At 38.1% G+C, this 72,089-nt stretch overlaps 1 protein-coding gene across 2 annotated transcripts; it reads left to right on the top strand.

The window, feature by feature from the left end:
• Positions 1-25,064: 25,064 nt before the first annotated feature.
• Positions 25,065-38,119, top strand: LOC132768400 (uncharacterized). Of its 2 annotated transcripts, XM_060764223.2 has the most exons (5): positions 25,065-25,213; positions 25,372-25,458; positions 30,616-30,670; positions 33,838-34,047; positions 36,021-38,119. In XM_060764223.2, the coding sequence occupies exons 2-5, from the start codon at positions 25,408-25,410 to the stop codon at positions 36,386-36,388; spliced, it is 684 nt and encodes a 227-aa protein (XP_060620206.2). In that variant the 5' UTR covers positions 25,065-25,213; positions 25,372-25,407; the 3' UTR covers positions 36,389-38,119. The 2 variants fall into 2 exon arrangements, with proteins under 2 accessions (XP_060620206.2, XP_067319975.1); XM_067463874.1 differs by having other exon boundaries at positions 25,065-25,458.
• The last annotated feature ends 33,970 nt before the right edge of the window (positions 38,120-72,089 follow it).

The following is a 72,089-nucleotide window of genomic DNA, read 5'->3' on the forward strand; positions in this document are numbered from 1 at the left end:
TTGGTTCATATTATAGAAGACATACTTACCCAATCCTAGAAGGATCAACCTAGGCAATTAGGTAAATGTGTCAACCAGAACTAATGCTATATTTGGATCTAAAGTTGGAGGATGTTAATATAAAGACTTCCTAAAACATGTAAAAATGCTTACAGTCTTCGGATCCTACCTTCAAATTGTTCTTTTTTTTCATTAGTTTCCATCTTGATTTGTTTTAAAGGGAATTACTCAGTGTCATTTCTAGTTGCTGTTCTGAGGGAGAATGAAACTTGCAAAGGGGATCTGAGTAGGAAATTTGTCCCTGCTCTCCAACACAATCCATATCTCTGCTTCAGGTTCTTGGGAGAAACAAGAATTTGTGGTGTCTTTTCTGAATGGTTTATTTCTACACTGATTTCTAATTGGTTTAACAGAAAATGAGAATTTATGCATAAAATAAATAAAAAATAAACATACATGTTCAGATTTCCCCTCCCCCCAAAAACCCTATTGATTTGGTCTCCCTTTCTCACTGTTCTTCCCCAAAACAATCTCACTTAGAAATATGAAGTGATACAATAGAGCGCAATCTTTACCAATGATTTCACCACTCTTTTATGAGATGATGAACAAGCAGCTACAGAAATAACATCTTAATATAGTCCAGATTAGGTGACATGCTATATTTGTAACAAAGACTCGTGTCTAGAATTGGTTGGCAGATGGTTCATATGAATAATTATCCAAATAGCTATTAGGATATGATTGCACTCATTTCCAGGCAGTACAGGATTGCCAAAGCTGAACTTGGCTGCTGCCTGGATTTTGGTTTGACTTTTGGAGAAAACCACAAGAATTTGTCAGTCATTTTGGCTGTCAGGGAGATTCCTTGTTTTGAAGCTATTCTCTTTGCTTGTTCCATTGAAAAAGTAAAAATATGTTGCTTTGGTTTCAATTTGTATGCATTGTTTAAAAATAAAAATATGAAGACCTTTTTGTTTTATCTAAATTTCATGAAGGAAGATAAGTATGGATCATTCTATTTTTGTTCCATGATAAGATCCAACTAGATGGTCATATTACCTACAAATAACTATGTTTTCCCTTCCATAACAGTATTTTATCAGATATATGTGCCTCAGCAATTACTCAGGAAAAATATATATCCTGTGTTTACCCTCCATTGAGCAATCACAAAAATGCACACTAATGCAAGATAGGGGTTTGAGCAACATCATGGTCTAAAACAGGGGTATCCAAACTTTTTAAGTAGAGGGCCAGTTCACAGTCTCTCATTTTATTTTGAAAATAAAATGAATGCATTTCTCTGCACACTGCATATTTCTTTTTTTTATAACACACACACACACACACACAATTGAAAGAACAATACAATATATAAAACAAAGAACATTTTTAACTAATGTAAACATGCCAGTCTTTCAATGGGAAATTTGGGGCTGCTTTTGGCTTATGAGAAAGTCAAGTTCATTAGGATTGTTGTTGCGTTGTCAAAGGCTTTCATGGCCGGAATCACTAGATTGCTTTGAGTCTCTCTGCAGCCCTCCCCCTCCCTTTCTTGACTTCCTTCCTCTCTTCCTTCCTTCTTGGGGAACAGGCCCCCCTGCTTTTTCCAAAAAGGCTGTCCTTGGCTGCAACTTTTCCCTTGGGAAGAAAAGGAGAGCCAGAGGGTGATTCTAAGCCTTCCCCTACAATCAAAGTGTTCCTGACAGATGGCCAAACTGCTTCTGCTGAAAACCCTCCAGAGACTCTACAAGACTATGAACCAGCATATGCCTCTTTCTGAAATGACAGGAACGCACACAACAACAACAATTCTGGGTTGCTGTGAATTTCCTGGGCTGTATGGTCATATTCCAGAAGCATTCTCTTCTGACATTCACCCACATCTATGGCAGGCATCCTCAGAGGTGGTGAGGAGGAGGAGGAGGAGGCTGAGCCCATCGCGAATCAGCCTGACATGAGTACTACTGCTGAGCAGGAGCCGGGCCCTGAAGAAGCAGCTGAGTGTGGGCAGAATGAGACTCTTCAGAGGGAAGAGAAGGACTTAATGCTCTCTGCCCAATTACAACAGGGTGCATATGATTCAGCTGCACAGATCAGAGAGAAGAATGACAAGCTATAGGATTTTTGCAGAGGTAGTATAAAAGCAACCTACATTATAAGACTACAGCACAACTCTCTCACCATACAGATATGTTTTCATACAGAACAATTGGAGGACCATCCTATGGGATGCATTTTTGTTGCCATTTACTGGAAGGGGTGTGCGTCAGAAGGTGCCTGTCCAGCATCAAACTAGCATGTTTTGTGGAAACTGATGACATCAACCGCTCAGATTCTAAGATGCCTCCCATCATCTCTGGATAGTTAATGGTCACAAGTGGGTGATCCATATTTGACTGCTGTCTTTCCAGGGGTTTTTGTGGACCAAGCTCTGGGAGGTATGGAATATTCCCTTCTGCTATGTCTGCAGGGAGAAAGACATATGTTCACACAACTTTAGCTTTCACCAACATAGATAATGAACAGAATTCAGTTAATGACATTGAAAGTTCATATTTATATGCTCAATTGTTTGGTGCAAGTTGCTCTGAAACGAAAGGAAGAAGCATAAAATTCTCTTGTGGAAGGCGACCCCATGCCATGTGGATTTAGTTACGGGACAAGCCCATTACTAAAATGACAGATAATGTTCATGCTTCGTCTTTGTGTAAACTCTGGCTGCACCCACCTCTAAGGACTTTTCCAGGAGGGTGAATAACGGAGAGTGTTCTGTGTGGAAATGAGTCCTGTTGGCTTTGTTCCAAACCAATGACTACATCAAGAATGGCTGAGGCATATCCTACCAATGGAGCATAAAATTGCTTCAAGGCTAATAGCGGTAACACCTTGCTGAAGAAAATGTTGTAATTAGCAATAAAGCAGGATTTGTAACCATTGGGCCTCTTGAACAACCCTTGATGATCTCTTTTGCAGTCAGGCACATATTCATGTCACAAGTTGTATGCCTGTGTTTTGTTGGGGGACATGCAGGGAAAAGAGCTGAGAGGGCACAGAGGTAATCCCCATGCAGCATGTTAATGATGACTGTACTACAATTGGCATAAAGTGCAACACACGCCAGCAGGATGCCTCTTGCTCATTCAGGTTTCCAAACCACCTACATGCTCATATTCTCCTCCAAATGCTACATATAAATTTTAGTCTTTTTTTAAAAAAAAACTTGGAATATACTCTTTCACTCTCACACGCATACACAAAAATGCACACACATGCTGTGTGTTTGAACAGATAAAATAGAGCTAGCAGGTGCACCAAAACACCCCCTCTCCTCTATATTTTTAATGTAAAATCAGACTACTTCATTGCTGGAGAAAGAAGGGAAATTTCCACTCCATTTACAATATACATGTCATTTTCCATACCTCACAATCAGATTTCAAGACCCCCAATTACATGAAGTATCAAGGCTCAACAGGTTGTTCATGCTTTTTTTGGAAAAATAATTTCTCCAAATCTCCTCATCTCCTCATCCCTTGACATTGTCATAGACATACAGACAGATGAATACCTCTAACAAATGAAATACATTTCCCCCTGAACAATCTATTACGTCACAAGGACCTATTACAGAGGGGAGATGGATAGGGTTAAAATTACTCTTTCCCAACTCAGTTGCATTTACCTCAATAGGGATCCAACTCCCCCCTTTTTAGGAAGACAGATGTATTGGAAATTTGCAGCAATTTTTGATGTCATTATTTGTTTGTGATTCTTTTGCAAACTTCATACATTTAACTGTGGTTGTATCCTTTTATCTGATTTAATTATGTTCCAGGATCTTCTGAGCAAAACAAAGATCAATCTGCTTTGTAGATAAACATTCCTTTTTTACCAACATATATAGATGGCTATTTGTAAAATCTGCATGCTTATCATAAACATAATTTGGCAAACAGTTTTCTTAATCTTAATGATAATGTGTACAAATTTCCAAAACGGTTTGCAACTTCTAAAGCCTCCCCCCCCCCCCCCCAGCTACTATTCATGGGCCTGAAATTTGTCCCATATGCGCCCGGGCCTCACAGCACCTGTAGCCAAGTGCCTTACTTGGCGGTTTCCTGCAGGCCCTGCCAGGCCTGGGTACGTAGGTCCAAAGAATGCACCTGTAGGCCCAGGCACTTTGGGCCTATGGGTAAAGTCTGCCCCCCCCCCCCGAAATGTACATGAAAATGAAAACCAAATATCAGATGAAAATGGATTAGGGCCCCCACCAAAAGCTGGGAGAGGAAACAGAACAAGTTAAGTGCCAAATGCACATGTCTAATAGCTACTGCATACTGCATAATTACTATGTGGATTTAATTCTATATTTACAATCCCTTTCAGCACTTTCAGTGTAGTTACTTTTTAAATCCCATTCAGAACAAGTCATATAATGCATCAGAGCTCAGTCCTAACAATGTTCATTAAAAGTGTGGTTTGGTTGCAATCCACATTTCTCCTAGTAGATGACATAAATAGGACACTAGGAAGCATAAAAGAGAATCTGAGGATCCCACAGCCATATTTTTTTATTTAATGTTTAGAAAGGGTTTTGTCAGAAGAATATTTAAAGTAAAGTAGAGTAATATATTAAACATTGCCGACATGAGTAGACAAATTGAAAACACTTTTAGACAAACCGGGTGAAAATGCTTGGCCTTAAGCCGGTGTCATTTCTCCACATCTTGTCTTCTTTCCAGGAGAATGTGGTTTGGTAGTCCCAGGCTGCTGCTGGCATTCCAGTTCAGCCTTTGCCTGCCACAGTGAGATTGAGTTTGCTGTTTCTGGATCTGAGCACTGAACAGGATGCTAGTGCCTCAGGTAGGAGATGTTTTAGTAGAAAGGAAGTAACCCCCTCTCTCCTCAAAACTCTAAAACTTTCTTTCCTTCCAGAATAAGAATTTCATAGCCAAGACTTGGCAAGCCGAATGCTTGGGCAGCTTTGTCAGATGGGCACGAAGCAGACTTGTCTCTAGTACTCATTAGCTTACATGGTGGGAACATTAAATGAATCCAGGCAGCCAAAGTCTAAGTATGACATCTGAGAAGCATGCGTTAAAGAATCAAGGTAAGAGATTGATAGGCTAAGGCTCCTGTTGCTAATATGGGAAACACGGTGCCATTTGTGGAGTTAAATAAATGTAAGTACTGAACTACATTGTCTTAGTGTGAGTGGAGTGGTTCAATGTATTATTTATTTAATGGATTAATGACCCACCCTTCTTTCAAAAATGGAACTCACATCCTTCCAGTAATGCTGAACAAAAATGCAATTAAAACACAAAATAAAAATGAAATTGAAGGCATAATCAAGCCAATTTAAAGAGGAAAATACATCATTCAAAATATTTTAATATCTTCTTTTTATATCTTAAGTACGTATTAGCAAATACATAAATACCATATTTACTCGAGTCTAATGCCCACCTTTTTTGGCTAAATTACATTGACAAAATTGAGGTGCACATTAAATTAGATATCACACCTTTCAGAAAAGTCCTGGAGGGATCCAAAACCCTGGAAGCCGGGAAAGGGGGCAAAAAGCTGAGGCCTGGAGAAAGAGATTGTGCTACCCAGAGAAGGAGGAAGAGTGCCCTGCTAGTGAACCAGTCATTCCTGTCTCAGGGCTCATGCTGAGCCCCCTAGACTTAGTCATATGCATGGATGAGGCCTCATGGATGAGGCCAGTTGGGACTCATGCAAGGCTGGTGAGTTCACCAGCCTCAGCTTGAGAAAGGGGTATGGCTTCCCAAATAGTCTCAATCAGACTGTTTGCCTCCCTAGTGCATTATGCTTGTGCTATTGGGCACATTACATTCGAGAGCAAATCCATTTTTTTGTAATGTGCATTTTCAAAACTGAGCTGCACATTACATTCAATGACACATTATACTCGAACAAAGATGAGTAATTCTTTTTATGTCTAATGGCACTTTTGAATGGGTTTATAAGTCTATTGCAACCCATTTCCTGTGATTTCATGTTTTTAAAAACTTACCAAAATATTTAAAATTGTATTTAAGAATAAAAAAATCATAGCGGTTGTTATAATATGTAATAAGAATAACACATTTAAATACATAAACAACAGCATAAAAGAAAAAAAACAACAACATTATAACAGCATGTAAGAGCAACCATCAAATCAACAACCAATGAACCTGCAATAACAGTCAATTTGGGGATATGGGTGGATAGACTGGTGCAAATCAATTGTGAGGATAGGGCTGATGGATAAAGTGCATAAGTCAAATTGCAACATTACGGATAGAGGGCAATATAAGATAGAGCACTATAACTTTGGCTACAGAACAGTAGTAAAGTGCAAGGATGAGATTTTGAGTCTTAATTGGGGCGAATATTATCTGGGGGATTGTCAAGTCAAAAGCTGCTGACATGAGTAGGATTACAATATAAATATGTTTTCCCTCAAAATATGAATTTTAACATGTATTTTCCATGGAGACAAATGATTATAAACATATTTGGAATACAGTTTTTATATCAAGAACATCACCAAAAAGTTTAATGAAGTATGGAGTCTCGTGGATTACTGCCTTTTGATCTGTGCATTAGTCTGGGTGGTGTGAATCAGACATTTTTATTAGACTTTACAAAAATTATATTCTTCTGCAACTTAAATAGCATTTCACACTTTTTAAAATTTAAAAACGTATCAAATTTAACTAGTTATTATTGAGAAGTGACTCCAAAATTTCATCAACTGGCTTGCCTTTTAGTTCATCACCTCTCCCTATTCTGAATAGCCTGTGTGGATGTGTGGTTTTTTGGTTGAATTTGTGTTATGTTTTCCCATATTTTACAGTATAAGACACCTTCTGAATATTGTGGCTTAATATTATTGTAGCCATAGCAGTAGTAAATCTTTGAATACAAGCTATAGATTAGATTTGTTAAATGCCAGGAAAGAAAAGTCAAAATATATGGCTGACAGCTAAATTATAAGTTTCTATTATCTACCAGTAGTATGGCCTGCCTTCAGGTACAGTCCATTTTCCTGAACTGTAAAGCCTGACTGACAAAAAGCAATACAGTAATTCTTCTATAATGTACATCTTAATTTACATTCAGTGAGATTTCAGTAGTGGGCAAGGTGAAGGCCACAGATATTAATTTGTTTCTTTAACTCCCTTGCTGGGAGACTGCTGGAGAGAGTGAGGTATAAAATTCCCATACATCCAAAAATCAGTCTCTCCAAGTTTTGGCCAGCCCCAGTCTTTTGCTTTGTGAGTCCATACAGATGTTAGCTGGTCAGATCATTTCTTTTTGGCCCTGTCACCTGATTGGCAATATTAGGAAAAGGTGGCAGGAACATTTTGACCTATCCTCTACACTGTCTTCTGCCCATGGGACAGAAGGCATCAATTGGCTGGATACTGCCTTAAATGGGGTCACATAAGGGAACAACAGGGGAAGTGAACACCAAATGGACACTTCTTAGATTTCCTGGATTATGTTGAGCTCAAGAGGGAAATGGCCATTGGAGCCAGTTATAGGCACATCTTTCTTTCAAGCCCATGTTTATTTGGGGGATTTTTTTTTTGGGGGGGGAGCTATTGGTGGCTGGAAGAGTACAGATTTCATGTTAGTAGGTTGGCTACTCTCTGATTATGTGGTCTCACACTATATTGACAAGGGGGAAGTGATGTTATGCCCTTCCCCGACAACTTACCCACTGGGCAAGAATCCACTGCAGGTGGGAATTGCAATATTTAATAAAATGTGTCATCACATATGTCTAGTGTCTTTTCGAGTGAGAGGGCTATGATATTAAATAAAATATATCACCCTGGTTTGAGGGAAATGTATCTGTAATCAACACAAAATGTATCTGTCCCTGAAATTAAATATGCCTTCAAATAAAATCATAATCATTTAGGTGAAAATGTTTACTATCCTCTTTTGAAAAAAAAAATCCATCACTGGTTTTTTTTTCCAACTTTGGTTGGTTCTACACTGCCATATAATCCGTTTCAGAATAGAGTCTAACTGCATTGAACTGGATTATATGAGTCTACACTGTCATATAATCTAGTTCAATGCAATTAATCTGCATTTTGAAAATGGATTATATGGCAGTGTAGATTCAAGTACTCAATAGAATGGATAATGCAGTTGTTTTTTCTGCCAGCAAAATGGATAATGTCATCAAATGTACTAAACCTATTTTGGGATTAGAATTAAGAACTCCGAATAACTTTTTTTTAAATTCAGATTCACAGCAGATAGAGCATCCTGCTGATAAAGAAGTTACCAGCCTCACAGTTAATTTCCCCCTTCCTCCTGTAGTCTCATGTGTTCTCAGATGTGTTCCAGATAATTCTTCAACTATCTGGAGCAGAACTGGGCTATACAAGCATCTTCAGGCAAAATAGGGAAGGGAAACCCTTTGGCAAGTGGATATCCTCTCATGCAATACTGGATTTAATCCAATGTTGCAGGATAAGCAATAAATGCCCATAAAGTGAAAATTCCAGCTAACATGAAAGTCGGTGCAATGTGAATGTTACTTACAGAGGAGAGAAATGGAGCCAATTTGAGTCAACTCAGTTTCACATGAGCAGAGTCTAATCATACTGAGAAGGAGAAAGACCCTTTATTTTTGGTGTAACAGCTTTTTAGAAATGTAGTGAACTCGGTGGTAGTTCTCAGATTGGTCAATGAATACTTTTCATTGGCTGACTACCAAATTAAGGACAACATCGCACATGAAATCTACTCTGTCCGCCAATGTTATGCTTTATTTCCATCAGCTTTTCCATTAGACCTTTCCACAAAATATTAGATAGTCTGGAGGTTATTTAATATGGCAATGATGACAAGGAGCCTTTTAAACTAAAAGTAAAACAATCTGTATTTTCTCTTTAGGAGCTTTTTTGGCAAGAAGAAAAAATGGGAAAGAGGGAATAAAAAATATATGCAAGAAACAAAAGGTAAGACATTGTGTGTAATCAAACAGCAATATATGAGGAGATCATACAATTTGATGGGAATACTGAAGGAAAGTATATTAAATTAAAGATAAAGGATTGTGAGATTGTATTCTAGTCCCATTTGCAGAGCTTTAGGACCAAAAGACCAACACAACCTTAAAGTCCCAAAGCATTCTTTTTTGGGCTGGTGAAAGATATTTCATAATATCTTTTTTAAATACAGTCACTACAAATTAGATGATACTAAATTCAAGCTAGACACTGATATATCTAGGATTGACCTTATTAGATCTCAATATTGTAATAAAACATAATTTTGTAGAAAATACAGTACAAATCCTTCAAATGCAGAACTGATATCAGTATTTCATTTGTGGTTTCATGTAGCCATGTCCTAAAAATATATATCCTCTCTAGAAATGTCTAGGTCCACCAGCACAACTCTTGTTTTTCATTTCTATGGTGGTCACATATCCATGTGAAGTCTGGGAATGCATCCTCTGAAGACCCTACTGCATTTATTATCAACCTTTGAAGACGATTTTCATAAATAAATTCATTTCTAACTAGATGATTTGGCTACTCTACCACAGGCTGAGGCAAAATGAAAAATCCATGACCTCAATGGCCCTGGGTACCAATACACTCTGTTTATAGCAGATACTGTTTTATGGGTGCAGTAAATGCATGAATGGTCATTCTTTGCTGTCATTCCTTAATAATATGTCTTGGCTTTGCAAAGCAAAATAACAAAAATGTAGGTAGAGCTTCATGACAAAAGCAGCATTGTCTGCCAATTGTGTCTGGAATATTATCTAATTGGCCTTCACTAAATAGACTCTTAACACCAGCTCAGTTTAAGTGCCCATTTGATTATACTGCTTGCAAGATGCTGCCCGCACACATCCTGTCCTTTTGTCAAAATAGCCACTTACATTATTTCCCCCCTTAAATTCAGTACAACTGTATCCTCAGGTAGTCTCTTATAAGGGGCTGCTTCTAACCTTCTAGCAAAGGAAAGTGACTCAAGCTTCTTGTAGCAAAGATGAGATAGGAGGTGTGTGTGTGTGTGTGTGGGGGGGTGCATCTTGCTTGCTCAAACAGATGAAAATTAGAAATGAATATTATTTCCAGGAAATGGAGCTGAAGTTGGTTAATGAAAATGTTACAATATCATCCCTGTGGCAGAGAGTAGCAAGTGGACATATAAAACAGAGGTTGGCTATCGGGCTTGTTTGACCCCCCCCCCCCCAAAAAAAGGTTAAAAACTCATTTTGGATGTAGGGGGCGCTGGTGGTTTGGATCTAAAGTCAATTCCAATTTTGAAAAAAAGTTCAAAACTTTTCAAAACTTCTGAGACTTCCAAATCCTTTGTTAATGGTTTCAAAGTGTTATCTCCTGTTTCATTGGGTGGTCTTTACTTTGAAAGTAGTTGTTTTATTCCAGAAGGGGGGAAGCTAAGGGATTAAATCCATCCCCTCTGTTTTAAACTGCTTCTTTCACCCAGGACTGACATGGGAGAGAAAGGAAACTGAAGGGAATCCATCCACACTGGGTTAAACTGCTTCTCTTGCCCAGGACTGATGCGGGAGAGAAAGGAAATGAAGGGAATCCATCCACATTGGTTTGAAAAGCTGAATCATTTCTGACTCACTTACTGATTCATAAGGGCAAAGAGACTTCCGGTTTCCTTAAAAACTTCAAAATAGCTTCAAAAAGGAATTTTTTCCAAATTTATTCCGAATTACGAAGATTCTGACCGAACCTAACCATGCCTATTAGATATATAGTAATATTGCATAGTTTGGCTGAGGAGCTGTTATTACATGAAAGTGTTGTAATTTACTCACTGGCATCTACAGTAAATCTGGGAAAGACTCCAAATTAAAACCCTGGAGATTCTCTGCCAGTCAGGGTCAGCACAAGATGAAGTAATGTACAGAGGGAAGCCCAAATGCATCACTTCTGAATCAAACTGGCTGATGACCCCTCACTGAACAAAACACACTAAATGAAAAATACATAGCTGAGGAAAAATCCCATACTTGTTTAGCACTTGAGGAAACACTATTACATAGTACAGGTAAAGTATCTCTTATTCCCAAATCTAAAATATTACAAAATCCAAAATCATCCATACTGGTGGCTGTGATAGTGATATTTGCTTTTTAATGTTTTAATGTAATGCAGTGGCACAATGGGTTAAACCTTTGTGCCAACAGGACTGAAGACTGACAGGTCAGAGGTTCAAATCCAGGGAGAGCATGGATGAGCTCCCTCTGTCATCTCCAGCTCCCCATGCGGGGACATGAGAGAAGCCTCCCACAAGAATGGTAAAACATCAAAACATCTGGGTGTCTCCTGGACAATGTCCTTGCAGACAGCAAATTCTCTCACACCAGAAGTGACTTGCAATTTCTCAAGTCGCTCCTGACATGAAAAAAATGTACTCAAACTTTGTTTCATTTATAATATTATTGAAAATATTGTGTGAATTACATTCAGGTTATGTGTATGAGGTGTATGTGAAACATAAATCAAATGTTGAGTAGATTAGAAGGTAAATTGTTTATTGATTTGTCCTCTGACCATATCAACAGTAAAAGACAAAAGACAAGTATACAAAGACACAATACAAATCACCATCCTAACACTCCTGTAATAATTAGCTAGAATATATTTAAAACTTGATTAAATAATAAGTTTGAAAAAATAGGATTAAATTAAATTACAAAATGATTTTAAATAAGTTCATCACCATGACAAGAGATCCCCTTTTGTGAGAGAAAGAGATCTCTCAGGTGGGTAGTTTTTATGATAAATTTGACTATGCAGCAGACTGAGTGTAGTTTCTCCCCAGAAAGAAAATAGGACAGTTTGGCATTTGGACTCAGTTTGTTGTTCTAACCAGAAGTAGTTGTAAATATTAAGATCTTGCCTTGGCATATAAACAACGATTGAACAAAATATGCATAATGTCCTCTATGGCTGGTGGAGCACCACAGATTTTTTTGAAATCGCCCTATTCTTACCAGAGTTCAGTTGTTCATATCTTGTTCTGGTAAAAGCTATTCTCTGTCTTGATTAAAATAAAGCATAGCAAAGCATAACTATAAAATATAACACAATTAAATAAAACATAAGAGTATAAAACATCATCATTAAAACTTACTCAAAAAATACACAAGAAAAACCAATAACCAGAATACTAAGATGGGCATGATCAGGATATAAAGAGGACCAGAACTGGGATACTGCAAAACACCGTAGTATAGGGTCCAGGGACTGGAAGAAGTGCAGAGAACAGAGTACTATCTGACGAGCTATATTTGTATCAAAATATTTTTTCAATGATATATTTTGAGAGACAAGTACAATTTAGTTATTTATTTCAAGGCCTACTTTTGTTCAGAATTATCTTGGTTATTTTTTAATTATTTTTACAGTAATTTAAAATATGAGTTGTTCAAGAGAACTGTTAACGCAGAGGACATACTAGAGGATGACAAGTGAATTCTTCTCTGTATCCCCTAGTTAAGAACAAGTTACAGTAAAATACAAATATGCATGAAAACACAATATATTCCCTTAATTTGTCATGAAGAAGTCACTCACAATATAAATGAGTCGAGAGAGAAAAAAGAAATACAGAAGTAGAGAAACACGTCTATGATTATATGACATGAGTTTCCTTCCCAGCAAAGATTCTTTCCTTGGCACCATTTCCTTTAAGAAACCTATTTTTATTTTAAATTTATGGGGAAACTGAAAGGGTTTTGAATTTTACAGCTCCTTAAACCTCTGTATGATCACAGCATACTTTATATTAACAGAAAAAATCCATAATGCCTGAGACCAACAGTAGCAGTCACAACGTTAATGAAGTGAGTATGAGACATGGAAGAGTGTGATAGGCACAGAGCTTGGAAGAAATTGCCTTGGCACCATCTTTGTAAACTTCTCTTGTTGAAGCTACTTGGCTCGTGATTAATATTTTAGTTTTTCTTAACTGTTCATTAGCTTCAATGAGTATCCAATATACCTCCACACAAGCAAACAATAGGCAAATAGACGTTCCTTTCTATGCCCACTGCTTTATAAAATCCCTATCCTTTGCTCCTCCAAGGCCATCGGCTTGTAACATGGTTATGTATCAATTTGTTCTGATCAGGGAATACTCAGTGGAAATTGGGGTCAGCCACCTATAAGAAGTTGCCTTCCAAAGAAGCACTGAGAAGCTACCTGGCTTAATGGCTTATACTCATACGTAGCTGTTTGAACTGGCAAGGTCATGCAAGGCTGGAGGGAATAGCTCCGTGTTTCTGAAAAGAAAGCAATGCCATGGCTCCAGACAGCCTGGAATCAAGAGATCCCCAATGTGCTACAGGGTTTCTATAGACACTTCATGGTGATGCAAATGCATTCACCTGCTAAGGGGATAACCACATATTTTTAATTCTTGAGCCCTAGGATTGAAAACAGATGCTGGAGCCGAGCTCTGGTAAGCCCTGGCATAAATTAAGCTCTGGGGAGGAAGCATGCTTTGTGTTCAGAAGGACATTAAGCTCACTCCAGGGTTCAGTTCAAAGCTTTCCTAATACCTGGCAGAAAAGGAAATGCAAGGGAGAATGCAAGGTAGTATCCAGGTGCCCGATGAGGAGCATGCAATTTTTCAGGAAATCCTTGATACTGTTTACTGCCTGGACATCCCAAGATAGCAACTAAATTATCCCAAAAAATGTAAGAAAATGATCTTCAGCTAAACAAAGTGAAATGAAAAAATAGGTCAAAATAACTGTAGAAGTAAAAGTGGGTATCCTTGGTTACTTACCCTCAAATGCCACATGTTTCTGTAGCCAACTGGATTATCAGAGTAGCCAAACCTGACCCTTCTACTCCTATTTTAAGTCTTTGAAATGTCTAAATCTTTCCTCTTACTCCAGATTAGAACAAGGCAGGTGTCTGCTGCAGAGGATATGAATCTTCATAACCTACCAAACACTATGCATCCTATTGCACAATCATCCTTCTGGCTATCACACTAGAGCAGTGGTTCTCAACCTGTGGGTACCCAGATGTTTTGGTCTTCAACTCCCAAAAATCCTAACAGCTGGTAAACTGGCTGGGATTTCTGGGAGTTGTAGGCCAAAACACCTGGGGACCCACAGGTTGAGAACCACTGCACTGGAGCATGGGTATCAGTAAGCTGCTTCCTGATTAAGAAGCGAAGAGACTCCTGTAATTTGCAGTGGCATTTGTCCACTAATTGATGATGGGATCATTTGGGTTAGGAGTCAATATGGAAGTACGTTATGAAGAGGTTACATATTTGCAACTGTCTTAATGAAATCTGGCCAGTGGCTCCATCTACACATTAGAACCATGCTTGGTGTGATTGGCATAATATTTAGAGCCATTAACTTACCAAAGAAAGCAAGAAATGAAATAATATCGTGTAGGGCCACTCAGGTAGAATATTAGTGATCCAGTGATTTGGAATAATAATACAGGGCTATCAATTGGTTACTAGATAATGGGTTACTCTGTGCTCTAGTTTATATCAAAATTTTATATGCAATTCAGCAGTCAGTAATACTGAATCTGGAAACGAGCAATAGAAAGAGAAGGTTTACTAATGACTACTATCTTCTGCATAGGGCAATCTCCCATTTATTTGTATATGTGCCTACAAGTTGCCTGTTGACTTAGTGACCCCATGAATTTCGTAAGGTTTTCTTAAGCAAGGAATACTCTCATTTATGGCATCATGCAAACCTTAGGGCACACAAATCAGAAAAAAAAATCATTGACCTTGAACTGCTCAGACAAACATTTCTGTCCAGGTTACAGCAGACTGGAATCAGGTTTTGCTGGCATTAGTCCAGTTCAAAAAGAAAAAAAAAAGGCTTTAACCATTCCATATTTTATAACATTGTAAAGCCCATATTGCTTGAAAACTGTCCATTTTTTTTAAAAAAAGACAAGCTGGCAGCTTCCCAAAACCATCTCAAATAGCCCAAAACTATCAGCAGCCACCCACCTTCCTGTCCATTACCATGTGATTAATGGCATTCCACTATGGGGTCCACCATTAAGAATATTGGTGCTATGGGGCTACTACCTAAATAAGAGCACTGAGACTTGTAAATTGTCTGTATGGCTTGCAGCTGTGTATTATGTAGAGGTGTCTCTTTTACACTGCAGTCTCATGACAGGAAAGATGGTTGTGCCTGTTATCATGCCTTGTTAGATAAAGAGATGACAACAACAAACACAACCAAAGAGTTTGATAATACATTATGAAGTATTGGAAAGAAATACTTTGTGTAAGTCCCCCCCCCCCCCAATAATTTTTATTGCAAATATATGAGGAATGGGGAGTGGATATAGAATGGGGGCATTTTTAATATCTTACATTTTTATCTTCTTCCATTAGTGTCTAATACTAAAAAGGTTTGAATTATATAAAAAAGAAAAAGAAATAATTTTTAGAAATAAATTTTCTTTTCTAATCTAAAACAGATTGGACTGTGAGAGCCGTTCAGCAGTGGAACTCTCTGCCCCAGAGTGTGGTGGAGGTTCCTTATTTGGAACCTTTTAAACAGAGGCTGGATGGGTATCTGTCAGGGGTGATTTGAATGCAATATTCCTGCTTCTTGGCAGGGGGTTGGACTGGATGACCCATGAGGTCTCTTCCAACTCTTTGATTCTATGATTCTATGATTCTAAGAAGGATAGAAAGTTAGTATACAATGTTTTGACATAAAGGAGATAGAATAGTTGGTAAAGGTAAAGGTTTCCCCTGACATTAAGTCTAGTCATGTCTGCCTCTGAGGGGTAGTGCTCATCTCCATTTCTAAGACAAAGAGTTGGTGTTGTCCATAGACACCTCCAAGGCCATGTGGCTGTCATGACTGCAGGAAGTGTTACATTTCTGCCAAAGCAGTTCCTATTGATCTACTCACATTTGTGTGTTTTTGAACTGCTAGGTGGTGCTAACAGTGGGAGCTCATCCCATTCCCTGGATTCAAATCAATTACCTTCTGGCCAGCAAGTTCAGCAGCTCAGTGGTTTAACTTGCTGCACCACCAGGGGCTCCTAGAAAAGTTGAGAAATGGAAAATAGAAAGCCCTAACTAATGCTTCCTACACTGTCTCTGCTGTCCTAACAACAACAACAACAACAACAACAACAACAACAACAACAATATCTATTATTTTTGTCATAAAACTTCTAATCTCTGGTAGATTAACTTTCCAGGATGCCTTGGATGCCATTGGGGATCCTGTTATTCTTGTCATTGGCTTCTCTATTTTTTTCTTTTCTTGTTATTCTGCATCCCTGTACTACTGATTTTCCCTTGATGCCATAGAGAACCCAATATTTTCATTTTCTTTCTTTCTTTTAAATAGTCAATAAAAGGCTGTAATTCTTCTCTAAATTTGGAAGACTCTGTCGATTGTATAAGCCTAGTCAATTTGTCCATCTCTAATTATTACAGAATTGCATTTCATCTTCAAGTTTGGGAGGTACTGGAGATTGTATAAACCTGATCAATTTGTCCGTTTCTGCCAGATCCATCATTTTTGTGATCCATAAATATTGAGTGGGAATTTCTTTTTGTTTCCAGTAATTGCAAATAATAAAAAGCTTTTTCTTGTTTGGTGAGTTTAGTTCATTTATATTTAAAGAAAGTATTCTTGAAATAGTATATGAATATCCAATTCTTCTTCATAATTTTAAAGCAGGCCATTTGGACTTCATTTCTTATTTGAACATTTTTGTTAGAAACTGCTCTGAATATTTTGTCGAGGTATTTGATTTGGTGAAGTAGTGAGAAAGGAAAACTATAAGAAAATAATGTTTTTTTTATTCTAGTAAGAATAGAAATAAAAACCAGTGACACTGTAAATTTCTTACAATTTTCTTTTATAAGGTATACCTTTTAATGTTAGTACAGTATTACTGTAGATTTTATGGTTGTATTACAAAGTGGATTTAACCTGTCCTGAGAAAAGATGTCATCAAATGTAGCACACAAATATCATAAATCAAATAAATAATAATGCAAGTCTTCTCTTTCAGACTGATCTTTGGGAAAAGCTCAAGCTATGACAGAGGAAGATCAGCTCCATCATATCCACCATGGTGAATTCCATTGAAAAAGGGAATTTGCATGTTCAGAGCTGCAAATAAATTAAAAATGGAATGCCAAAAGTAGAAGAGGTGGGCACAGGTAAAGTTGGGCACATGATTGTAGGACAGAAAACACACATGGGGTTGCCTTTGAAGACTGTTTAGAAGCTTCAGATGGTCCAATGGGTGGCAGCCAGATTGCTCACTGGAGCGGCATTCAAGGAGCATACAAATCTCTTGTTACATCAGCTCCACTGGTTGCCAGTTTGCTACTGAGCACAATTCAAAGTGCTGGATTTAGCCTATAAAGCCCTAAACGGTTCCAGCCCAGCTTACCTGTCTGAACATATCTTTCCCTATGAACCATCTAGGAGTTTAAGATCATCCGGGGAGGCCCTGCTCTCAGTCCTGCCTTCTTCACAGGCATGACTGGCAGGGATGAGAGGCAGGGCCTTCTCAGTGGTGGCCCCTCTACTGTGGAACTCCCTCCCTAGGGATATTAGATCAGCCCCTTCCCTCCTGACTTTCCACAGAAAAGTGAAAACATGGCTTTTTGAACAAGCCTTTGAGATAGATAAACACAGAACTCTGTGAAATTGAAAATTGGAATGGCTTAGGCGATGTTTTTGGATGACAATGCTAATAGTGAAGGTATTGGTTTTATATGGCTATGTTGTAAAGCCGCCTTGAGTCACCTTCGGGTTCGAGAAGGACGGGGTAGAAATATCATAAATAAATAATTATATAATAAATATACTTGAATATAATACAAACCAAGCAGGGAGAGTGACTATAGTCAAAAAATAGGAAGATTGGGACTGGAAAGGACATCTATGAAAAAATTAGGTTAGATCCTGAGGTGTAAGAAATATAATTGAAAATTAAAGATAGGATGGTCCATGCTATTGTATTTCCCATTTCTATGTAGAGTAGTGATAACGGCACAGTGAAGAAAGTCGATATGAAGGAAATTAACTAATTTGAAATGTGATGCAGTAGAACAGTTCAATTGATACCTTGGGCTGCTAAACAGACAAATTAATGGGTCCTGCAGTAAATCAAATTTGAACTCTCCATAGAGTTCAAGTTTTATTTGCTGTTCTGTTGCCATATCATGGGGCAAGATGACCTTATTAGAAAATATGATAACGCTTGGTGAAGTGTGCAGCAGTAGAAGAGGAAAACCATATTCCAGATGGATAAACTCAGTCAGAGAAGCCATGGCTCTGAGTCTGCAAGTCTGCAACACTAGGCTGTCGAGGATAGAGTGACTTAGAAGTAACTCGTTCATAGGGTTATCATAAGTAGAAGTTGACTTGATGGCAGTTAAGAAGCAGAAAACAGCTAAACATAGAAATCCTTGCACTCAATCTCTGTAAGCAAGGGGCTTTAGGAGCATATTCTCATGTTTTGCAAGAACCCATTTCTCAAGCAACCATTTTTACTTTTAGTTCAGTGGCTCCAGAAAATATACATCACAACTACCCATGCTCTGGCATGTTAGCTTTATTTTGAGTGCTTAAGGCTGTACCCATTTTTAAGCCTCAGAGGACAAAACAGAGAATGTGGCACCCATATCTTCTGAAGGGTGCTCTAGCATGATCTGATGGGTTGGGGAGGATAATTTTTTGAACTTTTTCCTTGTAAGCAAATGCTCCTCCTTGTGATGGCAGCAATAGGGAATGTGGAAATACGTTGGCAAGAACAATGCAGATGAAAACTAAAACTGCAAACAGACCATATATTGCTCCCTTATAGTCTTTATTGTGGATATTATTATTATTATTATTAATAATAATAATAATAATAATAATAATAAATCATTTGAAAATACACCACACAGTCCTAGACACTTGGGAAATGTTCAACTTGTGATTTTGTGATCCAAAATCCAGCATATATATCTCATTTGCTGTGACATACTGTGTTTTTGTGTCAGTAAAATAATCATAACTTTATTGTCATAGCCTGCCACCATCTCCCCAAAGGGACTCGGTGTGGGTTACATATTGTACAAAATGCCCCCAGACACAAATACAAAACAATTCATCAAAGCAAAACCACAATTAAAATAAAGTCATAGCTAAATATAACCATCCAGATTAAAGCACAATTCAATAAAATGTTAAAATTCAAGCAATGTTAAAACTCAATCAAAACATCACTCAAAAAAACCAATTGCCAGTATTGTACCAGCCATAGGCCATGACATCACATAATGTACAACCTTTAGAAGTACAATAAGCACTTTCCAATATAAATATTAAAACATTTCATATACTGGCTCTTTAAAATTATTGTAGCAGTGACATGATAACAATAACATATGTCTGATTTGTGTTATCCCAAACTGCCTCCTTTTCCATTTCTAACCTCGGCTATGGACTTTACTAATTTAGTTTGGATTTTTTGGGCTGTGACCACAAATAACCAATTGCCAGTAGTAGTAGTAATAATAATAATAATAATAATAATAATAATAATAATAATCTTTGTTTATATTCCGCCCTTCTCATCCTGAAGGGGACTCAGGGCAGATCACAGTACATATACTTGGCAAACATCCAATGCTGCTTTGTATAGACCATACACAGACTGACAACAGAAGGAGGTGGTTTGTTTCAATTCAGTGTCCAGCTTTTTTTGATGCTATGGAAGGTTGGGCTTGAATCCAGGGGTGCTGTTGCTCTATCCTCTATGATGAAGAGCCATCAGGACTTCCTCCTTCCTTTTGGTCATCCAGCATTTTCTGATTTTCTCTCTTTATAGCATCATAAAACACCTCCCTCAGTTTTTATCAGTACCTAATTTCTCTAATTGCAGCTAAAGCTGTCTTCAAATTGCTTAGGTAAACAATGAGCTAGGGTGTCATTTGGCAGCTCATGCCAAACCCGGGGTTCAAATTTGCAACTGTGCTGGCACAGCAGTGCCAGGAGATTTGAATTTCTTTTTCTTGCACTGCTAGTTTGTATGAATTTATTTAGCCACGCATTTTGCAATCAGGTAGCTTCCCCAGGTTACAGTCATAGGACCAGCAACCTGGCAATCATCGTTAGAGTCTTTAGACCTGCCCCTTTCCCCAGGGTTTTGGAGGCAAAGGAGGACTTTTGTTCAGTCTCACTGTTTGAAGCCTAACAGCAGGACATGTGAGTTGCTCTATCCCACCTGCACAAAGGCTTCACTACTCACAGCTCTGCTGGGGGAGAAAAGGAATAGTCCCCCAGCTTTTGCTGGGGGATTACAGCCAGCCTTTGCTGGGGCAACAGTACAGTTCCTACAGCCTTCGTGGAGTAAAACTAAAGGGCACCTTTTGGCTTGGCAGATCTACAGCAATCTTGTCTGGTAAGGGACCACTCGGGCTATCCATAAAGTAGCTTGGAGCCGGGAGTAGGGGCCTCATGCCTGCAAAGTAAAGAAAGATTGCCCAGGGAGGGGTCAGAAGATTTCCCTAAGGAAGAAAGGAACAGTTTACCACTAGTTGCCTGCCCTTGATAGCAGATTGAGGAAGCTACCAGTTTTCCAAGGTTATAAAGCATTTAATTCATTTGTTTGAAGATTTAAGCCCAAATAAAGAACTTTGTTGAACTTATTTTGAGCCTCAATAGAACTTTGTGTTGGGAATGATAAGGGGCCCTTCAGCCGAGGCACCCCCGGCATCCGTTGGACATTATTTCAGGTCCAGTGTGCAAAAGCACAGCAACCTTTTGGTTGATAGATCTTACAATTGCTGATGATTTACCAGCTGTGCTAAACCTCCGGCCCCAGTAATACAATGGGCGTGACCAGGCTATAAATAGGCAGGGCATGGGATAGTGCAAGCAGCGTATCATAGGGCTGGGTATTGGATGAAGTGCAGGGAACAAAATACTATTAGGGAACCTAGGGACTGGGTATTTATAACTAGGGACTAGGCATTCCAAAATGCAAACTGAAATATCCAGCTTTTCACATCCCTGCGAAAGGAGTATAATGTGGGTGGTGGGGGGAGGGGGGTTGTCTAATCTCCCTTGGAAGGAAGTTTCCAAAGTCTAAAGACTTCAGTGAAATGATACAAAGCAAGTTTTATATAATTGCTTTAATGACTCATTTTTCTCACTCATTTCTTTCTGTATAAGGATTCAGTTCAAGAAACTTTGAGTAAGTCAGTTCTGCCACGTCCCAAGTGTAGCAGGGATTCCTCACAGTTTTTGATGCAAACAGAAACTAGCAATTCACCTCAGAAATAGCAAGAAAAGGCTATTCGTGGGCTGATGCTCTACGCAATGATGACCTTGGCTGGGGCTACCCAAACAAAATGGTCCTAAGCTCCTGAAACTGATGCAATTGTGGTAAACAGAGTCAGTGCCAACAGGGCAAAGTTTCAGGGATCTCCTGGCATAGGAAACATAGCTAGGCTGCAGTGCCGTCCTCATAAACTATATTTTCTGAAGACAGTCTGGCGAACATTTGGCACCTTTTGGTTTGACAACCCAGTTCTGTGTGTCAGTGTGGTTTTCCACAAATACTACATTTTTTCCTCAGTGGTATATGTAGTCATTTAAAATTAATTACAGTGAACAGTAATTGATAACAGGGATTGGTTGCTTGACACTTTTACATAGTTCTGGCTAATGTGGGAAACATGGGGGTAGATTTTTATTATGAAATTGTTGAAAAGTATTTTCTGGGAAATGTCAAGATAATTTGGAATTTAAGGGTTGCTATGTTAGGCTGTGTGTTGACACCATATAAAAAGCTCCGCTTTTTTCCCTCACAGTGACAATAATATTCCACTGACTAACATCATTATAGATAAGGAGAGAACACATTTCTGTGTGCTCTATGTGTAATTTCTCTAATCCATGTTCTGTAGTGACAGTATGTATGTATGGTGTATGTGCTTCCAGTATAACAGACTGATACCTTCCATTGAAACAAATTATGTTCAGTGGATGGAAAACTAATGTATTTGTGTGCATGTGTGTTTGTGTGTGAGAGAGAGAGACAGAGAGAGAAAGAACTATTATATTTTATTTAAGAATCAGTTTTAATGCAATTGATAAAAAGCTAAATGTACCCTTTATACTCATGTACATTGACCCAGGAGTCGCAGCAATGGAAGATTTGGGGGCCAAAATTATAGAATTTGCTATGACCAATAGATAAATTAAGGGTCATTCTCTGAAGAGGGAAAAGCACCAACACAGCCTCAGGGGGAGCAGCCCTACAAGCAAATTCTAAATGTAACCCACAACATATCCTGCCCCTTTCCTGTCTGAGACCATTGCACAAGCTTTCCTCACCCCACCCCCACACATGTATATAGATATATATGTATACAGACACTTACGTTCTTAATGTATACCAGAGGTAAAAGAATAGGGGTTGCTTCCAATTTCCCATGGTCTTGCGTGCAGTTTCTGTCCAGCATATGGATGGGGGAAAGATGGAAGGCAGTGGAGAGTTTTGGGCATGGGGGAAGAAGAGAGATGAGAAAATGGGGTGCAAATTTGGGGCATAAAGAAAAGAGGGAGAAGGCCTCAGAAGTAAAGATGCTGCAGCTTTTCCCCTTAGCATTTGTGGTGCTGTGTGCACACTGCCAATTTTTATATCAAACTGTTTTCATCATAACATAAATTAACATTCGTATTCTACTGTAATTTCAGATGGAAAACATGTTCAGGTTCAACATAATGGAGGGATAATAATGCTTCTCTCTGAATGATTTGTCCTTTATTCTTTTCTTTTTTGAATGGGATGTGGCTTTCCCTATAAACCCAGGATGAGGAATTTCTAGACCTCTGGATATTGGACTAAGCTACCATTCCTGGCGACTGGCCATAATGAGGGAGACCGTTGAGAACTGGAATTCAACAGCATGGTAACCCATAGATTCCTGTCTCCAGTTTTAAATAAAACTGAAGAGGTCTAAGGTTCCAGTCAGAAAGGGTGGCAATATAATGGGCTCAGGAGGTCCTTTGATTTTGCTTCTCCTACAAGGCAGAAGGGACTTGAACTAGATGGCCCCTGTGGTTTTTGCTATTATTATTATTATTATTATTATTATTATTATTATTATTATTATTATGGCTGGGTGGCCATCTGTTATGGATATCTAGCCAAGCTGTGCACAAGCCTAATATGGGACCTCCCTAAATCCATTGATTGTTTTGTCTTTTTCTCCATTTATTATTTTTTAATATTGTTCTTCAAGGGCAGTGACTTCTGAAATGACATTTGGTAATGGTATTCACACAGCTTTTATTCATTTTGTTTGGATTTCCCTCTTGCTGTTCTCCCAAGTATGTGTTGGAAGAAACACATAGCTGGAAAATAGATGGAAAACCGGCTGTTTTCTATCTCTCACCCAACAATTTTAGCATAATTTTAGAGGTTTAAAATGATATTTTAAAGATTTAATATATTAGTAATCATGTGGGTTATGTTATGTCTTGTTCATTTATGTTGGTTTATAATTTACTGAGTAGTTCTTGATTTGTTATTGATTTGCTTATATAGTACTGTCGGGTTGAATGTTTGCCACTGTGTATTTTGTTGTGAGCCGTCCTGAGTCCCCTCTGCGATATAGGGTGGGCTATAAATAAAGTTTCATTTCATTTCATTCATTGTCATTCACTTGAAGAGTAGAGAAGCTGTAAGGATTAGTAACAGCCCAGATGTCCAGAAGCGAAGGAATCAGGCAGTAGCTGGGAAATTCAAGTCAGGGAGAGTGATTAATAACATAGTAGTCAGGATCCAGTTTCAAGTTTCCAGAGGAGGGCGGAGTCTCTGAACTCGTTGGGTGACTTTCACTTGAGGTGAGTCCTTTAAAAGAGCTGTAGCTATGGTAAGCATCTCCCCAAACAGGGTTATACTGTTATTGCCTGCCAACCCCCGAAATAACAAGATCACACACCAATATTTGGGTTTAAATATGGGCAACTTTTATTAATTGTTACCTATTGAACTTTTACTGGATCTAATTCTATGGATCCTGAACTTGGTGGCAAAGCCAAGGTAGTGTCCGTCTCCGGCCTACCCCTCGGCTAGTTAGGGTGAAACACACGGGCCCCCAGGGAACCTAATCAGGGCAACCTCTAAGGGAAATGTGTCAGAGAAGTCCCTCCCAGGGTATCTGAGACCCAATTCTCCCCATTCCCAGGCCATTAGAATTCCCCTCACCTCATCAAATTGAACCTTAGGTGAGTGTTTTAGTTAATGGCCTTCATCCCTGAAGGGAAATTGTATGGATTGTATTACTATCCTTATTTTCAGAAAGATCATTGGGAGGTATTCCTAAGTCAACCATATGGAAATGGATACATGTAAATAAATAAAATAAACAGGAGTAAGCAAATATATGGGTACTATACCATCTTTTGGTTGGTTGTTTTTATTATATGATGCTTTTGCCGCCTTTTTCAGACATTCCTGCTTCTCCCTATGTCTATAACAATAACTTAGATTATTTTTGGTGGGAGCCATTTAAGGAATGCCAGACCTCATCAAGAAATAATTTTCAAAAATGGCTTTAAAAAATAGGAAAGGGCTTTCTGAGATATTGCAGCTAATATTGTTGAGGTAGAGGGCAGGAATGCAGAGAAGGGGGTGGCTACGAAGCGTACAAATGAGACATGGCTTTTTGACTTACTGGAACATGAATGAGGGCACACCAGAAATCATCAAGAAATAATTTCATAAGAGCAATAACCCTCTACCATGTGGTTTTTAAAACATATGCAAGGCTGCAAGACTTGATATAGCATTAGCTATCCATTGCATTAATAACAAACATTGCTTTTTCGTTATGAAAATCAGGAGCTGACTTCTTTTCCTTTGCTGAGCTAGCTTTATGCCAGCACATTGGTATAAGCCAATATCTCTTTGCTCCCTTTCACCCCCAGTGGGGGAAATGGTACACTCCAGGAGTGCCGAGCATAGAGGAAGTCATCTTTTCAAGTGCAAAGGGTTTGTTTGACAATGAACAGTTTGTTTGTCGAGGGAACAAGTCTGACCTGCTTGAAGCAATTAGTCCCTTGAATAGAAACATACAGAAAGGAACACAGCTTGACTGGGTGTCTTATCCATAGAGCAGTGTGAGTTTTATCTGTCTGCCTCCAGCTTTGCTGTGCCACTGGACACAGTTTTGAAAGGGTGTCCCACTTGTTTTGTTGTTTTCATTCTACCCAAGTTGGCGAGCAATCACACTGAAGCAATCTTGGCAGGTGTCCATTAACATTTGCCTTCCTTGTAGGGAAAGGGAGGAGTCCTCCCTGTTCTTCCGATAAGTATGGCTTTCCCCTGCTGCTGCTGCTCTTGGTTCTCAGTTGCTGGAGAAGAGGTAAGGAATTGATGATCATACTGTGATGGGGGAAAGGGCAAACATTAAAAAAACCTGAAGTTCATAGCACTTGTTAGCAAATACAAAGAGAAAAAGAAGAAACGGGAGTAGCACCAACATAAGTTCAGAAAAATCAAATAAGGTACTTGGGAAATAGTCTTCTTAGGTAGAGGTCCTTGTTCCTTGTGAAAATACTATCACTAGGAAGGCTGATAGAAAAATAGGTTCAGTAGCTGTGCTTACTTTAGTACTTTTTGGTTCTTTCCTGTAATAGATCCTCATACTTGTGACAGTAACAGGAGGAAGAAAAACTTTGAACATTATTTTTCAAAATCAGTTTGGTGATGTTAAACATTAAAACATGGGAATTAATAATACAAAGATACTCCAGCATTCTTTTGCAATGCCTTGAATAATAATAGTTGATTTTAAAATGTTCTTTCAAGTTTTCATTACAGAACATGGCATATAGGTTGAAACTGTTTAACTTAGCAGATAGCAGATATTGCTACTGGCATATCAGATTTCGTTACTGGCATATTTGCCTGGGTTTTTTGGTCACATGGTCTATAAAGCTCACAATAGGATTGTTGGCATGGAATGGTGGGAGCCCATCATATCTGGGTTCTGAATTGATGAAGGCTGCCCCAAAGCTCGGGATCTCATCTTACACCAGATCAGTTCAGTTTGCCCATATCTTTTTTTTTCTGCCATCCCCTGACAACACATATATTTCACTCCTGTGTTAAATTCCTTGTTTGTTTAAGGTTAATTAACAGGCAGTGATTTCAGTTAGTGGATGCTGGTCTAACACAACTGTAATAGTTATAAAGATAAGTACAAAGATTATCCGTGGATCAAGAGAAGTCTTCCTCTGACTGCTTTTCAGAGTCTCTGGGCAAGTGCAGAACATTTTTGTGGAAAGAGAATCACTGCATCTTTTTCGCTTTCCCATTCCTACTTCAGAAGTGTGAACAGCAAAGATCAATGGTACAGTGAATATTATGCAGAACCCACTAATTCAAAATGCAATATATTGAATCTTCTTAAATGATGAAATACCTAAAAAGCTTATTCTTCTCTACATTCTTCTCACCTTAAATGTACAATTAAAGAGATTGGATAAAAGAAGAAGGTAGTCAAAAACAGAATGGAAAGAGAGGGAGATGCCAAAAGGAAAAAAAAAATGTTGAATGTGCTTGAGGAAAAATGTTTACCTAATTATCCAATTCTGTAGTACATCTAATCTAAACAGTTGTTGCTGTTCATTCGTTCAGTCGTCTCCGACTCTTCGTGACCTCATGGACCAGCCCACGCTAGCGCTCCCTGTCGGTCGTCACCCTCCCCAGCTCCTTCAAGGTCAGTCCAGTCACTTCAAGGATGCCATCCATCCATCTTGCCCTTGGTCGGCCCCTCTTCCTTTTGCCTTCCACTTTCCCCAGCATAATTGTCTTCTCTGGGCTTTGCTGTCTCCTCATGATGTGGCCAAAGTACTTCAACTTTGTCTCTAGTATCTAAACAGTACTGATGGATTATTTGAAGTTCAGCCTAATTAATCTATAAGAATGGTATATTATTTTGTATATTATACAGTAAAAAAAACAATAGAAACCAGTTGGGGATATAAATAACAGAGAAGAATAGACTCACAAAACACTCAGAAAAATTCCAAACACCTACGACTTCACCAGAAATTGCAAAATTGCCTTTCTATGACACTTTGACTTCACTTGAGGCACAGAGCTTGTTGGTTCCAATCAGACGATGTCAGTCTACTTCCATTGGGCTCTATTCCTGAAGTGAAGTGGAAGAGGCAGCAGTTACAAGAGGCATAGGAAGCAATGGGGAGAACCTAGGTGGTGATGCTCCCCCCCCTCGTAGGATGAGGTAAGGGGAAGGTGGTTGATGCAGGGCCGGGTTACCCATACCCCCAGCAGGACCACAATGCATGGTGAATCCCAGCCTTAATGTGATGAGGTCCATAAAGGCCCATGGAGGAAGGGGAGGCATCTTACTTTCAAATAAAAAAAATCTGTTTGAAAAGGATCTTGCAGCTTAAGGACCATCCTTTTCCAAAACACATATTTCTCTTCTTTCTCAAACTTAAATCTATTCCTCTACAAACTTATATATACAGGGAGAGTTGGAAAAATCTGAAGCCTTTACAGCTGTGAAGCCATGTATACTGGTACCAGCCTCTCAGGTGCATATAAGCACTGCCTAGCCCTCAATGTGATTCCTGAACTTGGTGTGTGATTGGCCCATCTTTGAATCACTTCTTCCTTTTCTGCGTTTCTCTCATGTTCAATGTAGCTGTCTCCCGAGTTTTCAGAAAGGCCCCTTTCCCTGCTGTCTTCTTAAATAAATTACAGGCAGTCTCTGAGCTACAAACATCTGACTTAAAAATGACTGTAGTTAAGCATGAGGGTGAGACAACAGGAAGTGAGAGAAATCTACCCTTGAAAGGGAAATTCACTCCTGGAAGAGTTGTTATCATGGGGGGAAAGGTGCCTCCACTGAAGCTTTATCACCAATCCATGTTTCCACAACAAGCCAGATTTTTCCAAATCAAATTATCACAGGGACAGAAAGTGAGATTAAATATTCTGAACAGGGTCACAGGTAGTAAAAAAAAAACAACAACAACAACACCACGGGAGTGTTGACCCTTTCCTATGCTATCTGTCTATCAATCTATCTATCTATCTGGCTGGAGTTACATCTGTTCTGACTTACATACAAATTCAGCTTAAGAACAAACCTACAGAACCTATCTTGCTGAAAACTTGGAGACTGCCTGACAGTACTGTGTGATATGTTCCCTCCATTTATAATACTTTTTTCTCCTGGGACAGTTAATGAATGAGGAGAAATCAACTGAAAAAGAAGTGAATGTGTATCTTAATGAATTAATTAATGAGTTTATTTCTAGCTCTGGGTTGTTGTAGCATTTAATTCACAGCAGATTTACCCAGCTCAAATATGTTCCTATATGCAGGTCTCATGGGTGTGAGGGGATTATAAAGGTGGTTCTATATGTGATTGAATGTTTCCACTTTAAACCTGATGTCTTCCAGTTGCAATGACACCCCCCTCTCTCACATACACACACCCAAAAATGTTTTTTGCAAACATTTAATTGTCACATTCTTTAGTGGGGGTGTGAGAAATTTCAGGAGAAAAGCACAGATTCAGAAAAATTCTGGCCATTAAAAGCTATTTTAGATTCACTGGCTTAACATAATGTGAATTTGCCAGGCTCAACCTGTTCAACTAGTTTTGTCCTCCTGAACTATAATCTTGTGTTTGTGTGTTTATAATTAGAAGAGCCGGGCTGTAATAACACAGTTTTGAGGCTCCATTTTAGTAGAGGGTGAGTGCCTCTCTCTATTTATGCTGGGCCATTAGCTTTCATACCTGCAAACCTGCAGACTAGAGTTCCTCCTCTGTACAAAACCTTTTCAGTCCAAAGAATAGTTCTTGCTACGTACAGAATTGTCCAGGACTGCACATCACAGCTTGTTTAAATGAAAACTTTTTATTTGCAAGCTCAAGATCCCCCTTTATTTTGATTCCATGTCATTGACTTGAACTAAGGAGTGGAAAAGTTAACCAAGCTATAAAAGAACACTCTTGCTAGATGTGGCAACTTTGGCATATCTGTATTTAGTTACTAGTTGTCTATCTGAGTATAGTAGGGAGAGGGTGTTGGAAATATTGATCGGGGCAGAACAGAAGTTGAACAGCACCACACACACACAATATGAAAAAGCATATCTCTGTCTCAAAGGCCTTACAATCTATAAAAAGTGGGTCAGGTACAAAAACTTTAAACTTTATGTTTATGTTATTAGTTACTACTATTATAAATCGGTCTTCAATTAGCAGTTGTTATATTTGTTTTTTTTCAAAGCAACTCAAAATTTATTATATAGTTGCTTCTATTTATTTGCAAAACATCTGAATGCCACAGGCCACAAGTCTATACAAGGCACCAGCACAAAGGAACAGCAAAAGCCAGCATGTAAGCAATGTGATATTCTTCCTCCAACTTTCAGCCATGGAGTTAAAAGAGATTTAGTCATGACAAATTTTGTGCATTTTTGCTCTGTGTCAGTCTAGCAAATATTCATGGAATTGATAGATAATAAATAATACTTTGTTTTATTTAACATTCTCAATAAAACTATTTTTTAAAAAAGACTGTCCAGCAGCTCCACTCCACTTTTCCTCTTTGTCTTCTTTCTAACTGGAAGTTTTCTAGCAGCGTCAGCATTGTGAAGCAGGTCTGGAGAAACACAGACAATCAGGTTGTAGCAGCATTCTTCACAATAAACATTGCAATAAAACTTGAAACAGGAAAGCATGGTTTATCTGACCTGGATATTTCATTTCATGTTAGTTATGAATGAAAAATTTATGGGAATATGTAAACTTCTCCTTCTCCCCCTTCCTTTTTTCCTCCTCCTTTTTCTCTCTGCCTTCCTACTCTTTGTCATTTCTTCTCTCTCCCTTCCCCCTCCTCTTCCGCCTCCTCTTCTCTCTCCCTTCCTCCTTATCATCCTTCACTTGCTTGAGAGTGTGAAGGAAGGAGGGTTTTGCACACCCCACAGCATTTCTTCAATGTAAGAACCACCAAACAATATGTGAGGCAAGGGAGGGGCTTTCTACTGGGCTCCCCATCCCATCCGGGGGGGGGGGAGGGGGCATTGCTTCCCCCACCCCATTCTAGTGGCTCAAAACACTTCCTTGGTCACAGTCATAATACAGTAGAGTCTCGCTTATTCAACAGGATGGCAGAACATTGGATAAGCAAAAATGTTGGATAATAAGGAAGGATTAAGGAAAAGCCTAGTAAATGTCAAATTACATTATGATTTTACAAATTAAGCACCAAAACATCATGTTTTACAAGAAATCAACAGAAAAAGCAGTTCAATACACAGTAACATTATGTAGTAATTACTGTATTTATGAATTTAGCACCAAAACATCCCAATGTATTGAAACATCTGTGGGAGCAGGCAGGAGACAGACTGCATTGGATGAGTGAAGATTGGATAAGAGAGACTGTACTGTATAATGTAGTTCCACATTGGAAAAAAGACATAAGTGATAATTATACATTTATTTTTAACTAACTTATTTTGTTCACAGAGGGAACCCCTCAATATACAGCATCCAAATAAATGTCGTGAAAGCAACAGAACAGGTAAACTCTGACTCGTACTTGAATTTTCTTTCCTTTTGCTTTCCCCTCTATGTGTTTTCTCAATATTACTTTACATTTGAATTATCAATAGGAATGTGAAGGCTAGCCTTTTATTCTAATTTTCTATTAGAAAAAGGCTTTTTTTTTAAAAAAAGTGGATATTTTAATCAAATAAAACAAAGATAATACGCAAGCGCCACATTCTTTTCAAGGTTGATGATATTTCTTACTTTCAGCTGTGATGTCTTCATCCAACTTACAATCAGGAAGCATATATTGAACAGGATGATAATGCTGTATTGCAAAAATGGATATGGTTAAAAAATGAAATGATAATGAGCAGGAGCAGAAAAATACATGAAAAGAGTCTTAATATTATAGCATCAAGGATACTAATTAGGGGTGTGCAAATCAGGAAAACCCTGTGCCATTTTTAATGCCTGTTTTTGGCTCTCCCCCCCCCCAAAAAAAATTCCATTTTTAGGGAACTTCCTAAATTTGTGTGGAGTTTCTGTTTTTGTGCTGGAAAGATTTGGTCCATTGGCACCAATAGGGAAACTTTAGAAGCTCTTTTTCTGTCATTTTTAGGCGTGAAACCTCCCTCACTTGTAAGCCACATTTGCAACTGCAAACCTGCGAAGTTCCAGAACTTTTAACCAATCCATTAATTTTTGGGAAATTGTAAAGTTTGTTACCATAAAATTTATTTATTTATTTATTTATTTATTTATTAAAAAACAAACACAAGAGGGGGTTTTGGGAACTGAAGTCCAAATTGAACACCATAAGAAAGGAGGGGAATGCACACAGTCAGCCAGGCCTCTGATTGACTGGGAAAGAAAGTGAGAAACACACACAGAGAGAAACATCAACTCCCATTGTGCCCTGGGAAGGAACACAGGCTCCTTCAATGCCTGTGCCACACAAAGTGCTGCTCAGAAAGTGAGTTCCCATTTCCCTCAAGCAGGCGCTGAGAGACAGGGGTCTTTGGGAAGGGATAGAAAAGGCTGCCAAGAAGAAAGAAGAGGAGAATCTGTAGCTTGCTTGATTTTCGAGGCTGCCCAGACCACATGCTGCCTCCATTTCAGGTAGAGTACCACTCAGCCCCTTTAGCCCCCATTAGCTGAAAAGATTCAGCTTCCATGATCCGTACCAGCTAAGGCTTCTGCTGCCCCCCTGCCAGGTTTGTTTTCATGCATTCGGCAGAATCCAGGACACCAAATCACCAAAATCCTGGACACCAAATTGATATTTTGCACACCCCTAATACTAATCCACATCCCCAAAGGCTTTTTAGAATTTAGACAGGACCAGGCTTGTTTCAGTGCTCTACATTTACTCTATGCTTTTCTTGCAAACCTAATTCTGAAGATTACTTTGAACTCTATCAAAACAATAAAATTGTCTTCCCTCGTCCATGGTCAATGACTCCCCATGCTCATACTATGCCCTCAAACATGTCATAGATGAAAACCAGGATGTGTTGAGCATAGCAAAAGATACAGCACACAAGACAGGAGAGGCTGCAGCAGTTTGCTTTTCCCTCAACTCATTGGCAAATGCAAGATTCTCCCCCTGCTGGGTATTTGACTACAAATTAAATTCACATAGTGCAATCAATTTAAGTTAGCTAGGGCAAAGGGGAAAAGTGAGAGAATGAGACAGAAAATGGGATATTTTTTTAAAAAAGATCACAAAATGGGATGATTAACTGGACTATCTCTGCTAGATCAAAACAGTCCTTCCAGGAAGCTTGACAGCTGCTAGGGATAGGAGGACATAGGACCACATATGTTGGAATTTACATGTAGATAGATAAGTGTCCAGAATGTGCACTGGATTCAACTGTGATAATTCAGACTTATATCATCATTTGTGAAAACATGGTCAGATTCTTCTCCTCTTTTAAAACATTATCAAATTAAGTATTTTCCCACTTCTGCTTTTCTAGAAGAAAAGGGGAATTGAAATCCGCCATCCCACTCCTCTTGGAAATGAAATACATTTCAAGTGTTCTCAGAATTAATTTGGCAGATGACATGCATTCAGAGACCAAACTTTGTAGACCAAAAAGAAAAAAAATCTGACCAAAGTTTTCCTCTACCCCCTTTATTATTCTTTTCTTTCCTTTTTAAAAAGTCTCTGTGACATCTGCTGGAAATACTACCAGCAAACAGATCATGTATTCCATTGCTTAGAAAGTTGCAATTAGGTTTTGCAGGTCTGAAAAATAAACTCTGGTCTAAACTGTGTTGTCATGGAACCAGTGGTCTGATTTCCAGTTGGATAATTATGGCTCCCGTGCTTATTCTGGTGAAACTGCTTTCTGGATATGATGGCTGTGATTTTTCAAAGACGAACTAAGGGATTTGGAGTGCCAGTTTCCATTCAAATTAATGGCAACTGAGCAATGAAGTTCCTTGCGATTTACTTGGAAATTTCAACCCTGATACAGGCTGTGATGTGTTACATGAGAAGAAAAAGGGCAATTTGAACGACTTATGTTTTGGTGTTGCCAAACTCTTTGATATGTATTAGAACTATATATATATTAGATATCTATTTGTTCTGGCAACATAATGCATTCTAAAGGCACCAGTGCCCATTTGATTTTGGAAGCTGAGCAGGATCAGCTTTAGTATTATTTGAATGGGACACTCCCAATGAGTATCAGATGCTGAAGGCTATATTTTGGAGGCAAAATCTGGCAAAATCGAATTTGAGTAGTCCTTGCCTAACCAAAGTCCATGAAATGTATGGGGTCACCATAAGGCAACAGGTCACTTGAAGGTGTGTGTTTGCAAACACGCTTACACAGCACAAGAGTGGTCATAAGAAGCCTTTCTCATGAGACAAACTATCTTATTGCCAAGTTATGTTACTTGTATGCCAACCTCAGCTCTCCTGATATAGGGCAGGGCAGAAATAGTTTAACAAATAAACAAATATTTTCAAACCCTATGAAAAGAATTTGTTATTTTGTCAACATCACATTTGTTTTCAGAAAAAAAACATTTTTAATTATTATCTGTAATGACAAAATGCAATACTGAATGTAATGTATTGATGGTTTGTACTTTGGAATCTAGTGTTTGAAATGTTGTGTTTCAGTGCTCTTCTTTGCTAATTCATTCACATAAGGTTTCTTTCGGCTTCCATCTTACTAGCTGGCTTCAGCAAAGACAAACCCCTCACAGTAAAAAGGGTCAACATGCCTGAGATTGACACACTGTTTGATAACATTGCTGAGACTTTTAACAAGCAGCAAGGGAATTGCTTGGCTCTCTGGGAGGCCATTCAAGGACTGAAAAAAGTCTACAACTGCTCACCTGCAAGCTATCTTTCTGTATGCATGGAGAAGATACAGCAAGAACACAGTAAGTTGCAGGGAATGATACTGAAAAATATGGAGTGTAAATAGAAAAGTTTACATATATTAATCTAAGTTCATTTTATCACTGGTATTTATTTTACTTGTACCATTTAAGTACCCAAGACAGCACAAATTATCATGAAATTTAACTGAAATCAATTATTTATTAGGTTAGAGAACAATTAAAAAGCAATCCAGCTATCTCGTTCACACTAAAAACTTAACTGAAAGATGGAATGCGATAGCAAGAGGGGTACAGCAGCCATCAGGACAATCCTCTCTCGTTGTCCTCACCAAGCATGCCTGTAAGGATGGCAGGACCAAGAAAAAGGATACCCCGTCTCAAATTTCTTATAGGTTAACTTAGAAAGGTAAGGAATTTTGGAGAATTTGGACTCTGAATGACTAGGTCTTTATAGGTCTTAAACAGCATTTTGATTTTTGCATCCATGAAATTTATGCAGAATTTATCTGAGAGAGTTTCTTTGTTCCTCAGATGTTTAGCAGGTCCAGGGCTAAAACAGGAAGGTTCACTACCATATTTTTCATTTACACATTTTTCCTATATACCATTAGACTATAGAGCAAAGATGAAGAACAAGCGTCCCGCTTGATGTGGTTGTGTCACAATTTCCCATCATGGCAGGGGTTTGGACTGGATGGCCCTTGTGGTCTCCTCCAAACTCTAAGATTCTCTGATCCTAACCCTACCAGGTAGTATGTTTAAAATCTAATCCCAATGGAATCACATAATAATAACAATTTCCTATTGCCCATGTAAAGTAATGCTTAACATTAACTCATATGCTTAACATTCACTCCAAACACTTCCATTAAAATAAATTCTTCATCAGATATAAAGCCAGCCTCTCCATAGAGCTCAAAGAAAAAAAGCACGCATCCATTAAACACTGTTTTTTTTAGCATCACTTGCTATTTAATATATTTTGATGCTTGTTCCCATTAGATGTGAACATTTTCCATTTTTCTATTTCATTATATTAATGTTTGAGAACAGTGAAAGGCAGGGGTCAAGATAACAGATGATTTCTAAAGGGCAGATTAAGCCTTTGGTGACTAAAGCCCAATCCAAAAACATCACTGTATTTATAAGTCCAGTATTTCTAGCGGAACAAGTTTACCAAACCAGATAGTTGAAACATGGGAATCACATGCATGGAAATTTCACTCCATGACTCCTTTTCAGGGAAATTGGTTGCATTAATTAAATCAGCTTTCAAGTTTGTACTTTGGTAAATTATCAAGATATGGAGGACTTCAGGCTTCCGTTTTTCATTGAATAGCACCTATTGCATTTCACATTGCAGTGTAACGCAGCATCCAGTGGGCCTGATAGTCTTACCCAGTTCTTTAGATTTTTGCCTTCCTGGGTTTTACCTCTTCAGCTAAATCCAATCCTTCCTGTGTAATACCAGCCTTCCAAACGGATGCCAAAAGTTCAACAATGCTTTCTTCAGAAAGAAGAGCTGAGCATTTGTGAAAACAACAATGAGACAGACAAGAGGGCAAAGTGAAATAAGATTACATCAGAATTTGTTAGAGAGACTTATCCAGTACTTGATAGTTTTGTACTGAATGAGCAATATGGGGCCAGGGCAGGGGGAAAGGAACCATGAGATTATGGGTCTAATTCATACTCTTCACGGGAGAGCTTGCCAGTGGGGCTATGCCAAGGATTTATTTCTTACACAAAATGGCACAGATAATCTTGGCTTAATATTGCCAACTAAGTGCATTATGTCTCTCTCCCACACAGACATATATGTCTGTGTACAACTGTGTCACTGATAAGTAAAGTGGAAGTAATCAGATTTCATGCCACTGTGATATCATTTCCATCTGACTGCTATTGGAACCTTTATTGCTTCAGGAATTAACTTTCTTAGGACTAAGACAATTAAAGCCTTCTGTTTGGATTTGTGCCACTTTGAGTTTAATCACTGCCTTTTCTTTCAGGTGACTATAGTGTGCAGGTGCACATGGAAGGATACAGGTTTGGGCTGAATGTGGGGGATAAAGAAATCCCTGAGCAACTGAAGCAGGCTCAAGAGCAGGTGGGGGAGCTGAACCGTGCCACCATAGGCATCATCAGTTCACACACAAAACTCCAAGAAATGATCCACTCAGTGCTTCAAAGCCAGGACAAATTGCGAGAGAGAATAAAAGTAACAAACTCTGAGCACCTAGATTGGATCCGCCTTGAAGGAAACTTGACAGAAAATATTGAGAAAATCCGTCTGGCTGAACAGTTCTCAAAACAGTATAAAGAAGAAGCCAATGGTGTGCTCAGGGAAATGTCCAAGTCAGCTGGCTTGGCTTCCTAAGAACGTGTTGAGAATGAACCTGTAATAGTTTGCATTTCCTACTACAGACAAGGTTTAAAGTGTTTGTGTCAAAAAGACTTTGGGGTATAGTTCAACTGCACAAATTGTCCACAAAGTAAAACTGATCAAGAGATTTCTGGAAGAACAATCTCATATAACCACATGTCAGAAGATAATGTCACAAGGACGTCTCACACAGCTATGGTCCTGCGAAACTGACAGTGAAAAAAACAAACCTAAATGCCATTAAATTACAAATGGCTTCTAAGTGGCAAAATGCAGTGCTGTTGCCTCCAAATAGATGTCACTTTGCTTGTTCATGTCTGTGTTAATCATTTAGTTTTAAATCATGTTTGCCCCAGAACACAGTCAATAAGAAACTGCTAGAGTAGTGAAAGGACCCCTCTTGTTTTTTAAGGGGGGAAAGTCAATTTCCAAGTATTATGAAGGACTGCTGGGCCATTCATGTTTTCAGTGCAGCCTTAGCATCTGGATTCTAGAAACTTACAAGGGCAAGGTATGCCAACTAAAGTGTTAGGCAACAAAGGAATACAATAGATACAGGCTTAGGACAAATGAAATAAGTAAAAAATGTTCTTTCTGACATAATCAAAATATCCAAGATATTCTTCAGAATCCAAAAGACAGAAAGCTTCATGCACTGCCTGCCTGCTTTGTGCTTACAGCAACTGTTAACTCTTACTTTTAAATATGCATGTATATGCAGATTTTCATCCTTTGCATTTTTGCACAGTCACAATCCATGACAAGCACAATAGTACCCAAGATGCCTCCATCTTCTTCTGATCATAAGGAAAATCCTCTCTTCGAACTCTGATCTGTCTTTTAGGCCAGGATACCAGCAACTAATAGCTTCCCCCATTGAAGGGATGAAATTTTTCTTCCTACTTTTTCTAGTTCTCCTTCCCAAGCCATCTCCATCTTTATCCATCCATTTTTATTATTTGGTACTTGGAAAAACTTAGTTTCAAGAGAACCTTGAAGAGTAGCAATACTCTTTGACACATCCCAGCTACTGTGTGATGTAAGCGAATGCATGTAGTAATCCATAATATTTAAGGAACAGTATTCAGGATTTCAGTTTGTTAAAACAAACTTCTACATTACAAGAGACAATGAAAAGGCCACTTTTTATTCTCTGTCCTATGCAATTTGATATACAGTATTTACATTTCAGTGTTTATCTTTGTTTTCACATTCTCCACAGTCCAAAAACTTTAGCCATGTCTGTTATCTACATTAATGTCTTTATCATTCACCATGATTATAAAGACCCCCTCACAGCATCATCTTTTTAATATTTTGACAAGTCTCTTTTACTCCTACCCAATCAATCTTGCATACCACTCCATTAGAGTTAAAAAAAAGTTGCTTGTCTTATTTGAATGATGTCCATGTGCATACTGAGTGTATATTTGCAATAAACTTTATTCAACTATTCTATTATTTGCATTCAATCTTACTGAAAATTCTCCAGTTTAGAGGGATGAGTTTTACATCTGTTGCTTTTATCTGCTTGAGTAACCCAGTTTCTTTCTCTATGCACCATCACTCTAGGCTTAAAAAAATTGAGAACACATGTACTCTCTGTATATGCAAATATTACATATGTGGATGATGAAACACAGTAACAAGAAGCTGCAGCCCTGTAAAAGAATGGCCAAGCATGGTGTCAGCACCATTTGCTTGAGCTCACACACTCCAATGAGGCTAACCAAGACCCAAAGATTCTGCCTATAGCAGTCAATCCCTAGGTATTTCTCACAAGTGAAATACAGGAGGATGACCTTTGTCTACTATTAGGAACTGAGTATCAGCTATACACTAAATGAGTGTTGACATACTCAGAAGAAGTAATGTAGTGGGATGCACTCAGCTCTAATAGGAACATAAATGCTATTGAATCTTATCACTTAATTGCCACAGGAAATGTTGTTGTTGTTCATTCGTTCAGTTGTCTCTGACTCTTCGTGACCTCATGGACCAGCCCACGCCAGAGCCACAGGAAATAGAATATGGCAACTACAAAGCACTGTTCAGATGTAAGAAGGCATTCCGCTCCTGTACCATTTTTGCTGTATCGTTGCAGTACAGTAAAGGGTTGATGGCCTGTGTCTAGGGCGGTTTTTCAAGACCTGTCCAAACTCAGGCAGCAGACCATTTAGAGCAGCATTTCTTAACCTGGGGGATGGGACCCCTGGGGTGGGGTTGTGAAAACATTTCAGAGGGGGCGCCAAAGACCATCAGAAAACATATATTTCTAATGGTCTTAGGAACCTCTTTAGCAGAGGACTGAAGATCTCTTCATCTGTCCTTCTCTTCCTTTTTGGAAAGAGATGGCAAATCCTCCTACCAAAAGCCCTACTCCTGCTGTGATTGGCCTGCCTCTCAGCTGGCCTGTCAGCCAAGGGAAGGGCTGTTTCTGAGACTCCAAGCAGGGAGGGGAGAGCAGGTGTGCTCAGCGCATGGCAACATGGTGAACAAGTGCGGGGTGAGGGAGAGCGTGCAAGGCTGGAGGGAGGCTCGCACTAGCAAGTCCCTTCAAGACACGGGGGTTCTTGTGTGGGAAGTTTGGTCCAATTCTATCATTGGAGGGATTCAGAGTGCTCTTTGACTGTAGATGAACTATAAATCACAGCAACTACAACTCCCAAATGTCAAGGTCTATTTTCCCCAAACTCCACAAGTGTTCACATTTGGGCATTATGAGTATTTGTGCCAAGTTTGGTTGAGTTCTATCTTTGTTTGAGTCCACAGTGCTCCCTGGATGAAAGTAAATTGCAACTCCAAAACTCAAGGTCAATGCCCAGCAAACCCTCCTGTTATTTTCTGTTGGTCATGGGAATTCTGTGTGCCAAGTTTAGGTAAATTCTATCTTTGGTGGAGTTCAGAATGCTCTTTGATTATAGGTGAACTATACAACCCAGCAACTACAACTCCCAAATAACAAAATCAATCCCCCCCCCCCCCCACTACCATACCAGTGTTCAAATTTGGGTGTATCGGGTATTTGTGCCAAATTTGGTCCAGTGAATGAAAACTACATCCTGCATATCAGATATTTACATTACAATTCATAACAGTAGCAAAATGACAGTTATGAAGTAGCAAAAAAAATATGATTGGGGGGCACCACAACATGAGGAATTGTATTAAGAATTAAGAAGGTTGAGAAAACATTGTAAGTTATTTTCAGAACCAGACAATCTAGACTTTTCTAAAGATTTCAGGTTTTTGACCAAATTCATGTCCCATTTTATTCCTTTCTGCACTTCCAGTTATACAGACTGATGAAACGTGTTAAAAATAACCTCAGTTTAGTTGTAGATAGATTTAACAAATCTGTCAATCTGGATTTTGCTCCATTTATCATTTTCCCTTCCTTACATTCACTTTTATGTATCATGTTATATTTTTTTAAGTAATTATTTGAATTGGTGTGTGTGTGTGTGTTTGGCACATTTCTCTTTATATGCATGTGCAAGCAATGTTAATGCATTGCAAAATATTTTTGCTAATTTATATAATCACTTTTTATATTTTTCATGCAGTTTTTTAAAATGAAGAACCACCTCATAAAATGTAGAACGTGATAACTGTGTTTCAGTTCAGAGAAAGAGAATTAGATAAAGCAAGTAAAAGACATATTTTGAGTATTCCACTTTTGAAGGAAGATATCATTCTGTTTTTAGGCACAATAATATTCTGTATGTGCAATACTTTCCTTCCTTATATTTTTCTATGTTTATAAAATATCCTATATCTCTATTAATTTGGTTCAGGTCAGAATCAAAATAACTTTAGGCCCTAGAACTTCCTGTACTTTTATATGAAAATATCTGGATATCTTACTAGTATTTTAAAGACCACTTGCCCTCTGGATCTCTATTTGGTCCAATTGGTCATCCTCCAGGCAATTCTTGTATTGCTATTTAAGAATGAATAGGAATCTTCCTCTTAGTTACTTAAACATGACTACTGCCCCTTTGCTTTCATACCATGCAGAGCAGATATATTCTTGTATAACAGCTGTCCACCCAGAAGTTCACACAGGCCAGGAGCTTATTTCTTGGCAGGGCCATGAAGCCAAAACCCATAAAGTGCAGCAGGCTGGAGGTGTTTCCCATGCATACCGCCAAGAAGTGTAAGCATGTGACACAGCCCGCCTCTTCATTGTGACAGAGTGTTAAGTCTTCCAGAAAAAGAAATGTTTACGAGACTAGGAAAATAATAAAGGAGGAAGCTTTCAAGAACATGTTTCATGTACGCCAGCCTTTCATAGACATCTTAGAAGCCTTTAGATCTATTATCCCAAAAATGTGTCTCCCAGATAACTTTTTACCACCCTACATTAGATAGCTTAGCTACCTTGTGTATCAGAAATGAATTAAGAACATGGACACCAAGTAATTTAAAAGGCAGCACATTCAGGCAGTTCCTTCGGAGAAAGTTCTATCCTGCACCTCAGTTTTTACTGTCGGTCTCCCAAAGAAACACTAGTAACTATAGTTCACTGATGGGATCTCTTATCAAAAATTTGAATATATAATCTGTATCACATTACAGTTGAACAGATATGTTTTTGTAGTGCAATATAGATATAACATCTGAGAAATGGTTGTCACACTTGGCACTGTCAAAATGTAAAAAGCTTGTGAGAAATAAATCCTCCATTTTCATATGGATTATTATCATCACCTTGGTTATGATTTAGCTGCTGGACAGATAGATACTTTTGCCTCTCTAGTGATATAGCCACCCAAAATGAGAAAAGCAGAGGGCCAGGCAGATAGTCTTATCTCACTAGAAATTTGTTTTTAAATCTTTTATCTATATTTTTTATTGAAGTGTGTATAGTGTTGTTAATTTGTTGTGAGCTGTCTTGAGGCCCATTATTTGGCAAAAGGTAGGATATAATTGGATAACATCATCACAATCATCCTTTCTAGTAAAACAAGACTCATTCACTGTAACTATCTTTAAAAGAGAGGGTAGGAAGCACATGGTCCTCCAATTGCAATTGGACTGCAATTTCCAATAGCTCTAGCTAGTTTAGTTAAATTGTGGCTTGCTTATTACCTCTACTTCAAACATTCTCTATCATGTGTCTTTTATTTTTCTCCTTTTCATGTAACTTCCTCCACCACCCCCCCCTCCACCAGTAGTTTTTTAGGGGTGGAGTGAGGGGACTGGTTGTTTTACAAGAAAAAAGCTCTTCTATTTATGTATTCTACCACATTTGTTCTTTGTTTTTAAATCATTGTTTTAAATTGTTTTAATTATCTAGAGAGTTTAATAATAATAAGAAGAACTTTATTTTATTTGTGTTTCCCGCCTCCATCTCCTCGACGGGACTTGGGGCGGCTTTCATGGGGACAAGTCTGATCAACATAGTTAAAATATGACACATTAAAATTCATAAGACAGCCTCATAAAACAAAATAAATCAAACAACAGCATAACATAATATAAAAACAACCATCGAGTAAACAATCAGTAGCCCGAAGTAAAAAAAAAAACAGTTCTGGGCTTGGGCAGGTGGACAGATACAAATCAGTTGTTGAGACAAAGTTGATGGATAAAGTGCCAGTGCCAGATGACAAAAAAAAGGGGGGGGGGGATAGAGGGCAATATGAGGTGGAGCACTATATCTCTGGGCAGGGGACAGTAGTAAAGTGCAGGGACTGAATTTTGGGTCATTGCTGGGTCATTAACTATCAATGATCCATAGCTTGGGTCATTAATCCTATTTAGTGATAATATTTCATGTATATCTTGGATAGGTATATTTTTATTTGTATTTCTTTTCTGCATTTTGAGCTGCATTGGGTCTCCTCTTTGGTGGAAAAATGGGGTATAAATAAAGTTATAGAACAGAACAAGATGAAAGAAAAGAAAATGTTTATCTATTAACCAAAATCATTCATGTGTAACTTGTCTTAGAAGACCCAGTTATTCATTGTTGCCTGATGAATGATCTTAACGTGACAAGGAGAATGCCTTTCTAACTAGTACACTTCTACTCTGATCCCTTTAATGGTGAAAACCCAAGAAGTCAGTGGTGAAGATAGTTATTATTAATAATCATATTATTCACAGAAGACTGAAGAATAAAATTAGAAGTCCAATCAGACAACAAACCAAACTTTATAATTCCCTCTTTTTTCCTTGTCTGCCTGCTGGCTAAGCCTCCTTCCTCCAGATTACTGGGAAATAATAATACAAAGATCTTTCAAGAACTGCAGAAGCTGGGAAGGGGCTACGGTGAAGTGATATATTTCAGGCCTCTGACTTGTACACGGTGTAAGTTACTCTTGCCACTGCTGACTGTTTATTATGTTTGTCTGGTTGCCTGGGGAACCAGCTCACGCTGTTTCACTCATTTTATAACGTTCCTGTAAATGTTAGGTAGGGCCGGGATTTATTATGCACTGTCAACACCTCAAATGGAACGCGCCGCTGAGCTCCACTTACTTGGCAAAGTGCCGCTGTTCAGTCCCTTTTTCCTGAAAAAAAGAAAAGACATTCAGTAGGAGGATTTGCAAATCCAGGTTTCTATACATGTAACCCAGCGTTACCTGCAAATGTTTTCTCTTTGCTTGTGTACCTTTCACCAACCATAAACAGAACCACTGACCTTCTTTCTAAGTGGAGGCATTTGCCAAGGGAGAAATGATGTAGAAATGGGAGGACATTTGTATCAGGGGAACAAATGAGTTAGCAAAACAACTAACCTCGCCGACTGCCACTGGGTGGAATCTGTGACTTACTTGTAATAGGTAAATTTTTGGGGAGGGGAAGAGAGGTGCGGCATATTTACTGAGAGAGTTTTCTCATCTCTTTGCAGCGTGACCCCATCGTAACTGCTACTGTTTCCTTGGAAGATGAGTAATTAGTTATTAAGACTGAAGCATGCTGCTTTTTCTTTCCTTCATGTGATACAAGCATGACAGAGCATATTTGACTGCAAAATAAGTTGGTGCAAGGCACAATAGGCTCCTTGCTAAGATGGGACAATTTAGCAGGGAAAAATATTGAAACAGCAATAGCTATAGGGCAATAAAAAACAAGAGTCATCACTGGGATACTAAATTCACTTGACACAGACACACAAGCTGTCTTTCCTTCTCATAGTTACTTTCTAGTACTCAAATGGAAGTTTGTGTAAGAACTTGACATAGGAGCTTATGGCTTCTGACAGCTCCCTAAAACATTATTTTTGCTTTCAAAATTGTTCGGTCACACGTTTAAAAAATCAATAAAGTGTTTGCTTGTAAACAATTAGTTTCTATGAGATTTTCATTTGATGTTGTCCCAGGTGACACAACTGTTGCTTCTTTTATCTGGCCACATTTTGTTTCCCTTTCTACTCTCACTGGTAAACCAGGATGTTTTATGAATTGTTCACAACCCTGAATTATAGGAAGTGGTGCTCCGGTGCTATACAGAGCAGCATTACTCATACAACTAAGCTAAAACAAAGATACCCTAACCTTTTCATACCCAGTAAACAGTTCTATTGATTGTTACTTTCTGTGTGACCTGTTTGCTGATTGTTAATGAACAGTGGAACATACATGCACGTGTGACATATACGCTACACAGGCATTCTTAGAAAGAATTCCTAGCCAAGCAATCTTTTATTCAGTAAAAGTTTTGGTATGTGAGGCAACCTCAGTGGCAAAACTGTGTCAGCAAAATCACAGCTGCTCCTTTTAATTGCCTCCTAATTTGCCTCTGGAGCTGGCTAATTTGAACAGTTCACCTCTAGGATCCTGTGAGGTCTCCGATGCTAATTGATTTTGTCTTGCTTAATCACAGCCCGCAAGAAGCAGGACCCCATTTGTGCTGCCTTCTTTCTAAGCCGAGTTCTGGCATTGGGTGATAGAATGGAAAGAAAACACACACATTGAATGTGAGAGAATTTAAGGTGGTTTGGAGTGGGTGTGGGAGTAGAGTCACTAAAGGACTTGTTGGCCAAAATCTGATTAAAAGTGCAAGAAGCCCGGGCTTTGTGCTGAAAGGTGAGATTCCACGATATATTATATAAATATATAGCTTTATGGCTCTCGAAATGTGTACTGGGGAGACCTCAAATGACTTTGCAAAGCCTAGGTATATTATACACATGAAACATTTTGAAAGCAAACTTTCAGGCCTGCACCGGAGTTTTAAAATTGTGGGTTTCAAACATTTTTCTTTCTTTCTTGTTCTTGGCATCAAGATAAGATTTAATGTAAAAATAATAAAATGTCTTTTATATACATAGGAAAAAGGGGGAGGAATTGAGTATTTCAATTTCTTTTTTTAAAAAAACTCTCCACAAATTGCATAAATAATTTAGGGGACATTCTGTTATTCTACATCCACAAACTGCATTATTATGACTGAGTTTAGAAGGTATGGGGCGGGGGGAGATGACAGTGAGCATATGTGGCTAAGGTACACTATAAAACCAATCAAATTGAGAGAGCTTCTTTTGCTATAGTAGCATAGAAGACTAATAGAGCTGTTTTATCTGTGTCATTTTCTAAGTAAACCCCCTCCCCCTCCTAACACATTATTTTCACATCTCTGGAGTACCTTCCAGATTAGCCTGCACTGCTATCAGGCCCCTTGGGTAAGTTTTGGATGGGAAAATGGGTGACTATGGGAAGCAGTGGCTGTGGCGATTGACCCCAGGGACTGCGGGGAGCTCTCACCTTAAGGTCCAGATCTTTGCAGGTGTCGAATCAATGTGGAGGAAACTGGGAAATTCCAGTATTCTCCACATTAATCATAGTTAACCTGAGGTATCTTTTGGATGCCCCAGGTAAACCTATTAGCTATCACATACTTTAGGGTCAGTGTAGAAGGACTGTGGCAGATTCAATAGGTAAGAGCAATCCAGGTCTGATAGTTGGTAGCCTGGACTCCTGAGGCTTTGCAAACACTAGGCATTAGAGGTGGGCAAAATGGCTAAAATCCCATCAGTAATTCATTTCACATCAGTAATTCATTTGGATGTCCCCATTCTGATTCGCAATTTGAATCTCCAAGACTTTGTAATTGCTTTGTTAAGATTTGTTCCATTAGGGAAATTCCAAAGCTTGTTTCTCTGTCCTTTTTATGGCTATCAGTATGAAACTTGGCACACTTGTAGGCAACATTTCCAACTTTAAGTCTGCCAAGTTTCAGGATGTTTTGGTCATACACTGAGTTTTAGGAAATATATATAAACTACAAGAGGTAGCCCCTTGAATTTCTGCACAGAGAGACAACATAAGCAGGACATAAAGCCTATAAAGGTTTGGAAAGATCAGTTCATCTACTTATTTTAAAGAATTTTTTAAAAAGTTTTTTTCAAATAAAATATATTATTATAAAATTATGGCACAATGAGACAACATTGGCAAGCCTGCCAAGTTTCAGAACAGTCAGTATATCCACTGATTTTAAAGAATTTTTCCAATTTAAGCACATGTGATTAACCTACATTGGGGCTTTAACACAGGCAGCCCTGTTCTTCTGGCACGAGTTCAATTCTGGGAAATGTAGTTTAGGGTGGGGCCTTTTGAATACTCTGCTACAGAGGTCCTTGCCTGCCCAAACTACATTTTCCAGAATTCTGCTTGCACCAGAAGAACAGGGCTGCAGTTTGGGGTTGGATAGAATTTCAGCAGACAAAGGTTATAGACTGGATATGAAGGGACAGAAAGAAACAGAATTCTCAAAAAGCTACTATAAAAGTTTACGTTTTAAGAAACACACAGAAATGGAATGGACCTACAAAGAACCTTTTTTCTCCTGCAAATGCTATAAAAGACACAGAAGAGATGTTGAAGAAAGTCTATATGACCAATTTTACAGAAAGCTGTGTGATTTGGCTTTCTTCATCTGATTGGTTGACAAGGAGAAAAAAAGAATGGAGCTGCCTGCCCCCTCCCATCCCGGCCCCTACTCCCTCCCACTCTGGAAATCTACAGAATGTTACATTGGAAAAAAAAGCTCCAGGACAATCAATATTTACAAATCTCATGACAGTTTTGGAGGCTTGTTTCAATTTGTAAATTCTGCAGAGAGGTCCTCCTTTCCTATTAGGAATTCAGAGAATTGTATTTACAAACCATCGGAATCTCCACATTATGAAATGGGGTTCCAAAGCTTTGAACACCCTTACTAGGCTTCAACTCTGGTGCCATAACACAGTGGAAATTATTTCTAGAACTACTACAGGTGTAACAGAAACATCATTTCTAATACATTTTGTGACCTGTTGGTCAATCAAACCTATCAACTCTAAGTGTCATCAGTTCTCTTAGGTCTCAGAATCATGAGTTCTGTCCCTGTATTTTGATTATACTACATCACAGCAATGGCAGGCCTTGTGTCCAGAGGTTGTAAGGTCAAACTAGCAAGGAAATATCATTGCCTTTGTTAATGGAAACCACAGACAAGTAAAGCAGTTCTGTCTAGCTCCTGTCTAAGTTAGTTGGTAAAAATAAAGAATCCATAAGAGTTTTCTGGAAACCTTGGCATATAATTATTGGTTTCTGTTTACTGATTTGAGGTCCTGGCCAACAGTCGAAGCTTAAAAGATTAAAAGAGCAGGACAATTATTGACCCTAAGGCTTCTCGGCCTTTTGGCTAAGATCAAGTGTGTAGTATTTACCCTAAAGCTCAACACGAATTTAATTTCAAGATCAGAACCACAGACTAATATTTCTCATTCGCTTAATGGTTCCAAATTCCTGCTGTTCATTATCAATTTGCTAAATATTTCTTTGTTGTTGTTGTTGTTTTTAAAAGAAATAGGTCACAAGACCAGAAAGATTTATAGGATTCTTTAAAAATATTTATCATTTTAAATACAGCTGTGTTGCCATCAACCACAGATAGACTGGTAAACTACTTAGAAAGAGAAAGACACATTACATAAAACAATATATCCAGATAGGTTTAAAGAGCTTTTGTCATGCATGGCCTAACATTGAAACATATTTTACCAAATCCCCATTTATTTTCTTTCTAGTTGATCTTTTTTTGCTTCCTTTCCCATCCTTTCTAGTCACCAAAGCCCTTGTGTAAATAGAAGTATTCCCTCCTCCAAGTAATGACCTCCTGGTGCTGCAATGGAATTGAAATACTAAAATATCAGCAGCTGTCTGTTTCTGCTTTCCAATAGCCAAATGTAAGTTTTCAATCAGCATAAGCAAAGAGTAAGATGGGATCTATTGAGAGATCTTTGGGTCCAGTAACACTGATATCTTTTGAGATAAGACAAGATAAAGATTTCAAATAAATAGCTGAATGGAGCTCTGACTCCCAAATGTCTAACAATATTTATTATTTATTATTTTATTTATTTATTTAGGGAATTTATATCCCATCCTTTCTCACCTCTGCAGAGGGACTCAGGGCGCCTAACAGCTGACACAGCGCAGTGCCCACAATAAGAAAAGCATAAATAAACATAATATAATAAACATAATATAATATAATAAAAACAGTATAAAAACATTAAAACACATAGCCAAATTCAGTCATCATCCCAAAAGTAGTCCATCATAGTCCATTAAAACTAACTTTGCCAGCAAGTCAGTCTAGTCTGCAATAACTCCCAACATCCAGCACCAAGAAGAAAAAATAAACTAGGCTCCTGAAATGCAGGCAAAGGGCTTGATGAGATACATTACAAGTGAAAAAATGTGCAATCATGTTTACGCAAGCAACTTTGTGCCACTAGGGCACAGCAGAGGTATAAACCAGTTTTTAGGCTTCTGTTATGTGTACCATCTTTGCACTTTTTTGTCTTTTCTTATAGACAAATATTCCAAGTCAAGTCTAGTTGCTTGACTGAGTCCTCTTCCACACAGCTGAATAAAATCTCACATTATCTGTTTTTGATATATTACAATGTGGACTCAGATATTCCAGTTAAAAGCAGATATTGTGGGTTACTCAGCCTTGATATTTAGGGTTATGTGGCTGTTTGGAAGGTCCCTAATGTTTCATGCAGCCTAATAATTTAAACTGGGGGGAGGGGATCCCTTGTTATCTTGTGTCATTATATATAAAAAATTCAATGAGATCGCTTTTCTAGTTTTTTTAATGTTGCTTGTAAAAAAAATTAAAATTCCCTAAAAATCCTTGGATGACTGAAATGTTCTGAAACTTGATGGGTTAACAGTGGTAAATATGCTCTACCATAGTAGCAAGATTCATGCCAACAGTTCTAAAAATGAGGGAGAAAGGCACCCCTGAAGTTTCCCCATTGGCACAATTAATTACTTAATGAAAAATTAACTCATTTTAGTTACAATATAGACCCTGTCCAATTTTGGAAACACTTTAGAAACAATTCCCCCCACCCCCTAAATTTGTAATGAAACATTTTTTTCATTGATCACACAGGCCTAATACTCCAAAATAAGTTTTCATTGAAGCTCAGTTCTACATATTTGTAGTGAATGAAGCCTACACTTAAGCAAAGGTATGTACTACGTAGCATTGTGGCCTCATAGCTCAGGTGTCCTGAAGCCATTCTCACTGAATGGCTTCAGACAAATTTTGAGGGGAGCAGAATTGTGTCACTGATCACTATAAAATAAGTCTGACTTAAAGAAAAAATCATCAGGAAGGAAGAAAAAAATATTTGGGAAGCAAAAACCTTGTTTGGCCCCTATCATTATGTCCTTGATTTTAACATTTAATCAATATGCCTTCTGCAAATTTACTCAGAAGTACATGCTACTCAATTCTTGAGAGCTTGCCTCATATATACCCATTTGGTATGAGAATGCTCTCTTTGACTCAATAGGTCATGCCATTTGGAGGCCAGAATAGGTGACTTGTGCTAGTATTAGCTACACTGTTTTTTAGGGTGTTCGATTCTTTTCATTTCTTTTTCATATTCTGTCTTACATTCTCATCCTTCAAATATATAATGACTTCTGCTGCCTGCCATTTTAACTGTATATCATCTATGTACTGATGCTAAGGTCATGCTTTGGAGAGTTACAGTAAATTCTGCTCAGTTTGTAGAAAAAGGCAGAAAGAGAAAACTCCAGGCGGGGATCACATGCTGCAGGACTGACATTGCACTGTAGCTGAATCACATGATTAACATGTGCTCTTCTTACAGAGACACCAGGGATAAAGGAAAGACCTGGCCCTTGCACTTTAGGAGGGGCCACCTTGCTTCTGGATTTTGCTGGCAGAGCAATTCTTTTGGACATCTCAGATTTAAATCATACTGGCCTTTAGTAAAGACAGCTGATCCTCAACAATATTCTCTGCTGCAAACAATACAGAAAATCAAAGAAGTGTACGCAGACTACATCCAGCACAGTATGTTAGCTGCATACAGTCGCTTTTATTAAGCTTGCCCAGTGAAATAGAAAAAAAGGCTTAACATTAGTACTCCTAGGGCAAGAGGAACCTGCAGAGCAAGCCAGCCAGTCAGCGGCTCAGTAGATCCAGTCTTCCAAGAACCATGCAGCTTTTATTTTCTCCTGTCAGTATACCTAATCTTTTCTTTTATTATTCCTCTTTCTTTTCTGCCCTTCAGTCCTTGAAATGTGGAATCTTAGATCAGCAAAACCAGACATCTTTGACTAAAATATAGACTACAGATGTTTAGATTAGTTCTTTTACCAATAAACAATAATTTGTAACAAATAGACTATTCTATTCAATGTTCCAATCCCTTCTTTTTATTTCATTGGTTATTTGCTTGTTCATTTGCTTTTATTATAATTTAAATCCTAGAATTAATGGTCTGAATGACAGTGTGCAAATACTCAGATGGGAAGCTACCGCCTAAACATTCTCTGATGCTTTAAGGATGAGTCACATTTACAATGAAAAGGCATGAGATCTATGTGAAATGGAGGATGCAGGACTGTTACTAGTTTCTTCTATTTGAATTCTTGCCTTTCTATCCTGGAATGAATAAATATGAGGTTAAACCTGGTGGTTTATTTAATGCATACAGACTTTGATTCACAAAATTATTAAAAATGTTGTGCATAAAATTACCTCCAAGCTATATGTATGTACATGCAAATGCAGGAATTCCATAATAATAACAATGGCAGTAATAATAATAATAATAATAATAATAATAATAATAATAAATGCAAAAATACAGTGGGACTTTCTAATCCAGACTGACAAAGTTTTGGAACACAATACACCAGACATCACAATTGTGGAAAAGAAAAAAGTCTGGATTATTGATGTCGCCATACCAGGTGACAGTTGCATTGAGGAAAAACAACAGGAAAAACTCAGTCGCTACCAAGACCTCAAAATCGAACTGCAAAGGCTCTGGCATAAACCAGTACAGGTGGTCCTAGTGGTTATTGGCGCACTGGGTGCCATGCCAAAAGATCTCAGCCGGCATTTGGAAACAATAAACATCAACAAAATCACGATCTGACAACTGCAAAAGGCCACCTTACTTGGATCTAGACACTTGGGCAGTGTTCGACTTGTGATTTTGTGATACGAAATCCAGCATATAAATCTGGTTTGCTGTGACATACTGTGCTTTTGTGTCAATAATAATAATAATAATAATAATATCCAAAGGAAATTTGATAAGGGATACTCAACCTGTACAACTTGCATCCCAGCTAATTCAAAGACTGCATCTTCCTATATGAGTCTATTCAAGTTTTAAGATATTTTGGGAAATGACTTTCCCCTTGTACTATTAGCACCGTGGACATTTTGGTGAAAAATAGAAGAAAGTCTTTTTAGAAGCTGCACCAAAGTTGTAGAACTCCCTCCCACAGGAGCCTTGGTTGGCCTCTTCTTTGTTTTTCCAGCAGCAGACAAAAATCTTTGTATTTAGACCAGACTTTGACTGTTAACAGGCTGAGACAGAATGGTCTTTTAATAGGATACACATCTGTCTTTTCTATTTTAAATGTGTTTTAAACCCTTTTAAATAAATGTTTTAAAATGGGGTGACTTATTTAGTTGTGTTTTAGCAGCTTACATGTGAAAATAATTACAATAAAAACATAAAAGAGTAGAAATTGAAACCAAATTAAACTATTAACCGGGGGGGGGGGGGTGTGAAGCGGCAGAAATCTGTTTCATTTTCATTTCAAATGTTTGGTGCCCTCCCTGTTCCATTTTTGGGAAGATTCTGGGAGATTAGGAGGTGGGCATTCAGATTCATAATTTGGGATCTAGATTTTCATTTTGGAAACATTTAGTCAATTCACAACAAATGGAGAGGCTCATCTTTGGGAGGGGGGGGATAGGCTTCTGGTGCTGGAGTACACACACACAAACTGCAAGAAATGGTAGGTGGGTAGGTACTGGTAGGTAGGGAAGGGATTGAAATTGAAATGATGATATGATGATGATGATGATGATGATGATGATGATGATGATTCCACCTTTCTCCCCATGGGGATTCAAGGGAGGCAGCTGAAGAAATCACTCCCCCCCCCCCAACCTAGCCTACACTCAGTGAATTTTCAAAAACAAAAAAGATAAATAAAATCCTAGTAGTAGAAATACACACAAAAATGCCCTTTCAAACTCACTCCTCCTCCACAAACGCATGCCCACCCATACCTCCCTAGCAGAATTTGAAAAATAAAAGATGGACTAAAGAAGATATTATAAAGATAATGATGAATTCCCAAAAACCTAGCAATGCTAGTGTTCCTAAGCAAAGGCAGGCAGCAGCAGCCTTTCAAGATCAAAACTAACATTTTGTACTTTGCCTGGAAACTAATTTGCAACCAATGGGATGACTTTAATGTGGGTATAATATGCACCCTCTTAGATGTTCCTGTGATCAAACTGGCTGCCATGTTTTGAACTTATTCACATTTCTGAGCTTGGTACAGAGGTAACCCAACATACAGTGCATTGCAGAGGCCCAATCTTAAGGTTACCATCTTTAGGTTCTTCAAATCGAGGAAAGTGCATATCAGCCAAAGCCTGTAGTAAGCACTCCTGACTGTCACATCTACCTATGCGAGTATTTGGAGATACAGATCCAGAGCCCTCCCATTCTGTGAACACAGTTTTTCAGGGGGAATGTAACCCCATCCAGAACTGGTTGACACACCTCCATCCCTAGATTAGGACTCTTGATAGAGATACCTATGACTTGTCTGGATACAGTTTTGATTTGTTTTTCCTCATCCAGTGTATTACCTCTTCCAGAGGAGAAAAACTGTCCTTACCTGAGGCTGTTTTTGAAGGCATTAAGATTTGGGTATCATCAACATCTTTATAACATCCCACCCCATGTCTCTGAATGATTTCTCCCAGTTGTTTCATATAAATGTTAAAAAGTATTGGCGACATGGTCTCTTGTTGGGTTGCTATATAACAGCTCCATTTCTGAGGAGCAGCTATCCCCAAGCACAATGATCTGGAACTTGCCTGAGAGGTACGACCAGAACCACTGCAACATAGCAGCTCCAATTCCCAGCCCCTCTAGACATTCCAGAGGATACTGTGGTTGTTGGTATCAAAAGCTGGTGTCAGACAGGGACACATTCCTCCTGTCGGCTTTGAGACAGAGATCATCCACTAAGGTAACCATAGCAGTCTCAATCTATATCCCACTCTGGAACTGGTTTGAAGTGAGTCAAGGAAGTGTGTGTCATCAAAGACTGCCTGGAGTTGAAGTGCAACTGCTTTCTCAATTATTTTACCCCAGAAAGACAGGTTAGAGACTGGTCTATAGTTACTAAGGTTCAGGGGATCAAAGGAGGATTTTTTCCCCAACAGTAGTCTAATTACTGCTTCTTTTAAACTGGATGGAAAATTCCCTTCCCTGTGAGATGTATTGTCTGTTGTAGGGGATTATCAGTTCTTTTCCCAATGTTCTAGAGAGATGTGACAATGGATGTTTTCTTTCCAGAAAACTCGCCAAAGACGAAGATCCAATAGCTTAGGGACCAGCACTGACCCATGGATTGTCACTTTGAGAAACACTGGTCACACAGTCAAGCAAAGTGTAGTAAAAGTGAACAATTGCTGTCTCGGACTTGTTTGAGCATGAGGTGACTGCAAGGCCTTAACTAGTTCCCACACAGTAGTAACTACAAAATGAGCTGTAATGCTTTATATAGCTTTATATTGCATTGACTAAAAAATAAAATGTCCTGCTTGGCTTGGAATAAAAACTCTTAATATGTATGTAAGTAGAATCCAGGAAGTTCACTTATTTTGCCATCAACTGTGTACATTTCTTAGTTCATCTGTTAATGGAAAATCATAATAGCGATGCTCATTTTCCTAGTTTGCTTCATTTAATTGAGTGGGTAGTTGTCATATAATTAGTGTTAAACCAGTTTTATATTCAAAGGCCTAGGGCTAGCAATCTCTTGTGTTTATGAAGTTAGAAAAAATATTTTCCCCACCCTTATCATGCCACAACAAATTGAATTAAAAAGAAATGGAGTTTGACATTTTGATAGGAATGACAATTTCTGGAAAAAAATTTAGCTGATCTCTTCAGAGTTCTGTTTGCCTCATATATATTATGTGTGCGTCAGCAGAACTTGGTTTGAGGGTCCTCTTATGCAAAATTAAGTAGCAGCTATTGACAGCTGGTCCATATTGGAGTCACCATGAGTAGAATAGAAAATTCATCGTAGGCAAAACCTGTGTTCTAATGTTAGTTTGATGCCTCTTTAGGGAAGACTCTAGGTATATAGTCAGCACACAATGTACTGCAATGCACTAAGGTAAAGAATAGAGTTTTACATTAATACCAAATGTTGTCATGCTTGGTTCTGTACTTATGAAAAACTGTATACCTTCCATCATTCCTTGTACCCATCATATTCCTTAAGTGATGCAAGCTCCATTGAAAGAAGTGGGATTAACAAGAGATTGAAAAATGGAAAGTCCTGAAAATATGGGCATGAATGTTAAAAATAGATGCATCAAAATCTAGGGCATATAGTGGGTATAGAATATTATAATACACTGCTGATACAGGATGGGAGGGGAATTCTAGGATGGCAATCATATCTGGTTGTATCTGTTTCCAGAGAATTTAGAGGGGGAGGGGGGAGAAAATAGAAGTACTAGAAAAATAAAACTTGCCTCCCTGTCATCCAGCCATTTGTTAGAGGAAAAGAGGGAAAGAAATATGGGGAAAACATAAAAATCACATCCTTTCCCCTCTCTCTCCTCCTGTTATGTTATTTCTGCTACTGAAAAAAAGGAAGAGAGTTTTCAGGGATCTTTTTGCTCTTTCCTGTCTCCATGAGATTTAAAATCATTGTAGGCAAAGTGTGTGGTTGAATTTTTATCCTAGGATCATACTCAGTTCCCCAGCCCTTGACCTTTCCAGAAAGCCCAAACCACTTCTTTTGTGGTCCAGCAAAGAGGAGACATCTTGGGGAAGCAATTCACACAGTCTAGAAGGTGAGGAATCACAGCTACCTACAGAAGAAAGCAGATCCTCAAACTTTCTTGTTAGTCTATTTAACCTGTGATAATCTCTTGGCTGTAGGAAGATGTTGATGTTTAATTTATGATACTCAATCTATGTCTCAGTTACAATTACGTTACAGCAAAGGTAGCAACAATAAGTGCACCATTAGTGACACAAGCAATAGAGACAACATGTAACAACAGAAGTGAAAAATTTTGCTCTGTTTTTCCTGATCTGTAAGTCGTAAATAAAATCTCCTAATGTTGCTTTAATGAAGTTTCTACACCACTTCACTCCCAAGTTCACTGTTTTAAAAAGGTAGCCATTATAGGATAACTGTAGGCAACATGGACTGTGTCTCATTACCACTCATTTCGGAGGTGCCAAATCTATGTGGGACGCCGTCATTATTATGGCTTAAAGTTGGCTAAGGTCACCCTGGTTCATCTGTTTTTTACATTGGTAGACTTCTCCTTATTACTTGCCAAACAAACCTTTTTATTTTTGCGCACGTTTATGTTGATTTTGTGGTTTCTGAAATTGGATTCTGGCTCCTTCCAGCCTGTGTTTCCACAGCAACTACAGGTCTTATCTGCTACTGCTGTTTGGCAGACAGACAACAAGGTCTTTCAGTTTACTTCTCTCTCTCTCTCTCTCTCTCTCTCATTTTAATGTACTTTTTCTTCTGCAACCTTTTTTATTTTTATTTTTCCTCATGCATGTCATTTAAAAATCACATAATTAATTGAGTACATCCTGTGCCACATAGGGTTGCCATGGCTTTGAAGCCCCAACAGAACATTTTATAGAACCATGGGTACCATTTCCCCCCCAAAACACAACACCTGGCGCCAATATGAAAGCTTGTGGAATTTAAGCATATCCTACTCCAGGTATGATAAAGAAACCCTGGCACTTTCTGTTTGTTTTCACTCATTTTCTTTCCAAACTGTCTTTTCAATATATACGAAAGGCGCAGGGAGTAAAAGTTTGTTTTTTTCTATCCAGCGTTACCCCCTGCCCCTCACTCCATTAAAACAAGCCAGCTTAAACTGCTTCTTCATTTGTGGTAAATTTTTCTTTCATTCTGGTCCTCCCCCCACCCACCCCCCTCTTCTGTGAAGTGTGGTCTGATTTAGCATCATGAAGCTTGGAGCTGTTACCAATCCTGCAAGAGCAGCAGCAGCAGCAAGCGGAAAAACCAACAACAACCCCCCAAAATCATTGACAGGCTCCATTAAAAGTTAAGAACAATAAATGATCTCATCACCTTCTTAAATACAGAGAGATGGAGGGGAAAATACAATCCTTTGCTTCAGTCAGTGAATGAGTCTGTGGGGACAAGTCTAGGGGAAGGCATTTCTAATGGCACCAGCAAGGAAGAGCGGTTCTGCTGTGTTGAAATTGTTATGTCTCTCAGAAGATAAAAAAGAGGGATATTTATTAGATGAAATGGCCGAGCAAAGACAGTTGAGGAAATCTCCAGAACGAATAGGGGATTAGATAGCCATGTAATCTACATGACGGATGAGTTACATCTTTTTAATCCTATGGTATACTGACTGTTTCACAGGATTTTGTTTGAGTCTCTTAGGACTGGAGTAGTGAGCAAAGTTATCATGTGTTGGCTTGAGAGCCAGATGTAACATTAAGAAGGTTTAGGTTCAATGTATTGTTGAAGGCTTTCATGGTCAGAATCACTGGGTTGCTGTGAGTTTTATGGACTGTATGGCCATGTTCTAGAAACATTCTCTCCTGATGTTTTGCCTGTATCTATGGCAGGTATCCTCAGAGGTTGTGAGGTTTAGGTTGCTTTTTACCAGCATGAAACTGTGTAGATCAGGCCATATACTTGGAAAGTCCACTGGAAGGTCTAGAACTACAATATTTGTCCAGCTGTAATCTTTGCTGTTCAACTTGAAGATGACATGGATATCTTTTGTCGGTAAATGCATGTTGTTGTTCTTTTCATATATAATCTCCTCTTCTCCTAATAACACATTAATAACAACCTAAATAAAAAACAATCCAAAATTAAAATAAAAGTATAAATATAATATTTAGAAAGAATTAAACCATTTGTAAATTAAATCATCACATATTAAAATGCATTAAAAACATTTTTAAACATCCTCTAAACATCACACAGTATTAGCAGCACAACCATCATCAATTTGGAAAGATCTACCTCTAAGGAAAGAGAAAGGAAAAACTACCCTCACTTCCCAAGAAGGCTGTAGTGAATCTTGCCTAGTAGGCCTGAAAGGAAGCCTGAATAACGGTATGGCAATCCTCAATTTTGGGAGTGTATGTCAGGGAAGCAGCCATCTTGAGTGAGGATAGTTAGAAGAGGGGAGGAGTTTAGAGTCTCCTGGGATTGGCTAGAGCAGTTGGGCGGAGCCAAGTCTTAGGAGGGAAAAAAATTCAGCTTCTGTGAGAGCTGAGAACTGGGAGCTGGTGGGTGAAGAAGTGTTTTTGAAACTGGGTTTTCAGGGAGAGAGTGCCTGTGTGAGACAGTGCTGTGAGCTGACAAGAAAAAGGTCAGACAGCACTCTGATTTCTTGTGGGAGATAGCACAAGAGATTAGTTCTCTAGGCTGGTTTAGTTAGCAGGAGGAACTCTAGGGAAGAGTTAGCTAATAACCCAGGGGACTACCTAGGATAGGTTAGTCAGAACTCATTATTATTTCTCTGAAGTAGAGTGAGGATTTTTTTGTTGCCATTCAGTCAGAACTGTTTGGTTAACTCTGTCTGTAACTAAGTGAAGCAAACTTATTCAAGCTACCATCAAGCTGAAGTACTTTTGTAACAAGTCACGCTTTTTGTACCTCTCAGAAGTAGTTAGTTGTCTGTTCTTATAAATAAATCTTTTTCTATTTAACTTTCAAAAGGTCTCTATCATTCCTCATTCGATCAACAAGCATTTTTGATAATTCCAGCATTTTTAACATCCAGATACTACAGAAAAGCCTCTAATCAAACAGTCATTTTGGGAGCCAGGGGGAAAGCAGTGTTGGCAGGAGTGGGAAAAGTTTACCTCAAATACTTTTTAGAAATCCTAAGACAACTTAGGTTGGTGGCAGCTTTAATTCAAAAGGGAGATTATAGACAAATGGTGTTCACTCTACTAATACACATATCTAACATCATATCACTACCATATTGGAGGCACAGGGGTGGGATTCGTGAGGAAAAGAAGTATCTGTGGGGAAGATCCATCCTGCCCAGCCATTATACTAATAAGCCTCCAGCCTCGCGTCGCTGGCTGTGATATAATCCTTTACAGTAGTGTCCAGCTGTGGGATATTATAGTATATACGTTATAATTGGTACCAGTGGTGGCAAGCGGTGTGATTTATAATATATGATTTATAATAGCATTTTCCATTATAAAGGCCCTCTTCCTTATTCTCATCATGTAGATGTGCAAAGTTGGCAGTTCAGAGAGAAGGGTCTCTGAACTGCCAACTTAGACCCTTAATAGTCTTTCGGATGATCTGGACCAAAACCTTATAGGGCTTTTTGGATCAAAACCACCACATTGAATTGTACCAGGAAATGGGGTGGCAACCAATAGAGCTGGTTCAACAAGGAGTTATGTGCTCCCTGTAGCCAGTCCCTGTTAGTGACTTGACTTCATCTCTTTGGGCTAACTAAATAATATGAGCACTTTCCAAGGCAATCCCATGGAAGACAGATGTCATAAATCACTCTTAAGAGTGCCATAAGACATCTTTTGGGAATAGTATTGTTGTTTTTGAGTTATTTTAGAATGTACAGTAGATAGAGAGTCAAATGAAAATTAAGGTCAATGTGTTTTTTTTCCCTATAATTAACTATTTTCCCAATGGGTCTTTCTTGAAAATAGTGTTTCAGAAACAAGGCTTGCAAATTAAACACATCTAATGACCAATCATAAAAACAAATCACGATGTGTAGGTGATTAAAATTAATGTGTTATACTCTACGGGAGTGGGAACATGTAGCCACAAGATATTGCTGGCTAGGACTGATGGATGTTATAGTCCAACAATAACTGGAAGGCCTTGTGTTTTCTACCCAGATTTCAACATGGAATGGCTGAAAAAGCCTTTATCAAGTGTTATTCCCTGGTTCCAATGGTGAAAAAGTTTTGCATTAAAAGAAAAAACACACTACAGGCAGTCCCCAAATTACAAACATCCAACTTACAAATGATTCATAGTTAAGAATGGGGGTGAAACAACAGAAAGTGAGAGAAATCTACCCCTTGAAAGGGAAATTCACTCTTGAAAGAGTTATCATGGGGAAAAGATGTCTCCACTGGAGACTTATTACCAATCCTTGTTTTCCACAACAAACTACATTTTTTTAAAATCCAGTTATCTCAAGGAAAGAAAGTGAGGTGAAAGCTCCTGAACAGAGGCACAGACAGCAAAATAAACATCATGGGGTGGTGACCCTTCTGTATAATATTCAAAGTTTTTAAAAAAGATTTGGCTGGTGTCACACTTAAAAGTGTAACTCTTCCAACTTAAATGCAAATGCAACTTAAGAACAAACCTACAGAACCTAACGTGGGGACTGCCTGTATATTTTTAAGCTGGCTTTTCAGTGCAAGGCTTTATGTGTTACCATTCAACTATTGTGTTCTTAATATCCCCTTGTACAGGAAAAGGTGACTGTATTTTGTCAATTCCTTTTTTTGTTTCACTATTTCAATCTCCTTGTCCTGTTTAGTCATATGACTTTTCCCCCCAATGAGAACATGGCTTGATTTATCTGATAAAGTAGACCACTTTCACAAAAATTTCAAATAATCCTTGTTGTTTTATTCCTGGCATAAAATAAAACACTATTTTTTTCTAATTTCTGGACAATGAATTGCTTTTTCCCATTCTTATAGTATTGGATACCTTCATTTCCATCCATTCCCTTCCTATTTCATGTATAAAGGACCATTCTACTACAACTATGTTGAATCCAAGTACTCTGAATATGTGGTTTCCATCCCAAAGAAAATTCTGTTGAATTTTTTCATCCATGCTAGTCACAACTGTCCCATCTTTAAATACTAGACACATTCATATAATTAAGAGTTTTCAGCGCCCCTTACTCAGAACCACTTGTATGTATTTTGGCTTCAAAACTAAAATTATTTTTAATAAAGTCAAATATTACTTTTTAAAAAAACAAAATATCTATTTTGAATTGTCATTTCAAATTATGGTGTTAGTTAAAGAATCATTGTAGAGCCAACTGTACATTCAAAATGGCCAAATGCTGGCACTGGAGTAGGTACAGCATCCGTAGTCAGAGCAGACGTGGTGAAGCCTATGACCAGTCTAAGTACAGTAAATGGCTGGCAGAGCTATGCACTTTATACCTGCTATGAAAGACGCTATTCATTTCATAGAGAGAGGCTTTTTTAAAAAACGGATTAAGTTTGGATGATACTAAACACTCAACCTGCCCTTTTTCAACTTCATCAAGCTAGCCAGACTAACCCATTTTTCATGCTCTAGTACTGAAATGGTTCAGTAAGTTTATTATACCTCCTTGCCAATGTGTCCCACCATGACACTAAGATATTTTGTGACTACAGAAGTTGTAGTATTGGTTTATCAGGGAAAATAACCAAGTTACCAGCAAGCAAGCAAAATGCTACCATTTCATTTCATCTCGCTTTTTTCCCTACTTGCCAGCTTCCAGAAAAGAGAAGTGGAAGAAAACTGTAACAACCACCGGTATTTTAATTATTCTCTAAATGCTTCCTGATCTTACACCCACTTTTAAGAAACAATTGAGTTTGTTTATGTATTCTTTCTGTCATAATTATTTTATTCAGTTCCAGAATAAACTGTATTTTCAATCTGTTCTTGATAAAACCACAAGATATAAGAAATCTGTTTAAATTTAGCCAAAAATCACAACCTGACTTTTCAAAACTATGTCACACATAGTGAGAAGTATAGTTATTATTATGAGTCATACTTTTTAAAAAAATAACTCTATGAAGAAGCACAGACACCTCCTCATAGAAAACTTTCAAATACTTAGCAACCATGAAACAAAGTTTTACCTTTAAGCAGCATCAAATCAGCTGAAATTTCCACCATTTTATTCATTCTACTACAAGTTGCTGGATCATTCTGTAAAACATCAGAGGCTATTTTTTCTAGGTGCTCTTTACAGAGTACCTACAGACAGAATGCATTGGGGGGGGGGGGGGATAAGAAAATTCATAAAACATAAACAATCTTTTTTCTACATTTTTCAATGTATTAGCATAGGATGAAAGAGAAGTCTTTAAAAGTAAGACATTAAGTTGATAAAATCTCAACCACTGTTTGTGTGAGGCCCCATATACACTGTCATATAATTCAGTTTCTGACTCCAGATTATCTGCTTTGAACTGGATTATATGCTATATAATACAGTTCAAAACAGATAATCTGGATTCTGGTGTGGTATTGGGGGCTGTGCCGTGGTGGTGGGAGTGTGGAGGGATGAGTGTGTCAATTTGTGATCTGTGATGGGAAAAGCACTTAATTTTGGTGTACAATGACAAAGTTGTTTTATTCTATATTCTATTATATTCTATTCAGAAACTGGATTATATGACAGTGTAGTTGGTTAGTTGAACTTCATCTCATAGAATCATAGAATAATAGAGTTGGAAGAGACAACCTGTCATGCAGGAAAAGCACAATCTAAGTACCCTTGACAAATGGCCATCCATTTTAAAAGCTTCTAAAGAAGGAGCTCCTCCACATTAAAAACAGTCTTATACATTGTTTCCCCCAGACAACCTGATGCTTGCATGCTGTTGTATTGCTGTTTGTGTGCTGTTGTTTCTGATTTCAGGTAAACCTGTCATAGGGTGCGCTTTTTGACAATATTTGTTCATTGGAGGTTTGCTTTTGTCTTCCTCTGAGGTTGAGAGGGTGTTCCTTGCCCAGGTCAGCTATTTATTTTCAATAGCCAAGCAAAGATTTTGACTCTGGTCTCCACAGTCTTAGGGTTGATATGAAATTAGATCAGACTTGTATTGTTTAAATGCTGCATGAGGATAATCCAGGTTAACCCAGGTTGTCCTCATGTTACGGGCAGTTAAGATAGCTGGGCTGGTTCCTAAACAGACATCAGCAGTGAATCCCAAGAGGCAGATGGTATTGGGGCATTGTAGCTATCACTAGCTGTAACATGAGGGAAGTTTGGGTAAACATGAGGGAAGTTGGGGTACCCTTCAAAATCCCTGCCCAGTGGCACTTAACTGTGTTTTACATGGCTGGATATCAGGAACTGTCTCCAAGGCAGCCCAGGAGGTCACTATCCAGCCTCCAAATGGGCTCAATCCAACATTTGGGACACCTGATTGAGCCTGTTTCATGGATCAGTGCAGAAGGTCCCTTAGTCCAACACTCATACCATTATGGTAGCACCATTGCGATTTAAAGGTGTCCGTCTTGTCCACAATATGGTTTAATCCTTATTACTCCAACAATGCAGGAATAACTAAATCAGGAACAACAAAAACTTCCAACTACATGGTTTTGCTGTATTAAAGTACCACTCCATGCTACTGTAACAAACTTGCCTGTTGAAAAAAGTGCTTCAACTTTTAACAATGAAGACTAAATGAAGGGAACGTGATTACTTTCTCCTCAGATTTCTAGGTCCAGTTCAAAGATCAGAGAAAAAACCCTAAGAAACACAAGGGCAGTCATGGTACAACATGGACGTCCTTTAGATAGGACTACAACTACAACTAGCAACTAGCAACTAGCAACTATCACTTGTATGAGTCCTCCAGCAGATACAATCCTGTTTCCAAGCCTGTTTATTACCAAGCAATTCAGATAACCACATCTGTGACTTACAGAAAGCAATTCAGACACTTAGAATCATAGAATCATAGAGTTGGAAGAGACCCCATGGGCCATCCACTCCAACCCGCTGCCAAGAAGCAGGAATATTGCATTCAGGAAAGGCAAATGCAAAAGTAGGAAATGCAAGTGCAAAAGATTACACGTTCAATCCCTGGTGTCTCTGGGCAAGTTTGGAAAATGATGAGAATCTGCAAGTATACAGAAAACATGATAATGCCTTAAAATCCAGCTGAAAAATGGATCAGTGTCCTGGTTTGGGTGAGATAATTTACTATGCTCTGTGTTACTATGTTCTAAACATCTTCACATTATTTGACCATTATAGTATTCAAGCTTTTGACTGTGCATACTTGCTTTAAGTCAAGAACTAGTTTCTTGAATTGTTAAAAGAAAGCATGTTCATTTTTTAAATACCCAAGAATAAAAAGGTGAGCCAAAAATAAGTCACTGATATTTTTTAAAAGGGAAACAAACCACCATGATTTTTAACATTTCCTCAAACTACTGAATTAAAAAGTATCACATTAAGTGCATAGTGTAGTGGAAGAAAATTCTCTTGCCTAAGGCTTATCAATTGATGTTTAAAGAAACCAGAAAACATTTCATTTTTGTTTTATAGTTACCATATGTAGAGAATAATTTCAATATATTTTGGCTACAACAGAGACAAAAAATAAAAAAGTTAATTTTCTTTTCAGAAATTCTCTGTACAAAGAATGAGAAAGGGGGGAAAAGAGTGAAGGAGAAGTGTGTGTGTGTGTGTGTGGGGGGGGGGGGTTATAGGGAAACAGAGAGGGAGGGGGAATATGAGAGAGAGAGAGAGAGAAAGAGAGAATGGATCCAAAGTAAATATCTGCATGCCTGGTATATTGTTCCCTTTAATATATTTTTACCCTCAAGAAACATTTATGTTGTGATGCTTATCTAGCAAACACTTGGAACTGGTTAAGGAGTTAGAAACAACTTCTCTTTCACTATGATTCCTATTAGGTCTTACTCTCTGCTTGTTGTATTTCAATTGTTCCAAGACACACTTTTCTGAAAAACACCCCCAGTGGTGCAATTATATCCATAAGGTCTTATTCAAGGAATCCCATGGTGAAACAGTTAAAATGCTTCTCATTTTTCAAATGTGTCCAGAGGTAACTAGAGCATCATTTCTGGTTGATGCCAAGAATAACATTGTGGCCATTGTAGTGTCTGGCAGTTTTTTTTAATTTACTCATCATCCCTAAACATATAATGAACCCCAATATAACAGTAGAAAATCAAAATTTGCTCAAAACAACAAGTTGCATGTATGCAAGATATTTCTCCTTCTAGCAACGTATAAACCAGAAGAGACATCCATGATTGAAAATTCAGATCTCAAAAGAGAATGATTTCGTCTGTAACTATAACAATTCTTGAGTACTGGTTTTTGGGGGAAGGCAGTGTATGATAAAGATATTGATGATGATCATGTTAAATCCAACCATTTTCCCCAAACCCCAACAAACAAGTCATTTTCTTGTTTGTATGTATTTAATGTTGGTGTTTATCCTGTAATTTTAATGATTGGGTTAAATTATAAGTTATTTGAGGTCAAGTTGCGGAGACTGTACAGTTTAGATCTGAATAGTCTCTGTTAACAAAATCACTTATTCTTCTGACCAGAGCAGATTGTGAAAAGCAAAGGGAAGAGGAAAGAAAATGGTGGTTACAGATTGAGTATCCCTTATCCGAAATGCTTGGGACCAAAAGTATTTTGAATTTTGAAATGCCTTTATTTTCAATGACATATCTCAGTGATGGGACCCAGGTCTAAACACAAAATTCATTTATACCTCATAAAAACCCTTATACACATAACTGAAAGCAATTTCATATAGTGAGCGATTGGACGCACGAAGCAACATTTTTGTACAATGACCATCAAAAGTAGAGGTATTACTTACTCAGCCACCCATCCGGATTTTGGAGTATTTCAAAATTTCAGATAAGGAATGTTCCCAAACTACAATTGGCAGAATTGATGAATATCAGCAGAAAGATGCATTTTTACAAAGTTTCTCCTTGAAGGAAGACATGTATAATAACAATTTTCTTAGTACTGCAATACAATTTTGGAAATCACTAGGTTTTTGAAGTCTTTTAACAAATTGGGGTTTACTCCACTCAAAATGTGTTTGTTTTGAACAGCAAAGAGCTTTTTATATGATGAATAATAATAATAATAAACTTTTTTTTATTTAGCCTCCAACCTTCAATCCTTTTGTTCCAACTTGAAAACATGGATGTTCAGACAGGTCTTTGACCTTGAGTAGGCTGAATGGGCCCATATGAAGCTGACACTTGGCACCTTGTGAATTAACAGCAGTTGTTTTAAAATTGTATTATTTTGATTTTGTGCTGCATGTGTTGAGGGGGGGGGGGTTATAATAATTTTATGTGACTTGTTTTATACTTTTGTACCACTTTTACTTGTTGTATGTTATATATACACCCGGGAGAGCCTTGCAAGCCACCCTGAGTATCTTTGAGATCAAAATAATTGTTATCTTCCAAGAATCCCTGGAGGTGGAAGACATGCAAATCAGTTATGTGTAATTTTTCAAAGACTAGGATCTGAATTGCAAAAGTGTTAATCTAATCAGGATTTTTCTCATTAGGCTTACCCAACAGCAAAACAAATCAAAATAGCATGTTTTTGAATATTTTCCAGTATTCTTTCCATCCCTATGAGGGGGAGGTTCACTGGGTAGAGGTCAGCTCAGGGAGCCTTTAGATCTTTTATGTGTATGTGATTTTAGGCCTTAAAGGTTTCATGAACATTTTGGTAATATTTCAGCACAATATCTTCTCCAGATCAGGACTATTTCTGCTCAATATTTTGTTGCCTTGAACTTTTCTCCTGAATTACCCCTGTGTGGAATGCTTTGGTATCTAGCAAGACAAGATCATTATTCTGTAAGTATCACCCTTTTGATGTACCTTGAAAGTACATGTCCTTGTTCCAGTGAGGAAAGTGATGAAAGTTTGGTGGTAGCTTTCGATTATCTGACTCTCCCTGAGCAGCTAATATTTAATGTTACTGCCAATATGAGTTTATCAATGCTGCTGCTTCACAGCAGTTGTCTTGAGCTGGTTTTATACACTCCATAAATGACTTCTTATTCTTTGTTGCATATGTTTTATAATATGGTTTCCCTTATGGGTTAAATTATTGCAAACAATTACAATCCAATACTCTTTCCCCTACCTTCCCAATGCAACTCTTTTAAAACTAGGACTCTGAACAACATCAGGTCTCTGTTTTCTCTGTAAATACAGAGCTGCAAAATTTCAACAAGTCAGGCCTTGTGTGCCCCTCCAAGAGATTGATGACAAATCACATTATTTTTCTCTTCTATGCAACACTCCACAATTATAACTGTGTCTGTCAAAACATTGGCACATTTTGTTGGAGGCATAGGAAACCTTTCTATTAAAAAACTGAGCTGAATTGGAATTTATGCTTCTCTTTGGCTCTCACAATAATAGAAACAAATACGATTATGAAATCCAATATTAGGGACATGAGAAGTGATCTTCTACTAATTTGTCTCAGAATATTATTCCAATTAAGTCCTCTCTCTACTGTTATTTGTCCCCAAAAAGGGAGGAGTTGCAAATCTTTTGACACCAAATATTTAATTTTTATGTTTTACATATTTCTCCATAAATGTAAGAAAAAAGTTAAGTAAATTGTACTCACTGTCATGATAATGTGTTTTAAGTCACCACAAGAAATCATGAAATAACATTAGAGGAAATGTACATTTGTGGAATGCACAGCTTATTCTGGATAGCATTTCTATGAATGAGAAGGAAGAAAAAGAACAATTCCTTTTGTACATGATTATAGAAGTAGTGATCAAATTTTTGGAGAGAAGAATGGAATTCCATAATTTAGTGTGCTAATACTGTTTTGGCAGTTAAACTGTGCCCATTTATCAAGATAATCCTGAACAATCCTGAATTTCACAACTATGATAATAAACTGACTATGCGGAATCAGGGGTTTAGAGCATATTCCCTTTTCTCATATTTCAATTGTGCTCTTTTCAACTCACGGACAAAAGCTGTTTTTCAAAATTTACACTACTATGAATTTGGCATTGCTGTTCTCCAATTGCAAACAAAAATGAGATCTTAGACAGAAGTGCACATACAAATGAACAATGTTCAGAAATGGTATTACACAAGGAAAAGTTGGTTGTATTGTTTTAATCTACTGCTGTAAACCGCTCTGAGCCAAATTGGGAGTGGCGGTATACAAGTCAAATAAATAAATAAATAAAATTTGTTGCAAAAATACACATAGCAGACAAATTTATATACAGAAATTAACCAACATGTTCAATAATAGATACTTTTCTAATGCAGATTTTAAAAAAAATTCAAAGTTTGTTGTCAGAAAAAGTTACACTGGAGAATGAGAAGAGGAACTTTCAAGAAGCTTATGTGAAGACAAATGCCTATTTCACACATTACCTGAAAATATTGGTTGCTTTACCTTATAGCTCTGGCCAGGGTAACAGCACATGTTCCTCTGGTAATATGAAACAGAAAAATCACACTGTCATGGAAGATCAACTAAGACATCAACACCTCAGGGCAGCACACATGTCAGAACCAGCAGTATTGGCCAGGTGATATCTCACCAATTCCACTTCAGGAAACGTATTGAATTCTACCCTAAATTTTTACAGTAAATTGGGTATATAAGTACCACACAATCAGGAAATAACAACACATTTAGTTACATAGTGTAATGTCAGCATTTAATAAATATGGTAGACTGGCTATTAAATATGCAAATCTTCTATTACTTCATTGCTGCATAAATGAATAACTGATTTTTGATGAGATTACGAAAAAGTTCTGTGACCATTTGAATGAAAGAAATGCATAGTGTATAAATCTGGGATTTGCACAGAAACAACAGTTTTTGCATAGAAGTTAGTAACCTTTTCAGATTTAATACACAAAACATTGTTTGTGGAATTAGGTTTATGAAGGGAACATGCAGAAATAAGAATATACTATAGAGCACCACGGTCAAAGGAACTGCTGTTGTTTTAATATGCAGTGAGTCACACTACAGCGGTTTAATGTGGCAGATAGTTTGCAGGGTGATTTGGAGGGCCTCTGACAGAGTCAGAGATGTGACAGAGCAGAGTCCGATGTGCTGGAAAAGCAAGGTGAAAAGGGAGAAAAGCCAATCTCTTTTTCCTTTTTTCAGAAAGAAAGCAATAAAGTAAAAGGCATTTCCTACAGGTAGCCATTAAATCATTTAGTGCACAGGTCTCTAGAGAGATACCAGCCCTTCTTTCCTTTCCAGAATGGGCTGTTTCTGACCATTTCTCATGTGATGCTCAGTGTCTTCACCTGAGTCTCTCAGGATTTTTTCGACTCAAACTCATGCCACAGTTCCTTTGGAGATGGACCTTCACCCATGCATCACTTTCAAAGAATTTTGAATGGGTCTCCAGTGACACTGCCCAAGGTTTCTGTTTTTCTCGTGATAATGTGCTAATGGTCTGAAACCCAGAATATATTCTCCCCACACACCATCATTTGTCAAACTGAGTACATGATGCTTGAAATGAGATGGAGAAAAGGGGAAGATAAAGGAGGGTTAATGTTGCTCTGCTTTTCTTTTCTCTCTTATTCAGCTCTTCCTTCATCTGAAAAATCTCATATTTGATTGACCATTTGAAACATAAACAGCAGTGGAGGTTTTTCCCTTCAATCCAGATATTTAGGAGAACGGCAACCATCTTTTAAACCAACAATAATATAATGTTAAAATATATATAAAAAACAACCCAATAACCTCACTACTAATCAGATAAGAAAATATACCATAATGTTTCAGCAACTACCAGTTTATTGACATGAAGCCATAATTCTGATTAATAATATTAAATGAAAATCTCTACATTAAGTGAATCTACCACCTTGTCACATGTACTGCTGGAATTCAGCTATCTTGCTGCATTCCAGTGGTACCTGCGCAGGGGGAATAGGGATCTGTCACCCCATGACCCCCTCTGACATGGTTCCCCCTCCTATCACATGGGGAGAAGCCTTCTTAAACAATCTGCTTATTGAATGCTGCTGGTAATTTTGTGGCAGCTGCAGGGTGTTTGCACCAGTTCAGCCAAGGAGCCTCCCTGGAAGTACTTTTCTGGGTTTTGATGAGAGCCATTGGGCTCCATGACTGAAATAAAAAAAAAAGTCCATCACCACCAAAATTTGGACTATGTGAAGAGGTCCTTGGTGACAGTTTGTGTATGTTGTCACAGGCAAAATTCAGTGGAGTCTGGAGCAGAACCCTTTAACTTCAAGAACTGAGAACATTGTGGCTCATCACATGAAAGTGATTCTGAACATTTCCTCACCCACCATCCAGTCAAGACTTTACTCTATAACATTTCTTTCCACAAGCTCAAAAAACACTATAAAGGACATCATTTTGGGGCAGAGGAAAACATTCAAGCATCTGCAAGGAGAGCTTTGAAGAACATTTCAAGTAAAGACTTTCTCCACTGCTATGAAGAATGATAGCAATTCTGAAATCACTGTATTTGATCATGACCCTATTTTCAAGGAGATGAACTATAATTGCATATATGTTGAATAAAAATATTAAATCATTCTGTTTACTTTTCAGATGGACGACATATACAGTGTGGATGTTATTCAATCTGTTTGTGCCTGGAGTTTGTGGTGTGCATGTTCACTGTTAAATCTGAAGCCACTGTCATTAATATCTGGTTCTGAGATCCATAAATGCCAATAGGGCAATAAGATCAAGTAGAACGATCAGTTCTTCTAAGCCAACCTTACAAGTTAGGATAGAACTTTCAGAAAACAGTTCATTCTGCTCTTCCTGAATGTTTTAATGTTCACCAAGAAGGAATTATAGACCTAATTCAGAGTAAAGCAGAGGGGAGTTTCCAAGTCATCAGTACTCATATATTATCTATCTGTAGTATAATCTTTCTGCATCTCAGCTTCACTTAGGAGATAAACTACTGGATGAATTAATGCCTTAAGAACTATCAATCCTCTGAGTTTAGTGAAGAGAGATAAAAAGGAAAGGATGACAGGGAGTGGGAGGGGGGATAATTGCCAATTGGTAGATCTGTTCTGATTAATAAAAAAAACTATGGGAAACACAGCACACAATTTATTTCTTGTCATTTGTTCTGCAGCAGCATGCAGAGCCTTAACATCACTTTTTTGAGTTGCAGTAGTTCAATACTCTTGAGTTAATGAATATATAAAGATGGATGTACAACACAGAGTAATATAAAAATAACTTTACCAAACAAATATTGCACCATGGGGTAGAGATGAAAACTGTTTAAGAGTAACAGGTGTGTGTGTGTGTGTGTGTGTATACATCAGTTTTCAAATTCATGACTCAACAGAGAAGCATGATGACTTACATCAAAAAGCATTAAAAGAATTGGTAGAAGTTATCTCAGAACCACTGGCAATAAACTTAGAGAACTAGAGAATCCCACCAGCCTGATAGAGGGCAAATGTTGCTGTTATTGCTGCTGCCATTGTTTCCAAACATTCTTTAAATATAGCCTTATATAGAGTGTGTTACAGTAATCCAAATGGGGTATAACTAAGGCATGTACCATTGTAGCCAAGAACCATCATCTCGAAAAATGGGTGTAGTTAGCACACAAGTTTTATATGTGTAAAGGCACTACTGGCAATCACAGAAACCTGGGCTTCCAGATTCAACATTGAGTTCAAAAGTACCCTTTAACTGTGGACTTGTGTCTTTACGGGGAGTGTAATCAAGCATAGGCTGAATCCCTATTTTCCGATCTGTCTTGCAATTGACTAAAAACACCTCTGTCTTGTCTGGATTAAGTTTCAATTTGTTTGCATCATCTAGCCCATTACTTATTTTGATATTTTGATGTTGTTTACAATTGGGATTGTTTTTATATTTTATCTGATGTTTTAAATTGATTGTCTTTTTTAAAAAAAATGTTGGGCTTGTCCCCACAAGGAGATGGTTGGATGGGTATAAATATAAGGTAGTGGGTGTTGTTGTTGTTGTTGTTGCTGTTGTTGTTGTTATTGATAGTGTAGATTCAGGACAGCTTCCTTGGCTTTAAGTGGAAGGATTTATTCATAGAAGGATTGCCACTGCCTTCCTCTCCGCATCAGAAAGTATGACTTGTCCAAAGTCACCTAGTGGATTTCCATGACCAGGAGAGAATTTAAACTCTGTCTGCAGAGTCCTAGTCCAACATTCAAGCCACTGCACTATGGTGGCTGTTAGATTTACAACCCCTCATAACAAAGGTTTGACTGAATAGCCCCATGTTACTCTCATGCCAAAACAAGACCTGAGGCAATGCCAGCAAGGCTTTCAGGGAAGGGGATTCTATAACTGGGGCATCCGAACCAAGAAAACCCTCTTATGGCTCTCTACTAGGGCTGGGCGGTTTCGTTTCGTAATTTCGTAATTCGTTAAAATTCGTTATTTTTTTTATAACGAAGCGATAACGAACTATTCAGGAGCAACTAAAAAACGAAATGAATTTTTAATTTCGTTTCGTAATTGTTTCGAATTTGTTTTGTATTCGTTTCGTTATTGTTTTGAAATCGTTTTGTTATTATTTCCGCATGTCTGGGGCAAGTTTTATAGTTGTTTGTTTAATCAGTGAAAAAAAATTATAAATATCACACCAACAGTCAACAACAGAGGGAGAGGGAAGCTTCAGAAGTTCCCCCTGTCCCATTTGGAGGTTTTTTAGCGTATTGCGCGGTCGCGTCCGCCATTAACGAATCGATTCGTAATTGTTCCATAATTGTTTCGTATTGTTTTGTAATTTACGAAATTTCATAAATATCGAACTTTTTAAAAGAAAAATTTCGGAATTCTTTTTAAAATCGAAACGCAAAAACCCCCAAAAAACGAATCGATTTTAGAAACAAATTTTTCCGTGGTTGCCCAGCCCTACTCTCTACATCATGCACAATCTATGTACTGAATTCTAAAAGGTACAAGTCTGTACTTTTTGACCCCAGTCTTCAGCATACTCTTTCTAGATTATACAGCAACTAATTCTTATTATTTATGCAGCTGTGATATCAGGTTAACTCCCTGCAGAACAAATTACCTTGCATGACATCTAACCGTGCCATGACCAAAACATTGTGAGGAAGAGCTAGTAAACTTTGTCTCAACTCTCCATCAAGAATGCTTTGAAGTTGCAAGTTCTTTGCAGCAACCAATGGGACCCGTAAGCCTTTTCAAGTAGAAGCTGGATCTGTTTACAGGCAATTCATAAAGTTGGTCGACTGGCTGAACCCAAAACGTGCTCACCAATGGTTCC

This window comes from Anolis sagrei, chromosome 2 (assembly GCF_037176765.1).
Source record: "Anolis sagrei isolate rAnoSag1 chromosome 2, rAnoSag1.mat, whole genome shotgun sequence".
Classification (NCBI taxonomy): domain Eukaryota; kingdom Metazoa; phylum Chordata; class Lepidosauria; order Squamata; family Dactyloidae; genus Anolis; species Anolis sagrei.

Bases quoted from the DNA above. Each gene is read 5' to 3' on its own strand.
- LOC132768400 (XM_067463874.1), top strand. From the start codon at position 25,408: ATGGCTTTCCCCTGCTGCTGCTGCTCTTGGTTCTCAGTTGCTGGAGAA. The intron at 30,671-33,837 runs GTAAACTCTGAC...CCATCTTACTAG, and splicing joins TCGTGAAAGCAACAGAACAG to CTGGCTTCAGCAAAGACAAA. The intron at 34,048-36,020 runs GTAAGTTGCAGG...CTTTTCTTTCAG, and splicing joins GAAGATACAGCAAGAACACA to GTGACTATAGTGTGCAGGTG.